The 51,843-nt window shown below is 31.4% G+C and overlaps 2 protein-coding genes and 3 long non-coding RNA genes across 5 annotated transcripts; 3 read left to right on the top strand and 2 right to left on the bottom strand.

Annotated features, from left to right (window-relative positions):
• Window positions 1-9,158: 9,158 nt before the first annotated feature.
• LOC141702663 (uncharacterized) lies at window positions 9,159-10,889 on the bottom strand. The gene is made up of 3 exons (XM_074506299.1): window positions 10,185-10,889; window positions 9,871-10,011; window positions 9,159-9,569 (listed from the first exon to the last, which is right to left on the bottom strand). Exons 1-3 carry the CDS (start codon window positions 10,887-10,889, stop codon window positions 9,159-9,161), a joined length of 1,257 nt encoding a protein of 418 aa, XP_074362400.1.
• A 5,075-nt stretch (window positions 10,890-15,964) lies between these two features.
• Window positions 15,965-16,795, top strand: LOC141702662 (uncharacterized). The gene is made up of 4 exons (XR_012567222.1): window positions 15,965-16,112; window positions 16,219-16,307; window positions 16,511-16,603; window positions 16,702-16,795. It is a non-coding gene; the product is annotated as an uncharacterized LOC141702662 (long non-coding RNA).
• Window positions 16,796-19,725: 2,930 nt separating this feature from the next.
• On the top strand, window positions 19,726-20,129 carry LOC141702665 (uncharacterized). Its single transcript, XR_012567223.1, has 3 exons — window positions 19,726-19,791; window positions 19,878-19,976; window positions 20,075-20,129. It is a non-coding gene; the product is annotated as an uncharacterized LOC141702665 (long non-coding RNA).
• An 18,540-nt stretch (window positions 20,130-38,669) lies between these two features.
• On the bottom strand, window positions 38,670-40,280 carry LOC141702664 (uncharacterized). The gene has a single exon (XM_074506300.1). It carries the CDS (start codon window positions 40,278-40,280, stop codon window positions 38,670-38,672), a length of 1,611 nt encoding a protein of 536 aa, XP_074362401.1.
• A 4,328-nt stretch (window positions 40,281-44,608) lies between these two features.
• LOC141702661 (uncharacterized) lies at window positions 44,609-45,444 on the top strand. The gene is made up of 4 exons (XR_012567221.1): window positions 44,609-44,756; window positions 44,863-44,951; window positions 45,155-45,247; window positions 45,346-45,444. It is a non-coding gene; the product is annotated as an uncharacterized LOC141702661 (long non-coding RNA).
• The last annotated feature ends 6,399 nt before the right edge of the window (window positions 45,445-51,843 follow it).

Raw genomic sequence — 51,843 nt, forward strand, 5'->3', positions numbered from 1 at the left:
CTCGTTCCCGATTTACAGGATTAATTTTATAAAAGGATTTTTTGACGATCCAACCGTACGGATGTTAGGATATATCGATTTTAGTCATAAGAAAAAATTATTAAAAATTTGAAATTCATTTGCATGCCAGGATTAGAAAAATCTAGTAAAAGTACCCCTCCCGACAACGAGACTCGTTCCCGATTTACAGGATTAATTTTTTAAAATGATTTTTCGACGATCCAACCGTACGGATGTTAAGATATATAGATTTTAGTCATAAGAACAAATTATTAAAAATTTTGAAATTCATTTTGCATGCCATGATTAGAAACATCTGGTAAAAGTACCCCTCCCGACAACGAGACTCGTTCCCGATTTACAGGATTAATTTTTTAAAATGATTTTCTCAGGCGTTGTCGTATAAACTATGTACAACAGGCTTTTAAAAATACCGTTTGTGTGATTCAACAACGGTTTTTTCTTGGAAACCGTTATTGACATTGTTTTTAAATAACCTTTTTTGGTTATAAACCGTTGTATGAATTTGGCACTATTTATTTGGTTGATATTACATCCCACAATTATTATATTAAAAACTGTTGTATGACTTTTGTTAAGACAACACATTTTAAATTTCAGATAATTATTTTAATGCCATATTTTATTGACTTTGTTAATATATATTCCTTAAACTGTTGATGTTAATATATATTGATTTTATTCACTTAAAAAATATTTTAAAATTTTCAAATATATCTTGCTTGAAATTATAACGAAAATGTAGTGAAAGTGGTAGTTCCTAAAATGGATTTCGTTCCTGCTTAACAAAATAATTTTTTGAAATGATTTTTTCTAATATCCAACCATATGGATATTAATATATATTTGTTTAAGTGAATTATAAATTAATGAAAATGTTAGATTGAATTTTATTACATTAATATGTAATCTAAAATTTTATGTAATAATTTATAAATTCAAAAAAATATCTTGCATAACTTACAAGAAGATTCTAGTTGAAGTACTACTTTCTCAAACTAGACACGTTCCTCATTAACAAAATGATTATTTAAATAAATTTTTCGACGATCCAACCATACGGATGTTAAGATATATTAATTTTGTTATCCTCTTATAAAATAAAGTAAAATTAAAAAAATTATAAAATAATACATATAAATAAAAAAATATCTATTTACCCCTATTTCACCTTAAACCCCTTTTTCATTTTCCCCTTGTTTAAATTTTCATTTCCTCCTTCACCCAAATTTCACTTTTTAGGCCATTTTTTCATTCCATCTCCTCTATTTTTAGTTTGCCCCCAAGTGAAAATTTTATTTCCCCTTATATCTCCCCCCATTTTGTTAACCCCGTTTATATCTCCTTCTCATCGGTCTCTGCTCTCACCCCTCTATTTACCTGTTCTCTCTCTCCCAACTCTCCCTTCTCATCACATTTTATAATAAATCTATAAAATAAAATGTTCAATTCCTACCAATTTTTGTAGGAAATGACCAAAACAAAGAAAAATGTGCATTTTCATATTTTTATTGATCGTTTGTCACATTTTGTTTAACAAACTATGAAGACATAAAGATTTATTCATTTAGTAGATAAATTCAAAAAAAAATTGTTGATTATATTTACATTCTCGTGTTTCTTTTTATGTTTAGATAAATTATAATTATTTTTAAAAAAAATAATAAATATCGAAATGTTTCGATAAAATATAACTTCAAAAATGGAAAGTCATTTTATAGCGAAAGGAAACTAGGAAAAAAATTTGAAAAAGAAAAGATTATAAACAATAAAATCGTATAAAAAGGAAGGAGCGAAAATGTCGAAGTTTGAGTTAGGTTTTATACTCAAAATTTATAGATTGTTTAGGTGTTATACATTTTTATTTTTTTCCAGTTATCGAGCTGTACGGATGATTAGACATATTAATTTTCAATATGTATGTAAAATATTGGATTTTTTAAAATTAACTCATATATTTTTATAATAAATCTATAAAATAAGATGTTCAATTCCTACCGGTATTGGTCGGCTATGACCAAAAACAAAGAAAAATGTGCATTTTCGTGTTTTTGTTAATCATTTGTCACATTTTTGTTGAACAAACTCTAAAGACATAAAGATGTTCTTTTGGTAGTGAAATTCAAAAAATAGTTATTATACATACATTCTCGTGTTTGTCTTATATTTAGATAAATTATAATTATTTAAAAAAAATATCGAAACGTTTCGATAAAATATAATTTCAAAAGTGGAAAGTCATTTTATAGAGAAAGGAAACTCGGAAAAAAATTTGGAAAAGAAATGTATTTATGAATGATCCAACCGTACAGATGTGAAGATCTATGTAAAATTTTAGTGATTTGATAAATTTATTAGAAAAAAAATGTATTCAATTTGTTATTTTAGTGTCAACCAGTAGTTTGACCAGTTTTCTTACTAGCGTTTTAGTACCATAATGATGTTTTGATTTTTTTAAAAATATTTAAAAGTGATCCAACCGTATAGATGTTAAGATCTATATGTTTCACTGACATGAAATTTTTTTAGAAAAAGGAATATTTATTTTGAATAGTACTTATAACTGGTGTTTAGTCCCATAAAAATACTTCGGTTTTTTTTTAAAATATTTATGAATGATCCAACCGTACAGATGTCAAGATCTATATATTTTATTGATATGATAAAATTATTAAAAAAATAAATGTATTCAGTTTTCTAATTTAATAGTCAACCAGTAGTTTGACTAGTTCTTCTTACTAGCGTTTAGTCCCGGATTAAAGTTTCCATTTTTTTTAAAATTTATGGATGATTCAACAATATAGATATCAAGATCTATATATTTTAGTGATATAATAAAAATATTAGAAAAAAATAAATGTATTTGAAAAATTAGAAAAAAATAAATATATTTTGCTTGTTATTTTAACAATCAATCAATGGATGGAATATTACTTCTAACTAGTGTTTAGTCCTATATTCATGTTTCGATTTTTATAAAAGTATTTATGAATGATCCACCCATAAGAATGTCAAGATTTATATTTTAGTAATATGATAAATTTATAAAAAAAAGAAATGTATTCGTTTTGTTATTTTAACAGTCAACCAGTAGCTTGACTAGTTCTTAAATAGCGTTTAGTACCATAGATATTTTAATGTTTCGACTTTCTAAAAAATATTTAAAAATGATACAGTCGTATGGATGTTAAGATTTATATGTTTTAGTGACATGAAAAAAAATTAGAAAAAATAAATTTTTTTTATATTAACAATCAACCAATGTTCGAATAGTACTTCTAACTAGTGCTTAATCATATATTTATGTTTTGATTTTTTAAAAATATTTATGAATGATCCAACCATATGGATGTCAAGATCTATATATTTCAATGATGTGATTTGAATTGCTATTAATGATCCAACCATATGAATGTCAAGATCTATATATTTCAATGATGTGATTTAAATTATTAGAAAAAAATAAATGTATTCAAGTTGCTATTATAACAGTCAACCAGTAGTTTAACCTGTTCTTTCGACTAGCGTTTAGTCCATATTGATGTTTCAATTATTCTAAAATATTTATAAATGATTCAACCGTACAGATGTCACGATCTATATGTTTTAGTGACATGACAAAAATTTTAGAAAAAAATAAAATTATTTTGTTTGTTATTTTAACAATCAACCACTTTTTTGAATATTACTTTAACAAGTGTTTAGTTTCATATTGATGTTTCGATTTTTTTAAAAATATTTATGAATGATCCACCCGTACGGATATCAATATTTATATATTTGGTGATATGATAAAAATTTTAGAAAAAATAAATTTATTTGTTTGTTATTTTAACAATTAACAAATGGTTGACCAGTTCTTCTTACTTACGATTAGTCCAATATTGATATTTCGATTTTTTTTAAAATATTTATGAATGATTCAACTGTACGGATGTCAAGATAATATATATAAGTAATATGATAAAACTTTTAGAAAAAAATATATTTAGTTTGGAAAAAAAAAATTCTACAGCTTGACTCGGCTCAACCTGGCTCGTATTTATCGAGAAAACTCGTATTCGGATCCACTTGACTTGGCTCGTTAGTTAACGAGTTTGAGTTGTAACACAATCTTTTATTCGATAAAAAAGTTCCACTCGACTCTACTCGTCAAAAATTTTTTAAAGCTGGATTCGATTCGATCAAAACTCGGATCGGTCGTGAGCATCTATGCCTATCGATATTGGAAGGAAATAAACCTTATTTCCACGAAATTTCAAACATGGAGCCAAAACCAAAATTTTAAACATGGAGCCAAAACCAAAAATTCAAAAAATTGGGAAACTCAAAACCTACCAAAATTGGTAGGAAATAAACCTTAGTTTCACGAAAATTTCAAACATCGAGCCAAATAAAAAAAATTTAAACATGGAGGCAAATCAGAAATTCAAAAATTTCTAACAATTCAAAGCCCTTTCCTTTTTTTGAGCAATTCAAAATATTTATTTTATAATCCACAGGCTCAAACTTCTATCTTTCAGAATCAGGCTTTCTGTATTCACTTGCAAAATGACCACTCAAGCCACATTTGAAATATTTAAATTTGGATTTATCCACCGTGATCTATTGGCTTGGCTGCTCCAATTTTTTTTAAAAATTTGAGCTTGGCAAACCTTCTTGATAGGAAAGGTAGATGTTCATCTATATGCTCCATTTTATCTTAACAAAGATGGTTTTCATGTTTAGCTACTAACCCCTTTCCTTTGCCTTTACAAACCCTAGAGTTTGGTGCAGATTCCACACCTTCAACCTTCATCTCTTTCACTCTCTTGTTCAGCTACAGTGCTATAGATCCTCCCTTCTTCCTTCTTTTCTCTATATTCTCATCTTGTTCTAACTCAAGTTTATAAGTTTTAGAATCTCATATAGTCTCTCCAAGGTAAACTCCTTGTAATCTTGTGAATATCTGGGAGAGACCGTCATAGGCTTCCATTCTTTTGGTAGAGATCTAAGGAAGTTCAGGTTTGAATCTTTTGTCTGAAAAACCCTTCCATCCAGCTTCAGTGCATTTAGTAGTTTTTGAAATCTAATAAAGATGTCAATTAAGGATTCACTATCTTCACGATGAAAATGTTCATACCACTGAATTAGAAGTGCATCTTGTTTTCCCTCACTTGCTCAGTTTCATCATATATAATTTGAATTGTATCCTAAATGTCGTTAGCAGTCTTGAAATTTATATATTGTCAAACATATTTCCATGAAGACCGTTGAACAAAATATTCATAGCCTTCTTGTCTTTGTGCACTTGTTCAATGTCTTCATCTGTCTATTTTGATTGTGGCGTTGGGACACTTGGCTCATTGCCTATAGCAGCTATTACAGGAATATGAGGTCATTTCGCAATTCAATCAACATACCTTCATCTTGAGAGAGGAGATGCAGGTGCATTTTTACCTTCCAATGGTGCTAATTGTCTTATCTAAGAAAAGGAACTTTACTCCAACATCATTCATGCTCATCTTATTGGTTTCTTTGATCTTTAATCTCTTAATATGTCAAGAGCCTGCTCTAGTACCAATTGTCATTCCCAGATAATTAACAGTTGAATACAGAAGGGGGTTTGAATGTAATTCTTGGTTTCTTCTTTCTTTTAAGAACTTCTCTAACAAATATACATAACAGTGTTTGAATATGCTAAAGTACGGTGTAAAAGTATTGATGTGTTCAAAAATAAAGTAATTTAAACACAAGTATTAAAAAACTTTCTGGTGGATTGAACTTATCCACCAGAGATATATATATTTCGAGAACTTTGTTATACAAAGATTGTACATAGCTGCTTACAAGTAGAATCACAGGGAACAGAGAAATTCTTCACAGATACAGCTTTTTCTATTTCTCTAGTTGATTGCTTAATTTTCTACTAGCTACTCTTGGTCTATATATTACCAAGATACACGTGATTAAGATAAAGTAATAAAATGTGTCTTTGTCTAATCACATGCTTCTTCATTTCTCCATCCAGTATCTTTGTTTTCTTCAAGTAAGTATAGAAATTGAAATGCTTCTTTGTCCTCTTAAACCTAATTATAGGCTGCCACATTCCTTTTTCTGGGTAATCAACCCATTGTTATTGTAATGTCACTATCACCTCTTGTTTGAAATTCGTCATCCGTCGAAATTTGACTTGGGTCATCCGTCGAAGCCTTGTGAAGAACATCCGTTCAACAGTGTTTCCATAGCAGTTGACTCAATTTTACTTATGTAAAATTACAAGGCATCTAATATATATAATTTTCCACCCTATTTTACATATCATTCTTGTAGTCAACATGACTTAGAATGTCCTTGAACTTCTAATTCTTTAAGGCATTACAATACAGAGGAATGTGCTACAAAATACTTCTAATACATAAGGTACTCTTTTCACGGATGACAGATAGGATCATCCGTCGAAAGCTACAAATACACTTAATCAAATCTACTAAGGTGTTTTTGTAGCATTTAGTCTATAACATATCACTACAAGAAAAATGCAATCAGACAACGGTTGAAAGACAAACGGTTTAAAAAAAATACGTTGTCCTAAAAATACAACAACGGTGAAATGATTTTTGAAAAAAAACAGTTGTGTGAGCTTAAGGACAGACAATAGTTATCTATTAGTTCAAAACTGTTGTCTTTGTTATGCCCTCCCATGGAATCAGACAACAGTGTGCAAACTAAAAGGTTGTCTTAGAATACTAAGACAACACGCTAGAACTGTTGTTAAATAACAACCATTTATCAGATTAAGACGATGGTTTTGCTGCTTATGTTGTGTAATTTGGACAAGTGCTTATTCTTACCCTTGTCTCATTAAAAATCAAACAACTGTGCGTTATTACCATTGTTTAAAAGGAAAGGCCACAGATAATGGTGTTTTAAAGCATTATATTTATAAGATTTACACGACGGATTTATAACGCGTTGTCTAAACACCACACTTTAAAAGATACTTTTAGAGGTTGTTTTGAATTATTTATTTTTCATTCTCCCTCCTATTTTAATTTAATCTCCCATAAAATTTTAACAACTCAGCAGTTTACTTTTTTCATCTATCAACTAATAGACAACGGTTTGAGATGTAAAAAACTTGTTAGAAACTTAAACACACAATGGTTTGGTTCTTCATGCATGTTGTCTAAACTCTAGGTAGAAGATGGTTTAATAGATTATCTATAACTGTTGTCTCTGAGTAATGTTAAAATGAAAAAAATGAGTTGTATATATATTAATCCCCAGAAAATTAATCCAAAAGTAGCCAACCAATGACTACCTAACAAAATATCATCCAACCAATATAGACTAGCAAAAAACCCTCAATCAAGTTGGCAAATCAGAATATTTCCTCAAGTCAACAACTAATTTCAATTGGATAATTCATAAACCAAATTACTTATTAAGATGTTATGTAAGCTTACTTATCACACCCAACAAATAATTACTTATTGCAGAATTTCACTCGTCAAAGCAAGTTCACTTATGGAATTGTGATGGAAGAGATAACAACACGAGATGAAAGTAGTAATATATGTCCAGCTGAGCAAAGGGTGTTGCCAAGTGGAGGCGTAAGTGCTGATGGACCTCCGACAACCCTCAGTGGCACTGGCATTGACCGAATGGCATTCTTACAGGCTAATATAACAAGAGACAACACAAAGTTTGTCAATGGAGCAATTGTGGGTGAAAGAAATGTATTCCAGGTAAGCAAATTGATAAAAGTTCATAATAAGTAAAATATCAAGAGTATTTCTTGAAGAAACTTGATGAGTTGATGTTAGATGATTACTGAGTATTTTCTTCCTCGCTGTGTCTTTCTAATACCCGTGTTCTAGACTTTTTCTGCAGCTAGAGCAGGGTCTTTTCATTGGAAGTAAGTTCCCGTTTTTTAATCGTCACCAGTTGACTTGGACCAAATTCCTCCAGCTGAAGACAGTGGAAGAAGGTGCTGGTACCCTCCACCCCCAGTAACAAGTTGTTGGCAGAGAAGAAGCAGGGTATCATATATGAACACCTTATTCGATCAGAATTCCAACCAAAACCTTGACAAGCGACCAACAGTTTTAATTAGGCATGTCCATAAAACCAATAATGCAATCAAACAGGCTTTTCCACGAAAATGGGCAAAAACGGGAAACAATGAAATCCGGATCAATAATCACATTGGTCATTGAAAGAAAAATAAAAAAACTGAACATGGTTACAAATTTAAGATTAACAGGGTTTATGGCCCATCAACACTACTGTCCAATAATTAGATGACACTGAATCCAACATATAAATGCCAGACAGTCCAAACAATCAAGAAAAAAGGGAGCGATAAATTAGAAAATGACAAATTCCAGTATGATAAATCATTTATAAAAATTAAAAAAACTGCTAACTTCATATATATTAAAACAGTAATCGTAATTGACACTGATTAATTAAAATTATCAAATTTTGGCAAATAATAATTCGAGAAATAAAAAAAGATTTACGAATAAATAAATTATATAAGGCAGAGAGGTAACTCATGCTGGGGTAATTTTCTAGACAATTTAACTTAAAAGAAGGTAATTTTTACCATCATGGGAGTTGAATCCATTCATCTTCGTCCCACATATAACTAGCTTTTTCCTCATCAAGTTCGTCAACATTGGGAAACATTGGCAAGTGCAGCTCATTCTCAAGTTCTATTTCTACTGATCCATCATTTTCATCGTCACATTGTTCATAACAGTTCTTTTCCGGTAATTTCAACACGACATACCAATGTTTTTCAAGAGGATCATCAATGTAACAAACGTGCTTAACATGTTTCCCTAGCACGAACGGATCATTTACAAAACCTAATTTATTCAAATTAACAATTATACATTTACCAGGAAAAAATATAAACTAGGCCTATTTATGATGTTTTTATTCAAATAACAATTATACCTTTTTCCTGAACCATTTATGAAATTCTGCATTTTGCTTGTTTTTAAGCCAGACTTCATCATTTTCATGTTGTTGGTATCTTGTCATCAAAGATGCCATATGCTCGCTGCGAAGAAAAATCACTTTCTTTAGTATATTAATCAAAGTGCATAAAATAATGAAATAACACACACTTAAATATCACTAACTTACTCAAAATATGGTCTAATGTTAGTTGTATTTTGGAGAAAACACAAATGTGCTAGATGCAAGTCCTCATCGCTCGGCTTTGTCAATGTCGCACCAGATAGAGGTCTTGCATTCTGCTCATACTTTGCATTTTGAGACACTCCTACGGTAGATTTTTCAAAATTCACCAAACACTCCACCGCCTCTTCGGCAACGTATGCCTCAGCAATACACCCTTCGGGATGAGCCGGGTTCCGTACATATCCTTTAAACGCTTTTAGATATCTCTCGAAGGGATACATCCAATGAAGGAATATTGGCCCACAAAGTTTAACCTCTCTCACGAGATGAACTGAGAGATGGATCATCACATCAAAGAACGAAGGGGGAAAGTGCTTTTCAAGCTGGCACAATGTTTCCACTAACTCACTCTGCATTTTTTCCAACTTGTCTACATTGATCACTTTACTGCAAATTGCCTTGAAGAAAAGGCAAAACCTAATAATTGTGCACCTGACTTGTTTTTGTAATACTGATCAAATTGAGATTGGAAGCAAATGATGCAATATCGTGTGACAATCATGAGATTTCATTCCAACAAGCCGAAGATTTTCCATGTTTACAAGATTCTTAATATTTGAACAAAATCCATCTGCCAACTTCATTTTAAGAAATGATGAGCAAACTGTTTTTTTTTTCTGCATGCATTAAGTTCCATGATGCCAACGGTACCTTTTCTTTCTTTCCAGGAGTCTTAGGTCTCAGCTCCGTTCTTATTCCCATTTCAGCCATATCAAGACGAACATATTCCCTATCTTTTGTCTTCCCCGGAATATTTAGTAAAGTTCCAACAAGGGCTTCGCATATATTTTTCTTCGATGTGCATCACATCGAGAACATGCCTAACTGGCAAAATTCCCAATACTCAAGTTGGAAGAATATTGAAACCTTTTTCCAAACAGGTCTAGGTTCACCTTTCTTCCATCGTGGTTGCCGTTGTTTCTTTCCAAATACATGGGCCCTTAAATGCTGTACTCTTTGAAAACCTCTTCTCCGGTTAATGGAACAGGGGCGACCCCCTTCTCCACAGTGTTATCAAAAGCTGATTTCTGCCTTCTATAAGGATGATTACGGGGCAACCATCTTCGATGCCTCATAATCACCATCTTACGGTAATTAACCAACCTAGTAGCTTTCGTTTCATCAATACAAATAGTACACGCATTATACCCTTTAATAACATTTCCTGACAAGTTCCCTAAGGCAGGATAATCACTTATTGTCCATAATAAAATGCCCCTAAGCATGAAAGACTCTTTCTTATAAGTGTCGTACATTTGTTTCCCATGCCACAACTCTTGCAGATCTTCTATTAGTGGTTGAAGGAACACGTCGATATCATTTCCAGGCTCAGTCGGTCCAGATATTAACAAGCAGAGCATAATATACCTTCTCTTCATACAAAGCCATGGAGGAAGGTTATAAATTGATAGCAAAACAGGCCATCTTGAGTAATCAGTACGGTTTCCATGAAAAGGATTGAAACCATCGGAAGATAAAGCTAATCGAAGGTTCCTAGTCTCTGATGCAAAATCAGGCCATTTTTGGTCGACATCCTTCCATGTTATTGAATCAGCCGGATGCCTCATTTTACCATCCTTTTGTCGCTCGGTGTCATGCACGTCATGTCCTTTGCAATGTGAGGTGTATTGAATAAATTTCGTAATCTTGGTATCAGCGGGAAATACCATAGAACTTTAGCAGGGACCCCTTCAAGTTCATCTCCTTTTTTGTTCAATTTCCATCTAGAGGACCTTACATACGCGACAAGTAGTTTGTTCTTCATCTAAATCGCCACGGTATAAGAGACAATTATTCAGACATGCGTGTATCTTTTCATACCCCATTCCTAATGCACATATGGTTTTTTTTGCTTCATTGAAGGAAGAAGGGATGTTGTTGCCTTCTGGAAGTAAAGAGCCAAGTAATAACAGAATATCACTGAAGCATGAATCAGACATACCATGCTTCACTTTCAAGTTGTATAACTGGACCAGAGCTTTCATCTTAGTGTACCTCCCACATCCAGGATAAAGAGGTTGATGTTCACCTTTAACATGGTTACTGAAATCAGAAGTGTCGGTTTCGTCAGAACTTTCATCAGAAGACATATCATCGTCGTCGTCCTCGTCATGTTCACCCATTCTTGAGGTGCCTTGATTGATAGATTCCGAAGTGTCGGTTTCATTAGAACTTTCTACAGAATTATTCTCCCCGTGCCATATCCAACGTGTATAAGTTTGATCAATACCATTTTGAAAAAGATGGTTTTTAACTATCTGCGCTCTCCATGATTTACTATGTGCGCAGTTTACACATGGACAACTGATTTTTTCTGCATTATAACCATTCTCAAATGCAAATATTAACAAATCTTCCACTCCTTTTTTGAACTCTTTCGTTCTTCTATCCGCTTTTAACCATGACCTATCCATCTTTTAAAAGTCTGAATAGAACCTCAAATTCAGACTAAATTATGAAATCTTTAAATTTCCCTAAAATCTTTATAACTGAACCCTAATTGAAGTAAAAAAGGCATCAAAATGAATTCAAAACAGAGGACTTATATAACCCAAATGCATAAATTAAAGTACTTACCTGTCCTTATAGCTTCTTAAAAATGAATTGTGAAGTCTTTATATTTCCCCCAAATCAATATGAACCCTAGTTCAGAATCACAAAAGAATGAATTCATCAAAATGAATTCAAAAGAGATTACATATAAACCCGACTTCATAAAAGACTGTACTTACCTGTTCAAGTGTGAAAATAAATTTAAAACCCGAGATCTTGATGTCTTGGAATCTTGATGTGACATGGATTTGATATCTAGATTTGAGGACTTGAGGGTATGAGCACGATTTTGAGCATAGATTTGAGAGTATTAGCACGAATTTGAGCATAGATTTGAGAGTATTATGGATTTGAGAGCACATGGACATGGATGAACGGCCTAACTACCAAGTAAATAAATGTGTTCTTGTTCCGACAGATACATATGTCTGAACAAATATATGTCTGAAATAAAAAGTAATTAATAATATGTTTAAGTCTCAACTAAATTATTATATAAAAAATACATGGCTCATAAATTAAAATATTTTGAATAATATTAATTCATTTATTCTCTAGGACCACAATAATTTGGATTTTATGTATTTGAATAAATTAATATAGAGGAATAAATTATATAATTTATTAAAAAATAAATAATCACAAATTATTTTAACGAAATAGTATGTCGGTAATAAGAATATCGAATTTATATTACACGAAAAATTGTGAAGATGTTCTTTAATAGATATTAGTGTAGTTTGAATCGTTTAGAATGTCTTTATTATCATTTTCAATTTCAATATTTTTTATATTATTAGTGTTAAACGATCGGTAAATAAATCATCTAATTATCTTTAGTTTGTTATTTGTTTTTACAACTTGATCGTATCGACAATTGGGAGTTCCGAACTATATATTGTTTTACATAATAGTGTTTTTGAAAAACTATTGCCCAACACTAGATTAAATAGTTGTTTGTAAACTGTTACATATAACTCACTAGCGATAAGTTCGACTTTTTGGAGTTGATATCCCATGTTTATCGATATTTTCTAAATTTGTAAATATTTTCGACGATCCAATTATACGGATGTTTAAATCACCCTTTCAATGATCCAAACAAATGGATGTGCTTCGAATATGAATATGATTATCATATACAATATTGATACCTTTTCTAGAAAAAGATGTTCCGATGTGTTTTTATATTAATTGAATCTTTCTTATTAAGCATATTCATCAATTATTCTAAATATTATACTTTAAACCCTATCTTAACCCCGAATAATTTTTTTTATTGTAGGTAACCCGCAGCCGCTACCCTTCAGGTGCGCACTGGGTAAACCCTACGGGTTCACGCAATAGCCTGCAAACCACGTGAACCAAGCTAAACCGCATTTAGGGACAGACTCTAACTCAGGAGGCATAATCATAAATTCTCCTCCCCTAGTGATCCTTATATCGTAACCGTAACCCCTTATAAGTCACCTTATCAGTCGATCCTACTTATAAGTTGAATTTACGACTTATAAGCTGATAAGTTGAATGTTAGTAATGACGTACTTTGTTCTGAATATATTTTGATTTTTTCTTCTTCATCAACTTTATTTTATAAAGTTATGTTTCAAGATGTCAATCTAATCAAAATTCATTAATTTTAATTAGATGTTGAATTGTTGAATTATAATTTTAGTGAAAATAAATGTAAAACTATTTTATTAAAAGTTGAAAAAGACTTTCATTCATAAGAAAAAAGAATTACTATCGTTGGGATCTGATTCTACTGCAGAATCAGATCCCAACGATAGTAATTCTTTTTTCTTATGAATGAAAGTCTTTTTCAGCTTTCAATAAAATAGCTTTACATTTATTTTCACTAAAATCATAATGCAACAATTCAACATCTAATTAAAATTAATGAATTTTGATTAGATTGACATCTTGAAACATAACTTACTTATCAACTTATAAGTCGTAAATTCAACTTATATTTATTAAATATTAAAATTAAGGACATACGGTTTTAGTTTCAGTTTTGGCCAAAAAATGTCCCAAACCAAACCGTGCTCCACCCTAGTTACAACTCCATCTTTAATTATTTTAAAATTTTACAAAGAGAAACTTAATATCCTTAATTATTAGTTGTTTAATAAATTTTTATTCACAAACGTCTCTGTCAGCGTAATCTACTGTTTGTTTATAGTAATATTCTTAATTATTATTATTATTTGTTTATAGTGATATAATCGAAGTCTTCGAATCAGATTATCGAACTTTTAAGGTACCAAAAATTTAACTTTTATGGATTACGTCAAATGTTTTATCAACATATGTGCACTCGCAAACATCGAACATTTAAAAATTAAAAGTTTTACAATAGATTATTCTTATTTTTGTTTTAGATTATAGACAACGGTTTAGGACAAAAAACTCTTGTTGGAAAATATATGAGACAACGGTGTGTGTAAGAAACCGTTACACAACTACTATTTAAATAATATAGCATACGATAACGGTATCCTGTAAGAACCGTTATATGATAGTTGATCTTACAACAGTTACTATATCTCCAAATATATGGATAATTTATATATATTTTAATTTTTGATTTTTAGGTTTTAAAAAAATTAAATAATAACAGATTTTGTTGATCGTTGGATTAAACCAGATCTGTATCTAGGCCGTTGGTTTGAAGTGAATTTTTTTCATTTTCCCTCTCTTTTAAATTTCATCTCTCCCCTTTATTTTTTAGTATCCCCCCGAAATATCCCCCCAAAAACTTTACTCCCCAACCTCCTTCTTCCCCATCAGTTACTCCTCGTCATAACTCCCCAACCCCCTTCTTCCCCATCATCAGTTACTCTTCTTCACGGCGATTTTCTTCACACAATCTTCTTCCTCTTCTTCACACAATCTTCTTCCTCTTCTTCACACAATCTTCTTCCTCTTCTTCCATTCGATTATACTGGTATGTTTCTAATTCAATTAGAGACCGTAAAGCCCTCATCTATATTTGGGGGTTTTTTATTTTTACATGTTTTTAATAAGTTTCTAAAATGCTATTCAATTTATTTGGGGTTTTTTGATTTATTTTAGAACTATAAAACCCTCTTCAATTTATGTTGGGGTTTTTTATTTTTAACTCTATATTTTATGAGATTTAAATGTTGCATGCTCTGTTTGATGGTATTGTGGAGTGTCTTTGCTTTGCGGAATGTTGCATGCAATGTTTGATGGTATTGTGGAGTGTCTTTGGTTTGTTTTATTATGTAAATTTTGCATGCAATTGTGGAGTGTTGAGTGTTGATGATGAAACCCCTGGTTTTAAACTGTAATTATCTCATGATGAAACCCCCGGTTCTTGCTATTCTCTTGTTTTTTGTTCCAAATGGATATTAACAGGGTGCTAATTTCTGTTTGAAATCTTGTAACTGTGCTAATTTCTTGTTTTTTGTTTCATGTTTCTATTGATTTTTGAGATGAAATTACTGGTTTGTTTGTTATAACTATGCAGTCGATTAGTTAGTTGAATGTGCCCTATGCTACTGTCCTATAATAAATGGATAATTTATCTTTATTCACATGCCGTAAGTTGTACGATTATAAGCTAGATTTTATTGGTGGTTGAATGTTTGTTTGTGTACATCTCTGGTTAGTTTAGGCACTCAAAGTGTGTCATTTTAAGTAAAATTTATAATACGCTTTTAAGTGGGAAAGTTAAGATATCTCAGATGGTTATTCTTTTATTGTTTTTAGGTTCTTTTACCTGTAATGTCTTTGAGTTTTATTGAGTTTACTGTCATGTTAATATTGTACTTATTCCTTATTTGTGTACTTCATAGGGTATGGCTACTCCTAAGAAGAAGACCAAGGCAGATAAGGGAAATTTGAAAAAGAAAGTGTCTCACAGGAATGGGTTCAAAAAGACACGATCTTCACCCCATCCAAGGACAATGAGTGTGCTAAGGGCTTTAAGAAAGACAAAGTCCACGAATAGCGAGACCTCCACTCCATTGAGTTCTCCCCCAAAAACTGTGAAGAAGGCCATTTCTGAAAACTTACAAAAGAAAATATCAAAGAAAAGAAAATGAGAAAAAGTTGTTACCAAACCGGACAATACTCAAGGACTAAAACTATTGAAGCGAGGCTGTGTAACGATGCACCGAATTGTGAAACGCAAGATCCGAGGGATCAAACTTACTGTGTCTTTTAATGCAAAAGGAGAGCCATATGGTGAAGAAGGTAAAGAGATGCAATCATATATTGGAGTTTTGGCAAGAACCAAAACCCCGATCTGGCATGATTCTTGGAAATGTGTTCCTAAAGAGACAAAGACAAAAATTTGGGACTGTGTGCAGGTAAAATGAATATAAATAACTTCCATCATTTTAACTTTTATTTTTATTATTTGTTCTTCATTAACTAGCACCTTTTAACTTTAAATTTGTTGGTATATGTACGTAGATGGCTTATGTTGTACCTGAGTCTGCAAAAAAGTTGGTATTCAGATCGGCCGGGGCAAAATGGAGGGAATTTAAATGTCGGCTGACCAAGTACTACATTCTTCCTTATCTGGATCAACCTCAATTTTTTGCACATCCTCCTGCAGATTTTACTTTTATAGAAAAATCACACTGGGACATATTTGTTGCTGACCGCACGTCGCCTGAGTTTCTGGTATATTTCTACTTAGCTTTATTCATTTTAATATTTACTTAGTTATGATCTTCTAACCTTATTGCTGCTTTTTATGAAGAAAATTCATAAAGAACAACAAGAAAGAAGGAAGCTGAGTAAATATCCACATCGAATGTCTCGAAAAGGTTATGCTAATCTCGAGAATGAATGGGTTAGTGAAATGAAATAACAAGCACATTTTTTGCTTCATATTAATTTTACAAGCATGTTTATGTCATTACTAAGGTGATCCTTTACATGTAAATGTAGACTGAATCTCATCCAGATGCAGAGGAAGTAGATCGGTCGGACACTTGGATCCTAGCAAGGATGGACGAAGATGGTAATTTTTTAAATGATGAAGTTGCCGAAAAAGCTAAGGAAATTGTAAGTTATTAATATAATTGTCCATTCTATTTGATGCACATATTTGTGTATTTTTTAATAAGGAACTGAAGTTTCAAAAGTTAAATTTTAATAAATTATATACACATGAAGCCTTTCTATAGTTTATCTTTTTCTATTACAATGTATAATTCGAATTAGTGGTCTCTAGTTTAACTTAGGATTTGTTTGTATGCCTTTAGTGCTAGTAGCATGTTGATTGTATCATATTTAATATTAGTAGTTAATTATATATTTTAATAATCCCCTGTTCACTAAGAGAGTCAAATACACATGTTTATATTGAAAATTGGTTCATAATATTAAATGTCTAGATTTTGTATTCTGTGTTGGTTAATATTTTATTTTAATATTTTTTTATCCTTGAATTAGTTTGTCAATGAATGTACTTACTAGGTCCCCTGTACCACCAAGTAAACTAAGTTGTCTCTTGTGCTTGCAATTGAATCTATTAAATTAAATATATTAAAGGATGAATGTGCTTATAACTAGTAAAAACAAATTGGTGTTAGTTGTGTAATATTTTAATTAAAGGATGAATGTGCTTAAAGGATGTATGTGCTTATGGTGAAAAATGTTACTGAATTTTTTGTAGAAAAAGATGAAGGAGGAGGTTAAGGAAGGAAAGCTTAAAGTTGAAGGTACTAATGATGTGTTAACAATGGCGCTCGGTAAGCCTGAGCACGGAGGCAGAGTACGTGGTCAGGGAATTCATGTGAAGCAGTCGGTTTATTTTGATGTTCCGAGGGAAAAAAAAGCGAGGACAGTGGAAGAAAGGATACGTGAGGCAATTCAAAAGTACATGGCAGAGGAGACTCCAAAAATTATTAAAGAGAGAGATGCATTTTGGGCTGCTGAATTTGAAAAATACAATGCACATTCATCGAAAAATGGTGTACAATATGATGGTAGTCCGAAACCAAATTCCTAGCAGGCAAGCTGTCACTCTAAGGGTGGGGTTGATGTGGATGTGGATGTGGCTGTAGGTGATCATAAAAATGTGACATTGATAGATAATTTGTTTGTGGATTTAGCGGTGGAGCTTGAGGATAATAAAAAGGTGGCAGGTGAGGATGATAATGGAAGGGCTGTTGAGGAAATGAAAGTGGATTCTTCAGGTGGTTCTGTATGCCGATTGGCTGTTGGATCGTTGAGCAACATTGTTGCTTGTGCAACAATTGATGAAGTACACGTTTCCGAAGGACATGAGAAGACTATCCATGGAGTAAGTCTTGGAGAAAAGAACACAAGGGTGTCTATCACTAAAGTCATTCAAGGAGATGCTAAGATTCCCTTCCCTATCGGGGATGAAATTTTGACTGTTCAAGAAGCCATGGGAACTTTTATTGCATGGCCGAGAAACATGATAATTGCAGGAAATAATAGCAGTACTTTTCATATTTTGGCCGCCAAGGTCAGAATGCTTTTTTAGTATGGTTAATATATGTACTATGTGTTTGTTTAGTCTGTTTTTTTAATTATTTTTATTTGCAATTGTTTTAGAAAACCAAGAAAGCCCGTGCTAAGAAAATGAAGAAGACGTATAAAGTAATTGAAGATGTTGAACCAGAGCTTGTTGTTCAAATTGGTCCGAATTATCCTTCTGCAATGAAACGTTTGTGGACATGGGCAAAGGAAGCCTTGAGTGGTGGCCGAACAATTTCTTTTGAGCTAAGCAAAGAAGCATTTGGCTTTACAAAGAAGCAAATCATGTTCTTATCTGATATACATGCAGTGTGCTCTGGCGGTGAAATGGCCGGCTCTGTCATTTGCCTTTTTATTCAATAAGCTTTTCATTCAAAGTTTTTTTTCGGAGTATATAGCCTTGGAATAAATATGACAATCTTTACTAAGGACTGCTTAATTTAATTTGTAGCTTCTTGAATGAATATGTGAAGAAGCATAAGATGGTCAACATGATTAGCTTTGTAGATCCAGGCACAATCGGTGCCATTGGATGTGGCAGTGCAGTGTAGAGGTCGCGTGAATTGTGTACAAGATTTAAAGATTCTAGGAAAGGGCAGCATTTTCTCCTGCCGTACAATGATGTGTAAGTATTTTTACTATCCCAAGCTATTAAGCTGTTACGCCTTGCCAGTTTTTTATTAATTTTTTCAAGAATTTAGCTTTAATTTTGTAAGGAATGGGTTCAATTGTATACTTAAACTCGATAATATTTGTTGAAATTTATATTAATTGCATTGGTTCAGTATAAACATAATCAAATGCCTTGACAGTTTTGAAGTTAATATAAAAGTAATCAAATGGCTTACAGTATTTAATTGATTTTGTTATTAGATGTTAGGTTTGTTTCTCAGACAGGGGAAATTGTATAGTTCAACCTCATAATATTTCAAGTTCAAATTTGATGATAATTGTATAGGTTCAGTTTTAAAGTTGATTTATTTACTGGAATTTAAATTTTATCAGTATGAGCCTTCAATTTTTGATGTTATACCTGATCATGTTTATTACAGTAAATTACACTCTACTAGTATCACATTTTAGATTATTTTTCACAAATAGTGAGTTTAAATAATTTTTAGGTTGATTTTAATTCAATAGAAATGTAATTTTTTTTTATGATATTTAAGTTGTTTGAGTGACAAAAAAGCATCAAATTTAGGCTTTACTATTTAACAAGCACCTCTGTTTATTTTTTGTAGCAACCACTGGACCCTGACAGTTGTCAATCCAGACGCAGAGGTAGTCTACTATATGGACCCTCTTAAACGCCGAATTGCAAATGGAGAATGGGTGGATGTTGTCGACAAGTAAGAGTTCACGTTATAAAATTTGATTATTAAGTCTTAACTTATAAATCTTGTCCGACCATATTTTGTAGTGGTTATTTTGTGTTTTGATATATCTCGTTTTGGTTGCAGTGCCATTAAAATGTACAAGGAGGATTTGAAAAAGGTTCCGAAGAAGAAAGTATTGTGGGAGAACATGGCGGTATTTATTTATTTTTGTGATCATATATTAATTATGTTATTAAAGGAGACTGGATATTTTAAATGATTTTTTGTTTGATATTTTAGGGAGTTCCAGTGCAAACCGGGAACAAGGATTGTGGCCTGTTTGTGATGCGATACATGATGGAAATCATTCATGATAAGGAGCTGGACTTTGCTAATAAGGTGACAATTGACTATCTATGGGCCTTTTCATCCACTTTGTATTTACTCTTATAAGGGCAGAACATGTTACTTATACAAAATTTTGGATCATATTTCAGTGGCTGCGTAGATCAAACCTGGTTTACACTGAGGATGACATCAACGAGATCAGGGTTGAGTTTGCAAAATATTTTATGAAACATTGTGCAAGCTAGGTCCTCGCCTTTCTTTTCTTTTGAACTTATCAGTAAACTGGATGTTTTATGTATGTAGTTGGTGACAAGTAGACTCGTTTGAACTTATCGTATGTTGACAAGTAGACTCGTTTGAACTTATCGTATGTTGACAAGTAGACTCGTTTGAACTTATCATAAAGTGGATGTTTTATGTATGTAGTTGGTGATAAGTAGACTTGCGATAATGTATTTTGTGTTCGGTGGATTGCTGGTAGTTTGGTAGGTAGATCTGGTTGTTTTGGATTGTTGAACGGATGGATTATGGTATGGTATGGATTATGGTATGGTAGTGAATTGGTTTTGTTTTGGCGGGGGCCTAGATTATGGTATGATTTTGTTTTGGATTATGGTATGGATTATGGTATTTTTATTTTGGCAGGGGACTAATTTTTGTGGTTTTTTATGCAGCTGGTTTTAATTAAATATGAAATTGATATGCAAAATGCATATACCTAATAAGATAATGGTTTTTTAAACTGTCTATTACTTAGTAAACTGTTGTGTTACAAATATTTCTTCAATGGTTCCCGAAAAGTAATTCGTTATCTCTTTTGCATTATAACACCACCCTAAAACTGTTGTCTAAAAGATACTTATATTACTACCTCTCAAAATAACTGTTGTTGTTCTATTATATAAATAATCGATGGATAAAATAACTGTTATTTGGAAAAGATATTTAAAATTGGAAAGAAAATTTAGAACTTTCTCTTGACGTAAATAAATCGTTGTTTATTACTAAGAAAACTGTCCTGTTAAAAATGTTCCAACAATTGTTTTTCTAAAACAATCGTTGTGTCATCGAGATTGTAACCAGTGTTGAACACTGTTGTTGAATCTCCCTTATTACAACTGTATTAATAACCGTTGTCCAACCTTCGATCACACGAGTGTTGGATAGACAACGGAAAAACTACCTTTCAGACAACGAAAAAAAACAGTTGTATGATTGCAAAAATGTTATAGTGTATTCCTAACAAAATTATACCTCATTTCGGCTATTATAGTATAGTATAGATTTATATTCGAGTCCATATATAGTTCGAGTAGTAGTTTTTCACTCGAATTGTATTGCTCAAAAATCTAATTGTTATTAGTGGTTAGTGATGAGTTCAAAAATTAGGGTTTGCATTGCAAGGGAATAGTGTAAAATCGACCACTATAAAAATTGGGCTTATAAAAGAGACTGACAAAAAAATGGTCAGTTTTAACCATTAAAAAATTGAAACGATGTCGTCGTTGATATGGAAACCATAAAATGACTATCAAGATATGGTCAATTATATTATTGGATCTTGTAATTTATAATGATCGATAATTTTAAAATTCAGCAAGTAGGGACGATATGAAACTGTAATTTATAATGATCGATAATTTTAGTATCCGGGTCGAACATAATTAAAATCTAGATTTTTACTAATTACTTTCTGAATTGTATATTTATTTTTTAGCACAATATGTTATTATTTAAGTATTACTTAATATTTGATAATGAATTATAGTTGGATGTAACTTTTCATAACACATCTTTGGCCATTCAGGTAAGTGTCCACTTTAAAAAAATCCTTAATTTTTTAAGGCATATAATTTATATAATTTTGTTGTGAACTTGTATCCAAAATATTATTTAGTGCTAGTAAGTTAAACTTCCTTGAAATCAAATTATAAATACAACTCACAGTAAAAAAAGAATTTGTATAATATGTCCAAATTAATAGGTTACTTTACAAATATATCCCATCTATTCTACCAATTATTAAAAATATTTCAAGGTAAAATTTTAACTCTTATATAACTCAAATAAATACAAGTAATTATATTTTTTTGTACTTAAATTGACTAAAAGGTCCCCATAATATAATATATGTGGTAATAGAATTTAATTATATCCACACTTTTGAATTAATTTTCTTGTGAGAGTTTGAGTGTAATACTTGGGTGACTTAAAATTGGACGTAGTAAGATCTGATCATAAAATATGTTGTTAGTCAGTTAGTTTTTGTTGATTTGAAACTAGAAATATGATGTTGTCATGTGACCTTAGACATAGCCTTATTATAATCTTACTATTGCTTAACCAAAAAAAAGTAATATAAAAATATTGATATTTAAGTAACTAATTATTTAAAATAGTAACATAATAAATATGATAATTAAGTAAAGGTTAAACATGTCATTTAAAAATGTAAAATAGTAAAATTAACTGTGATTAACTTAATATAGTAAAAAATAATTGAAAATGGAACATATTTACAAATAATATTATAAATGGAATATATTTATAAATGGGTTTTTAAAATCACACATATTCATAAAAAAATCCTAAAAAACCCATGTACATGAAATCACTACAAGAAAAAAGGCTAAATTCTACCAAAAAAATCGGTCGAATTTTACTTAATTCGACCGCGCGCGGTCGAATTTACTTAATTTCTACTATTTTTGAATCGGTTGTAAGAAAGAGTGTCAAATTTAGAAGTTAAATACGACCGATTAATTACATCCAGATTAATACAACCGCTTACATTTGACCGGCCAAATTCGACCAAGGGCGGTCGAATTTAAATTTTCAATTCAAATTTGAAAACCCGGCACAAAAATTTGAATTTTATGGAATATTTAAAAAATCCGCCCACAATTTAAATTCGGCCTTATATTTTCAAAAATACAATTTTCAATTCGACCGCCTTCGATTGAATTAATTAAAAATGATTTTTAAAAAATCATCAGAAACCGGAAAATTTCCAGAATCCGGTGAGTTTTCCAAGATTCCGGGCATATTCTGGCAACCAAATTCAAATGAAACTTATTTCAAGTAGGCCACGAATATGGACATACAATAACGCATATGGACATAAAACTTGCAACATATTATTCGGCGAAAAAGCAACAGAAATTGATGTTGTTCACTTCCATTTTACAACTTTTAACGTAAAGTAATAACAATAAAAATTATAACACTTTCCACATTTGCAAAAAAACAAAAATCACCATTAAAATGAAAAAATGAACAAACAAACAAACAAACCGGTAACAAGTCACATAAACAAACAAACAAACTGATAAAAGCTTCTTATTAAAATTCATACGCTTCTACTTCTGACCTCTAGAAACTATCATTTCACCAACCAAAAAATTGAATACAATATCATCCAAAATATTACCAACAAATATGTATAAAAAACAAATAAAACAATATCAACACAACCAAATCGAGTGGCTTAAACAATCGAACGATTACAACTCTAATTATCTCTTTTTCAGTTAGACATTTCATCAAACATATTGAGTGCGCTACTAGAGCTAATGAAAATTTGCATTATTTATGATGCTACATCCGCCCCGATATATACAACGATATACAGATTATTCAAAAAAAAGGGGTTACCTCAGGGACCACAGTTTATCTCGGGGAGAAGAGAGATAGATGGAGATATATATATATAGATATATATATATATAGAGAGAGAGAGAGAGAGAGAAAGAGAGAGATGGGGGGTACATAGAATCGATGATTATACAAACCTAATTGAAGAGACGTGGAGGACAGATAGAGCTATTGATTTGCAGGGCCAGCGATTTGGGCTTTTAACATTCGGCCTATTTAGGCACAAATTGACTTAGTTGTTTTGAAGTCGTTGGTTTTTTAAAACTAAAAAGTTATTGGCTTAAATTGTAAGGGATAAGATTATAAAAATCAGGTGAAATTAATTTTGGAAGTAATTACACTACAAGAAAAAAGGTCGTTTCCTACTAAGATTTTCCTACCAAGGAATTCTGGTAGGAATTGCTCCATTATTTCCTACCAAGTCGAAAGCTGATAGGAATTGCTCCTGGTGGGGTTCAGATCTTGAACACGCAAGCACCAAACCCTTCCAATATTAGTCGTTTCCTATATATATATATATATATGATAGTTCCTACCAATCTTGGTAGGTTTTGATCGAAAAATGATACCAAAACGACCCCACCATCCATGTCATCCGCTCTCACCTTTTTAAATCAATTAAACTTTCTTTTAAAATTAATCATTTTAGAGATATTGTCTACCAGATTTGGTAAGAACTTAAAACCTACCGACATTGGTAGGAAATGATGAATTTTTTGTATGGATAGGACCCCACCCTCCATATCAGCAGTCCAGTATTATCCAAAATAAATATTATTTTTTGACGTTGGAAGCTTTTTAATAATTCAGGGTTTTTTCCTACCGATATTGGTTGGAAAAGAGCTCAACCAGCTAAAAGGTGTTTCCTACCAAATTTGGTGGGAAAAAATGTCCAGATTTAAAAATGGACCCACCACCATTTTCTTTTGTATTGTGTGGTGTTAATGTATTGAAGATAAGATAAAAGAAAATAAAGAAGAAGAAAATAAAGATAAGGAAGTGCAAGAAGAAAAAGAAGAAGTTTTTTCATTGTTATTCACTACAAGAAAAATGTCATCAGACAACACCCATCAGACAACGCTTGACCAAAAAAGTGTTGCCCAGAAATTTTACACAACAGTTTTTTAAAAACCAGAAAACAGGTGTTATGTGAATCCCTTTACTACAATAGGTTTAAAACTGTTGTCTAGCATATCGTATCAGACAACCGTTTTATGAGATAAGGTGTTGTTTAAATAAAAAGATTTCATCATTCCTACAATGCTTTAAAAACTATTGTCTAGGTAATCGACACAGACAAGCCTTTCTAAAGATATGTTGTGCAAATGAGGTAGTTTGTACAACAGTTTAATTTTGCATTGTCTGAAAGTAATGGAGACAACGTTGTGAAACACCGTTGTTGGAATGAGACAAGTGTTTTCTCAATGGATTAGTTAAGCTGGAATCAAACAACGTACTTCCATTGTGTTGTCTAAATATCACTTGACATACAAGTGTTTTTATTCTGTTGCATATCACGACATCACACAAGCGTTTTGCTCATAAAACCATTGTCACTTGTATTGGTGAGCTGGTATAATGAGAGACGTTCATTAAGAGGAGATGAGGTGGCACCATGTGATTGATGAAAAAACATTCACTTGGATTGCTGAGTTGGTGTAATAAGAGCAGTTGATTGAAAGTATATTTAATATCAGCCATTAGATTAAAAAACGCTGTTACGCTTACACAACAGCTTTTGTTCAAATAAATGTTGTCAATGTTCATCTAAGACAACCTTTTTTCATAGAAACCCGTTGTCTGTAAGTCTGATTCTTGAAATTTCTGAAGCATTGCTTGTGATGAGGTGGCACCATGTGATTGGTGAAAAAACATTCACTTGGATTGTTGAGTTGGTGTAATTAGAGCCGTTGATTAAAAGTAGATTTAATATCAGCCGTAGGATTTAAAAAAGTTGATCATCTAAAACAACGGTTTTTTTTCAAAAAAACTGTTGTCACTATTAATTTCAGACAAGACTTTTTCATAGAAAACCGTTGGATGTTGCCTCGTACTAGATTTTTTTCCATACCCGATTAAAGAGATAAACTTTTAAAATGATTTTTTAGATGATCCAACCGTACGGATGTTAAGAAATACTTATTTTAGTCACATGAAAAAAGTATTAAAAATTTCAAATTCATCTCGAATGTCAAGATTAGAAAAATCTGGTAAAAGCACTACTTCCCAACACGGGATTCGTTCCCGATGAACAAGATAAATTTTTTAAATGATTTTTTTGACGATCCAACCGTACAGATGTGAAGATATACTTATTTTAGTCATTTGAAAAAAGTATTAAAAAATTTCAAATTCATCTTGAATGTCAGGTTTAGAAAAATCTGGTAAAAGCACTACTTCCCAACATGAAATTCGTTCCCGATGAACAAGATAATTTTTTTTAAATGATTTTTTCAACGATCCAACCGTATGGATGTTAAGATATACTTATTTTAGTCACATGAAAAAAGTATTAAAAAATTTCAAATTCATCTCGAATGTCAGGATTAGAAAAATCTGGTAAAAGCACTTCTTCCCAACACGGGATTCGTTCCCGATGAACAAGATAAATTTTTTAAAAGATTTTTTCACACTTGTTTGTGATGAGGTGGCACCATGTGATTGGTGAAAAAACATTCACTTGGATTGCTGAGTTGGTGTAATAAGAGCAGTTGATTGAATGTATATTTATTATCAGCCATTAGATTAAAAAACGCTGCTACGCTTACACAACAGCTTTTGTTCAAATAAATGTTGTCAATGTTCATCTAAGACAACCTTTTTTCATAAAAAACCGTTGTATGTAAGTCTGATTCTTGAAATTTCTGAAGTGTTGCTTGTGATGAGGTGGCACCATGTGATTGGGGAAAAAACATTCACTTGGATTGTTGAGTTGGTGTAATTAGAGCCGTTGATTAAAAGTAGATTTAATATCAGCCGTAAGATTTAAAAAAGTTGATCATCTAAGACAACGGTTTTTTTCAAAAAAACTGTTGTCACAATTTATTTCAGACAACAATTTTTCATAAAAAACCGTTGGGTGTTGCCTCGTACTAGATTTTTTCATACCTAATGAAAAAGATAAATTTTTTTAATGATTTTTTAGAGGATCCAACCGTACGGATGTTAAGAAATACTCATTTTAGTTTCATGAAAAAAGTATTAAAAAATTTGAAATTCATCTCGAATGTCAGGATTAGAAAAATCTGGTAAAAGTACCCCTCCCGACAACGAGACTCGTTCCCGATTTACAGGAATAATATTTTAAAATGATTTTTCAACGATCCAACCATACGAATGTTAAAATATATCGATTTTAGTCATAAGAATAAATTATTAAAAAATTTGAAATTCATTTTGCATGCCAGGATTAGAAAAATTTGGTAAAAGTACCCCTCCCAACAACGAGACTCGTTCCCGATTTACAGGATTAATTTTTTAAAATGATTTTTCGATGATCCAACCGTACGAATGTTAAGATATATCGATTTTAGTTATAAGAATAAATTATTAAAAAATTTGAAATTCATTTTGCATGCCAGGATTAGAAAAATTTGGTAAAAGTACCCCTCCCGACAACGAGACTCGTTCCCGATTTACAAGATTAATTTTTTAAAATGATTTTTCGACGATCGAACCGTACGGATGTTAGGATATATTGATTTTAGTCATAAGAAAAAATTATTAAAAAATTTGAAATTCATTTTGCATGCCATGATTAGAAAAATCTGGTAAAAGTACCCCTCCCGACAACGAGACTCGTTCCTGATTTACAGGATTAATTTTTTAAAATAATTTTTCGACGATCCAACCGTACGGATGTTAGGATATATCGATTTTAGTCATAAGAAAAAATTATTAAAAAATTTGAAATTCATTTTGAATGTCAGGATTAGAACAATCTGGTAAAAGTACCCCTCCCGACTACGAGACTCGTTCCCGATTTACAGGATTAATTTTTTAAAATGATTTTTCGACGATCCAACTGTACGGATGTTAGGATATATCGATTTTAGTCATAAGAAAAAATTATTAAAAAATTTGAAATTCATTTTGCCTGTCAGGATTAGAAAAATCTGGTAAAAGTACCCCTCCCGACAACGAGACTCGTTCCCGATTTACAGGATTAATTTTTTAAAATGATTTTTCGACGATCCAACCGTACGGATGTTTGGATATATCGATTTTAGTCATAAGAAAAAATTATTAAAAAATTTGAAATTCATTTTGCATGTCAGGATTAGAAAAATCTGGTAAAACTACCCCTCCCGACAACGAGACTTGTTCCCGATTTATAGGATTAATTTTTTAAAATGATTTTTCGACGATCCAACTGTACGGATGTTAAGATATATCGATTTTAGTCATAAGAACAAATTATTAAAAAATTTGAAATTCATTTTGCATGCCAGGATAAGAAAAATTTGGTAAAAGTACCCCTCCCGATAACGAGACTCGTTCCCGATTTACAGGATTAATTTTTTAAAATGATTTTTCGACGATCCAACCGTACGGATGTTAAGATATACTCATTTTATTCACATGAAAAAAGTATTAAAAAATTTGAAATTCATTTTGCATGCCAGGATTAGAAAAATCTGGTAAAAGTACCCCTCCCGACAACGAGACTCGTTCCCGATTTACAGGATTAATTTTTTAAAATGATTTTTCGACGATCCAACCATACGGATGTTAGGATATATCGATTTTAGTCATAAGAAAAAATTATTAAAAAATTTGAAATTCATTTTGCATGCCAGGATTAGAAAAATCTGGTAAAAGTACCCCTCCCGACAACGAGACTCGTTCCCGATTTACAGGATTAATTTTTTAAAATGATTTTTTGACGATCCAACCGTACGGATGTTAAGAAATACTCATTTTAGTCACATGAAAAAAGTATTAAAAAATTTGAAATTTATCTCGAATGTCAGGATTAGAAAAATCTGGTAAAAGTACCCCTCCCGACAACGAGACTCGTTCCCGATTTACAGGATTAATTTTATAAAAGGATTTTTTGACGATCCAACCGTACGGATGTTAGGATATATCGATTTTAGTCATAAGAAAAAATTATTAAAAAATTTGAAATTCATTTGCATGCCAGGATTAGAAAAATCTAGTAAAAGTACCCCTCCCGACAACGAGACTCGTTCCCGATTTACAGGATTAATTTTTTAAAATGATTTTTCGACGATCCAACCGTACGGATGTTAAGATATATAGATTTTAGTCATAAGAACAAATTATTAAAAATTTTGAAATTCATTTTGCATGCCATGATTAGAAACATCTGGTAAAAGTACCCCTCCCGACAACGAGACTCGTTCCCGATTTACAGGATTAATTTTTTAAAATGATTTTTCTCAGGCGTTGTCGTATAAACTATGTACAACAGGCTTTTTAAAAATACCGTTGTGTGATTCAACAACGGTTTTTTTCTTGGAAACCGTTATTGACATTGTTTTTAAATAACCTTTTTTGGTTATAAACCGTTGTATGAATTTGGCACTATTTATTTGGTTGATATTACATCCCACAATTATTTTATATTAAAAACTGTTGTATGACTTTTGTTAAGACAACACATTTTAAATTTCAGATAATTATTTTTAATGCCATATATTTTATTGACTTTGTTAATATATATTCCTTAAACTGTTGATGTTAATATATATTGATTTTATTCACTTAAAAAATATTTTAAAATTTTCAAATATATCTTGCTTGAAATTATAACGAAAATGTAGTGAAAGTGGTAGTTCCTAAAATGGATTTCGTTCCTGCTTAACAAAATAATTTTTTGAAATGATTTTTTTCTAATATCCAACCATATGGATATTAATATATATTTGTTTAAGTGAATTATAAATTAATGAAAATGTTAGATTGAATTTTATTACATTAATATGTAATCTAAAATTTTATGTAATAATTTATAAATTCAAAAAAATATCTTGCATAACTTTACAAGAAGATTCTAGTTGAAGTACTACTTTCTCAAACTAGACACGTTCCTCATTAACAAAATGATTATTTAAATAAATTTTTCGACGATCCAACCATACGGATGTTAAGATATATTAATTTTGTTTATCCTCTTATAAAATAAAGTAAAATTAAAAAAATTATAAAATAATACATATAAATAAAAAAATATCTATTTACCCCTATTTCACCTTAAACCCCACTTTTTCATTTTCCCCTTGTTTAAATTTTCATTTCCTCCTTCACCCAAATTTCACTTTTTAGGCCATTTTTTCATTCCATCTCCTCTATTTTTAGTTTGCCCCCAAGTGAAAATTTTATTTCCCCTTATATCTCCCCCCATTTTGTTAACCCCGTTTATATCTCCTTCTCATCGGTCTCTGCTCTCACCCCTCTATTTTACCTGTTCTCTCTCTCCCAACTCTCCCTTCTCATCACATTTTATAATAAATCTATAAAATAAAATGTTCAATTCCTACCAATTTTTGTAGGAAATGACCAAAACAAAGAAAAATGTGCATTTTCATATTTTTTATTGATCGTTTGTCACATTTTTGTTTAACAAACTATGAAGACATAAAGATTTATTCATTTTAGTAGATAAATTCAAAAAAAAATTGTTGATTATATTTACATTCTCGTGTTTCTTTTATGTTTAGATAAATTATAATTATTTTTAAAAAAAATAATAAATATCGAAATGTTTCGATAAAATATAACTTCAAAAATGGAAAGTCATTTTATAGCGAAAGGAAACTAGGAAAAAAATTTGAAAAAGAAAAGATTTATAAACAATAAAATCGTATAAAAAAGGAAGGAGCGAAAATGTCGAAGTTTGAGTTAGGTTTTATACTCAAAATTTATAGATTGTTTAGGTGTTATACATTTTTATTTTTTTCCAGTTATCGAGCTGTACGGATGATTAGACATATTAATTTTCAATATGTATGTAAAATATTGGATTTTTTAAAATTAACTCATATATTTTTATAATAAATCTATAAAATAAGATGTTCAATTCCTACCGGTATTGGTCGGCTATGACCAAAAACAAAGAAAAATGTGCATTTTCGTGTTTTTTGTTAATCATTTGTCACATTTTTGTTGAACAAACTCTAAAGACATAAAGATGTATTCATTTTGGTAGTGAAATTCAAAAAAATAGTTATTATACATACATTCTCGTGTTTGTCTTATATTTAGATAAATTATAATTATTTAAAAAAAATATCGAAACGTTTCGATAAAATATAATTTCAAAAGTGGAAAGTCATTTTATAGAGAAAGGAAACTCGGAAAAAAATTTGGAAAAGAAATGTATTTATGAATGATCCAACCGTACAGATGTGAAGATCTATGTAAAATTTTAGTGATTTGATAAATTTATTAGAAAAAAAATGTATTCAATTTGTTATTTTAGTTGTCAACCAGTAGTTTGACCAGTTTTCTTACTAGCGTTTTAGTACCATAATGATGTTTTGATTTTTTTAAAAATATTTAAAAGTGATCCAACCGTATAGATGTTAAGATCTATATGTTTCACTGACATGAAATTTTTTTTAGAAAAAGGAATATTTATTTTGAATAGTACTTATAACTGGTGTTTAGTCCCATAAAAATACTTCGGTTTTTTTTTAAAATATTTATGAATGATCCAACCGTACAGATGTCAAGATCTATATATTTTATTGATATGATAAAATTATTAGAAAAAAATAAATGTATTCAGTTTTCTAATTTAATAGTCAACCAGTAGTTTGACTAGTTCTTCTTACTAGCGTTTAGTCCCGGATTAAAGTTTCCATTTTTTTTTAAAATATTTATGGATGATTCAACAATATAGATATCAAGATCTATATATTTTAGTGATATAATAAAAATATTAGAAAAAAATAAATGTATTTGAAAAATTAGAAAAAAATAAATATATTTTGCTTGTTATTTTAACAATCAATCAATGGATGGAATATTACTTCTAACTAGTGTTTAGTCCTATATTCATGTTTCGATTTTTATAAAAGTATTTATGAATGATCCACCCATAAGAATGTCAAGATATTTATATTTTAGTAATATGATAAATTTATAAAAAAAAAGAAATGTATTCGTTTTGTTATTTTAACAGTCAACCAGTAGCTTGACTAGTTCTTATAAATAGCGTTTAGTACCATAGATATTTTAATGTTTCGACTTTCTAAAAAATATTTAAAAATGATACAGTCGTATGGATGTTAAGATTTATATGTTTTAGTGACATGAAAAAAAATTAGAAAAAATAAATTTTTTTTATATTAACAATCAACCAATTGTTCGAATAGTACTTCTAACTAGTGCTTAATCATATATTTATGTTTTGATTTTTTTAAAAATTATTTATGAATGATCCAACCATATGGATGTCAAGATCTATATATTTCAATGATGTGATTTGAATTGCTATTAATGATCCAACCATATGAATGTCAAGATCTATATATTTCAATGATGTGATTTAAATTATTAGAAAAAAATAAATGTATTCAAGTTGCTATTATAACAGTCAACCAGTAGTTTAACCTGTTCTTTCGACTAGCGTTTAGTCCCATATTGATGTTTCAATTATTCTAAAAATATTTATAAATGATTCAACCGTACAGATGTCACGATCTATATGTTTTAGTGACATGACAAAAATTTTAGAAAAAAATAAAATTATTTTGTTTGTTATTTTAACAATCAACCACTTTTTTGAATATTACTTTTAACAAGTGTTTAGTTTCATATTGATGTTTCGATTTTTTTAAAAATATTTATGAATGATCCACCCGTACGGATATCAATATTTATATATTTTGGTGATATGATAAAAATTTTAGAAAAAATAAATTTATTTTGTTTGTTATTTTAACAATTAACAAATGGTTTGACCAGTTCTTCTTACTTACGATTAGTCCAATATTGATATTTCGATTTTTTTTAAAATATTTATGAATGATTCAACTGTACGGATGTCAAGATATATATATATAAGTAATATGATAAAACTTTTAGAAAAAAATATATTTAGTTTGGAAAAAAAAAATTCTACAGCTTGACTCGGCTCAACCTGGCTCGTATTTATCGAGAAAACTCGTATTCGGATCCACTTGACTTGGCTCGTTAGTTAACGAGTTTGAGTTGTAACACAATCTTTTATTCGATAAAAAAGTTCCACTCGACTCTACTCGTCAAAAATTTTTTAAAGCTGGATTCGATTCGATCAAAACTCGGATCGGTCGTGAGCATCTATGCCTATCGATATTGGAAGGAAATAAACCTTATTTCCACGAAATTTCAAACATGGAGCCAAAACCAAAATTTTAAACATGGAGCCAAAACCAAAAATTCAAAAAAATTGGGAAACTCAAAACCTACCAAAATTGGTAGGAAATAAACCTTAGTTTCACGAAAATTTCAAACATCGAGCCAAATAAAAAAAATTTAAACATGGAGGCAAAATCAGAAATTCAAAAATTTCTAACAATTCAAAGCCCTTTCCTTTTTTTGAGCAATTCAAAATATTTATTTTTATAATCCACAGGCTCAAACTTCTATCTTTCAGAATCAGGCTTTCTGTATTCACTTGCAAAATGACCACTCAAGCCACATTTGAAATATTTAAATTTGGATTTATCCACCGTGATCTATTTGGCTTGGCTGCTCCAATTTTTTTTAAAAATTTGAGCTTGGCAAACCTTCTTGATAGGAAAGGTAGATGTTCATCTATATGCTCCATTTTATCTTAACAAAGATGGTTTTCATGTTTAGCTACTAACCCCTTTCCTTTGCCTTTACAAACCCTAGAGTTTGGTGCAGATTCCACACCTTCAACCTTCATCTCTTTCACTCTCTCTTGTTCAGCTACAGTGCTATAGATCCTCCCTTCTTCCTTCTTTTCTCTATATTCTCATCTTGTTCTAACTCAAGTTTATAAGTTTTTAGAATCTCATATAGTCTCTCCAAGGTAAACTCCTTGTAATCTTGTGAATATCTGGGAGAGACCGTCATAGGCTTCCATTCTTTTGGTAGAGATCTAAGGAAGTTCAGGTTTGAATCTTTTGTCTGAAAAACCCTTCCATCCAGCTTCAGTGCATTTAGTAGTTTTTGAAATCTAATAAAGATGTCAATTAAGGATTCACTATCTTCACGATGAAAATGTTCATACCACTGAATTAGAAGTGCATCTTGTTTTCCCTCACTTGCTCAGTTTCATCATATATAATTTGAATTGTATCCTAAATGTCGTTAGCAGTCTTGAAATTTATATATTGTCAAACATATTTCCATGAAGACCGTTGAACAAAATATTCATAGCCTTCTTGTCTTTGTGCACTTGTTCAATGTCTTCATCTGTCTATTTTGATTGTGGCGTTGGGACACTTGGCTCATTGCCTATAGCAGCTATTACAGGAATATGAGGTCATTTCTCAATTCAATCAACATACCTTTCATCTTGAGAGAGGAGATGCAGGTGCATTTTTACCTTCCAATGGTGATAATTGTCTTTATCTAAGAAAAGGAACTTTACTCCAACATCATTCATGCTCATCTTATTGGTTTCTTTGATCTTTATACTCTTAATATGTCAAGAGCCTGCTCTAGTACCAATTGTCATTCCCAGATAATCTAACAGTTGAATTACAGAAGGGGGTTTGAATGTAATTCTTGGTTTCTTCTTTCTTTTAAGAACTTCTCTAACAAATATACATAACAGTGTTTGAATATGCTAAAGTACGGTGTAAAAGTATTGATGTGTTCAAAAATAAAGTAATTTAAACACAAGTATTAAAAAACTTTCTGGTGGATTGAACTTATCCACCAGAGATATATATATTTTGAGAACTTTGTTATACAAAGATTGTACATAGCTGCTTACAAGTACAATCACAGGGAACAGAGAAATTCTTCACAGATACAGCTTTTTCTATTTCTCTAGTTGATTGCTTAATTTTCTAGCTACTCTTGGTCTATATATTACCAAGATACACGTGATTAAGATAAAGTAATAAAATGTGTCTTTGTCTAATCACATGCTTCTTCATTTCTCCATCCAGTATCTTTGTTTTCTTCAAGTAAGTATAGAAATTGAAATGCTTCTTTGTCCTCTTAAACCTAATTATAGGCTGCCACATTCCTTTTCTGGGTAATCAACCCATGTTATTGTAATGTCACTATCAACTCTTGTTTGAAATTCGTCATCCGTCGAAATTTGACTTGGGTCATCCGTCAAAGCCTTGTGAAGAACATCCGTTCAAAGTGTTTCCATAGCAGTTGACTCAATTTTACTTATGTAAAATTACAAGGCATCTAATATATACAATTTTCCACCCTATTTTACATATCATTCTTGTAGTCAACATGACTTAGAATGTCCTTGAACTTCTAATTCTTTAAGGCATTACAATACAGAGGAATGTGCTACAAAATACTTATTAATACATAAGGTACTCTTTCAACGGATGACAGATAGGATCATCCGTTGAAAGCTACAAATACACTTAATCAAATCTACTAAGGTGTTTTTGTAGCATTTAGTCTATAACATATCACTACAAGAAAAATGCAATCAGACAACGGTTGAAAGACAACGGTTAAAAAAAATACCGTTGTCCTAAAAAATACAACAACGGTGAAATGATTTTGAAAAAAAAACAGTTGTGTGAGCTTAAGGACAGACAATAGTTATCTATTAGTTCAAAAACTGTTGTCTTTGTTATGCCCTCCCATGGAATCAGACAACAGTGTGCAAACTAAAAGGTTGTCTTAGAATACTAAGACAACACGCTAGAACTGTTGTTAAATAACAACCATTTATCAGATTAAGACGATGGTTTTGCTGCTTATGTTGTGTAATTTGGACAAGTGCTTATTCTTACCCTTGTCTCATTAAAAATCAAACAACTGTGTGTTCTTACCATTGTTTAAAGGAAAGGCCAGAGATAATGGTGTTTTAAAGCATTATATTTATAAGATTTACACGACGGATTTATAACGCGTTGTCTAAACACCACACTTTAAAAGATACTTTTAGAGGTTGTTTTGAATTATTTATTTTTCATTCTCCCTCCTATTTTAATTTAATCTCCCACAAAATTTTAACAACTCAACAGTTTACTTTTTTCATCTATCAACTAATAGACAACGGTTTGAGATGTAAAAAACTTGTTAGAAACTTAAACACACAATGGTTTGGTTCTTCATGCATGTTGTCTAAACTCTAGGTAGAAGATGGTTTAATAGATTATCTATAAACTGTTGTCTCTGAGTAATGTTAAAATGAAAAAAATGAGTTGTATATATATTGAATCCTCAGAAAATTAATCCAAAAGTAGCCAACCAATGACTACCTAACAAAATATCATCCAACCAATATAGACTAGCAAAAAACCCTCAATCAAGTTGGCAAATCAGAATATTTCCTCAAGTCAACAACTAATTTCAATTGGATAATTCACAAACCAAATTACTTATTAAGATGTTATGTAAGCTTACTTATCACACCCAACAAATAATTACTTATTGCAGAATTTCACTCGTCAAAGCAAGTTCACTTATGGAATTGTGATGGAAGAGATAACAACACGAGATGAAAGTAGTAATATATGTCCAGCTGAGCAAAGGGTGTTGCCAAGTGGAGGCGTAAGTGCTGATGGACCTCCGACAACCCTCAGTGGCACTGGCATTGACCGAATGGCATTCTTACAGGCTAATATAACAAGAGACAACACAAAGTTTGTCAATGGAGCAATTGTGGGTGAAAGAAATGTATTCCAGGTAAGCAAATTGATAAAAGTTCATAAATAAGTAAAATATCAAGAGTATTTCTTGAAGAAACTTGATGAGTTGATGTTAGATGATTACTGAGTATTTTCTTCCTTGCTGTGTCTTTCTAATACCCGTGTTCTTGACTTTTTCTGCAGCTAGAGCAGGGTCTTTTCATTGGCAGTAAGTTCCCGTTTTTTAATCGTCACCAGTTGACTTGGACCAAATTCCTCCAGCTGAAGACAGTGGAAGAAGGTGCTGGTAACCCTCCACCCCCAGTAACAAGTTGTTGGCAGAGAAGAAGCAGGGTATCATATATGAACACCTTATTCGATCAGAATTCCAACCAAAACCTTGACAAGCGACCAACAGTTTTAATTAGGCATGTCCATAAAACCAATAATGCAATCAAACAGGCTTTTCCACGAAAATGGGCAAAAACGGGAAACAATGAAATCCGGATCAATAATCACATTGGTCATTGAAAGAAAAATAAAAAAACTGAACATGGTTACAAATTTAAGATTAACAGGGTTTATGGCCCATCAACACTACTGTCCAATAATTAGATGACACTGAATCCAACATATAAATGCCAGACAGTCCAAACAATCAAGAAAAAAGGGAGCGATAAATTAGAAAATGACAAATTCCAGTATGATAAATCATTTATAAAAATTAAAAAAACTGCTAACTTCATATATATTAAAACAGTAATCGTAATTGACACTGATTAATTAAAATTATCAAATTTTGGCAAATAATAATTCGAGAAATAAAAAAAGATTTACGAATAAATAAATTATATAAGGCAGAGAGGTAACTCATGCTGGGGTAATTTTCTAGACAATTTAACTTAAAAGAAGGTAATTTTTACCATCATGGGAGTTGAATCCATTCATCTTCGTCCCGCATATAACTAGCTTTTTCCTCATCAAGTTCGTCAACATTGGGAAACATTGGCAAGTGCAGCTCATTCTCAAGTTCTATTTCTACTGATCCATCATTTTCATCGTCACATTGTTCATAACAGTTCTTTTCCGGTAATTTCAACACGACATACCAATGTTTTTCAAGAGGATCATCAATGTAACAAACGTGCTTAACATGTTTCCCTAGCACGAACGGATCATTTACAAAACCTAATTTATTCAAATTAACAATTATACATTTACCAGGAAAAAATATAAACTAGGCCTATTTATGATGTTTTTATTCAAATAACAATTATACCTTTTTCCTGAACCATTTATGAAATTCTGCATTTTGCTTGTTTTTAAGCCAGACTTCATCATTTTCATGTTGTTGGTATCTTGTCATCAAAGATGCCATATGCTCGCTGCGAGAAAAATCACTTTCTTTAGTATATTAATCAAAGTGCATAAAATAATGAAATAACACACACTTAAATATCACTAACTTACTCAAAATATGGTCTAATGTTAGTTGTATTTTGGAGAAAACACAAATGTGCTAGATGCAAGTCCTCATCGCTCGGCTTTGTCAATGTCGCACCAGATAGAGGTCTTGCATTCTGCTCATACTTTGCATTTTGAGACACTCCTACGGTAGATTTTTCAAAATTCACCAAACACTCCACCGCCTCTTCGGCAACGTATGCCTCAGCAATACACCCTTCGGGATGAGCCGGGTTCCGTACATATCATTTAAACGCTTTTAGATATCTCTCGAAGGGATACATCCAACGAAGGAATATTGGCCCACAAAGTTTAACCTCTCTCACGAGATGAACTGAGAGATGGATCATCACATCAAAGAACGAAGGGGGAAAGTGCTTTTCAAGCTGGCACAATGTTTCCACTAACTCACTCTGCATTTTTTCCAACTTGTCTACATTGATCACTTTACTGCAAATTGCCTTGAAGAAAAGGCAAAACCTAATAATTGTGCACCTGACTTGTTTTTGTAATACTGATCAAATTGAGATTGGAAGCAAATGATGCAATATCGTGTGACAATCATGAGATTTCATTCCAACAAGCCGAAGATTTTCCATGTTTATAAGATTCTTAATATTTGAACAAAATCCATCTGCCAACTTCATTTTAAGAAATGATGAGCAAACTGTTTTTTTTTCTGCATGCATTAAGTTCCATGATGCCAACGGTACCTTTTCTTTCTTTCCAGGAGTCTTAGGTCTCAGCTCCGTTCTTATTCCCATTTCAGCCATATCAAGACGAACATATTCCCTATCTTTTGTCTTCCCCGGAATATTTAGTAAAGTTCCAACAAGGGCTTCGCATATATTTTTCTCGATGTGCATCACATCGAGAACATGCCTAACTGGCAAAATTCCCAATACTCAAGTTGGAAGAATATTGAAACCTTTTTCCAAACAGGTCTAGGTTCACCTTTCTTCCATCGTGGTTGCCGTTGTTTCTTTCCAAATACATGGGCCCTTAAATGCTGTACTCTTTGAAAAACCTCTTCTCCGGTTAATGGAACAGGGGCGACCCCCTTCTCCACAGTGTTATCAAAAGCTGATTTCTGCCTTCTATAAGGATGATTACGGGGCAACCATCTTCGATGCCTCATAATCACCGTCTTACGGTAATTAACCAACCTAGTAGCTTTCGTTTCATCAATACAAATAGTACACGCATTATACCCTTTAATAACATTTCCTGACAAGTTCCCTAAGGCAGGATAATCACTTATTGTCCATAATAAAATGCCCCTAAGCATGAAAGACTCTTTCTTATAAGTGTCGTACATTTGTTTCCCATGCCACAACTCTTGCAGATCTTCTATTAGTGGTTGAAGGAACACGTCGATATCATTTCCAGGCTCAGTCGGTCCAGATATTAACAAGCAGAGCATAATATACCTTCTCTTCATACAAAGCCATGGAGGAAGGTTATAAATTGATAGCAAAACAGGCCATCTTGAGTAATCAGTACGGTTTCCATGAAAAGGATTGAAACCATCGGAAGATAAAGCTAATCGAAGGTTCCTAGTCTCTGATGCAAAATTAGGCCATTTTTGGTCGACATCCTTCCATGTTATTGAATCAGCCGGATGCCTCATTTTACCATCCTTTTGTCGCTCGGTGTCATGCCACGTCATGTCCTTTGCAATGTGAGGTGTATTGAATAAATTTCGTAATCTTGGTATCAGCGGGAAATACCATAGAACTTTAGCAGGGACCCCTTCAAGTTCATCTCCTTTTTTGTTCAATTTCCATCTAGAGGCCTTACATACGCGACAAGTAGTTTGTTCTTCATCTAAATCGCCACGGTATAAGAGACAATTATTCAGACATGCGTGTATCTTTTCATACCCCATTCCTAATGCACATAAGGTTTTTTTTGCTTCATTGAAGGAAGAAGGGATGTTGTTGCCTTCTGGAAGTAAAGAGCCAAGTAATAACAGAATATCACTGAAGCATGAATCAGACATACCATGCTTCACTTTCAAGTTGTATAACTGGACCAGAGCTTTCATCTTAGTGTACCTCCCACATCCAGGATAAAGAGGTTGATGTTCACCTTTAACATGGTTACTGAAATCAGAAGTGTCGGTTTCGTCAGAACTTTCATCAGAAGACATATCATCGTCGTCGTCCTCGTCATGTTCACCCATTCTTGAGGTGCCTTGATTGATAGATTCCGAAGTGTCGGTTTCATTAGAACTTTCTACAGAATTATTCTCCCCGTGCCATATCCAACGTGTATAAGTTTGATCAATACCATTTTGAAAAAGATGGTTTTTAACTATCTGCGCTCTCCATGATTTACTATGTGCGCAGTTTACACATGGACAACTGATTTTTTCTGCATTATAACCATTCTCAAATGCAAATATTAACAAATCTTCCACTCCTTTTTTGAACTCTTTCGTTCTTCTATCCGCTTTTAACCATGACCTATCCATCTTTTAAAAGTCTGAATAGAACCTCAAATTCAGACTAAATTATGAAATCTTTAAATTTCCCTAAAATCTTTATAACTGAACCCTAATTGAAGTAAAAAAGGCATCAAAATGAATTCAAAACAGAGGACTTATATAACCCAAATGCATAAATTAAAGTACTTACCTGTCCTTATAGCTTCTTAAAAATGAATTGTGAAGTCTTTATATTTCCCCCAAATCAATATGAACCCTAGTTCAGAATCACAAAAGAATGAATTCATCAAAATGAATTCAAAAGAGATTACATATAAACCCGACTTCATAAAAGACTGTACTTACCTGTTCAAGTGTGAAAATAAATTTAAAACCCGAGATCTTGATGTCTTGGAATCTTGATGTGACATGGATTTGATATCTAGATTTGAGGACTTGAGGGTATGAGCACGATTTTGAGCATAGATTTGAGAGTATTAGCACGAATTTGAGCATAGATTTGAGAGTATTATGGATTTGAGAGCACATGGACATGGATGAACGGCCTAACTACCAAGTAAATAAATGTGTTCTTGTTCCGACAGATACATATGTCTGAACAAATATATGTCTGAAATAAAAAGTAATTAATAATATGTTTAAGTCTCAACTAAATTATTATATAAAAAATACATGGCTCATAAATTAAAATATTTTGAATAATATTAATTCATTTATTCTCTAGGACCACAATAATTTGGATTTTATGTATTTGAATAAATTAATATAGAGGAATAAATTATATAATTTATTAAAAAATAAATAATCACAAATTATTTTAACGAAATAGTATGTCGGTAATAAGAATATCGAATTTATATTACACGAAAAATTGTGAAGATGTTCTTTAATAGATATTAGTGTAGTTTGAATCGTTTAGAATGTCTTTATTATCATTTTCAATTTCAATATTTTTTATATTATTAGTGTTAAACGATCGGTAAATAAATCATCTAATTATCTTTAGTTTGTTATTTGTTTTTACAACTTGATCGTATCGACAATTGGGAGTTCCGAACTATATATTGTTTTACATAATAGTGTTTTTGAAAAACTATTGCCCAACACTAGATTAAATAGTTGTTTGTAAACTGTTACATATAACTCACTAGCGATAAGTTCGACTTTTTGGAGTTGATATCCCATGTTTATCGATATTTTCTAAATTTGTAAATATTTTCGACGATCCAATTATACGGATGTTTAAATCACCCTTTCAATGATCCAAACAAATGGATGTGCTTCGAATATGAATATGATTATCATATACAATATTGATACCTTTTCTAGAAAAAGATGTTCCGATGTGTTTTTATATTAATTGAATCTTTCTTATTAAGCATATTCATCAATTATTCTAAATATTATACTTTAAACCCTATCTTAACCCCGAATAATTTTTTTTATTGTAGGTAACCCGCAGCCGCTACCCTTCAGGTGCGCACTGGGTAAACCCTACGGGTTCACGCAATAGCCTGCAAACCACGTGAACCAAGCTAAACCGCATTTAGGGACAGACTCTAACTCAGGAGGCATAATCATAAATTCTCCTCCCCTAGTGATCCTTATATCGTAACCGTAACCCCTTATAAGTCACCTTATCAGTCGATCCTACTTATAAGTTGAATTTACGACTTATAAGCTGATAAGTTGAATGTTAGTAATGACGTACTTTGTTCTGAATATATTTTGATTTTTTCTTCTTCATCAACTTTATTTTATAAAGTTATGTTTCAAGATGTCAATCTAATCAAAATTCATTAATTTTAATTAGATGTTGAATTGTTGAATTATAATTTTAGTGAAAATAAATGTAAAACTATTTTATTAAAAGTTGAAAAAGACTTTCATTCATAAGAAAAAGAATTACTATCGTTGGGATCTGATTCTACTGCAGAATCAGATCCCAACGATAGTAATTCTTTTTTCTTATGAATGAAAGTCTTTTTCAGCTTTCAATAAAATAGCTTTACATTTATTTTCACTAAAATCATAATGCAACAATTCAACATCTAATTAAAATTAATGAATTTTGATTAGATTGACATCTTGAAACATAACTTACTTATCAACTTATAAGTCGTAAATTCAACTTATATTTATTAAATATTAAAATTAAGGACATACGGTTTTAGTTTCAGTTTTGGCCAAAAAATGTCCCAAACCAAACCGTGCTCCACCCTAGTTACAACTCCATCTTTAATTATTTTAAAATTTTACAAAGAGAAACTTAATATCCTTAATTATTAGTTGTTTAATAAATTTTTATTCACAAACGTCTCTGTCAGCGTAATCTACGTTTGTTTATAGTAATATTCTTAATTATTATTATTATTTGTTTATAGTGATATAATCGAAGTCTTCGAATCAGATTATCAAACTTTTAAGGTACCAAAAATTTAACTTTTATGGATTACGTCAAATGTTTTATCAACATATGTGCACTCGCAAACATCGAACATTTAAAAATTAAAAGTTTTACAATAGATTATTCTTATTTTTGTTTTAGATTATAGACAACGGTTTAGGACAAAAAACTCTTGTTGGAAAATATATGAGACAACGGTGTGTGTAAGAAACCGTTACACAACTACTATTTAAATAATATAGCATACGATAACGGTATCCTGTAAGAACCGTTATATGATAGTTGATCTTACAACAGTTACTATATCTCCAAATATATGGATAATTTATATATATTTTAATTTTTGATTTTTAGGTTTTAAAAAAATTAAATAATAACAGATTTTGTTGATCGTTGGATTAAACCAGATCTGTATCTAGGCCGTTGGTTTGAAGTGAATTTTTTTCATTTTCCCTCTCTTTTAAATTTCATCTCTCCCCTTTATTTTTTAGTATCCCCCCGAAATATCCCCCCAAAAACTTTACTCCCCAACCTCCTTCTTCCCCATCAGTTACTCCTCGTCATAACTCCCCAACCCCCTTCTTCCCCATCATCAGTTACTCTTCTTCACGGCGATTTTCTTCACACAATCTTCTTCCTCTTCTTCACACAATCTTCTTCCTCTTCTTCACACAATCTTCTTCCTCTTCTTCCATTCGATTATACTGGTATGTTTCTAATTCAATTAGAGACCGTAAAGCCCTCATCTATATTTGGGGGTTTTTTATTTTTACATGTTTTTAATAAGTTTCTAAAATGCTATTCAATTTATTTGGGGTTTTTTGATTTATTTTAGAACTATAAAACCCTCTTCAATTTATGTTGGGGTTTTTTATTTTTAACTCTATATTTTATGAGATTTAAATGTTGCATGCTCTGTTTGATGGTATTGTGGAGTGTCTTTGCTTTGCGGAATGTTGCATGCAATGTTTGATGGTATTGTGGAGTGTCTTTGGTTTGTTTTATTATGTAAATTTTGCATGCAATTGTGGAGTGTTGAGTGTTGATGATGAAACCCCTGGTTTTAAACTGTAATTATCTCATGATGAAACCCCCGGTTCTTGCTATTCTCTTGTTTTTGTTCCAAATGGATATTAACAGGGTGCTAATTTCTGTTTGAAATCTTGTAACTGTGCTAATTTCTTGTTTTTTGTTTCATGTTTCTATTGATTTTTGAGATGAAATTACTGGTTTGTTTGTTATAACTATGCAGTCGATTAGTTAGTTGAATGTGCCCTATGCTACTGTCCTATAATAAATGGATAATTTATCTTTATTCACATGCCGTAAGTTGTACGATTATAAGCTAGATTTTATTGGTGGTTGAATGTTTGTTTGTGTACATCTCTGGTTAGTTTAGGCACTCAAAGTGTGTCATTTTAAGTAAAATTTATAATACGCTTTTAAGTGGGAAAGTTAAGATATCTCAGATGGTTATTCTTTTATTGTTTTTAGGTTCTTTTACCTGTAATGTCTTTGAGTTTTATTGAGTTTACTGTCATGTTAATATTGTACTTATTCCTTATTTGTGTACTTCATAGGGTATGGCTACTCCTAAGAAGAAGACCAAGGCAGATAAGGGAAATTTGAAAAAGAAAGTGTCTCACAGGAATGGGTTCAAAAAGACACGATCTTCACCCCATCCAAGGACAATGAGTGTGCTAAGGGCTTTAAGAAAGACAAAGTCCACGAATAGCGAGACCTCCACTCCATTGAGTTCTCCCCCAAAAACTGTGAAGAAGGCCATTTCTGAAAACTTACAAAAGAAAATATCAAAGAAAAGAAAATGAGAAAAAGTTGTTACCAAACCGGACAATACTCAAGGACTAAAACTATTGAAGCGAGGCTGTGTAACGATGCACCGAATTGTGAAACGCAAGATCCGAGGGATCAAACTTACTGTGTCTTTTAATGCAAAAGGAGAGCCATATGGTGAAGAAGGTAAAGAGATGCAATCATATATTGGAGTTTTGGCAAGAACCAAAACCCCGATCTGGCATGATTCTTGGAAATGTGTTCCTAAAGAGACAAAGACAAAAATTTGGGACTGTGTGCAGGTAAAATGAATATAAATAACTTCCATCATTTTAACTTTTATTTTTATTATTTGTTCTTCATTAACTAGCACCTTTTAACTTTAAATTTGTTGGTATATGTACGTAGATGGCTTATGTTGTACCTGAGTCTGCAAAAAAGTTGGTATTCAGATCGGCCGGGGCAAAATGGAGGGAATTTAAATGTCGGCTGACCAAGTACTACATTCTTCCTTATCTGGATCAACCTCAATTTTTTGCACATCCTCCTGCAGATTTTACTTTTATAGAAAAATCACACTGGGACATATTTGTTGCTGACCGCACGTCGCCTGAGTTTCTGGTATATTTCTACTTAGCTTTATTCATTTTAATATTTACTTAGTTATGATCTTCTAACCTTATTGCTGCTTTTTATGAAGAAAATTCATAAAGAACAACAAGAAAGAAGGAAGCTGAGTAAATATCCACATCGAATGTCTCGAAAAGGTTATGCTAATCTCGAGAATGAATGGGTTAGTGAAATGAAATAACAAGCACATTTTTTGCTTCATATTAATTTTACAAGCATGTTTATGTTATTACTAAGGTGATCCTTTACATGTAAATGTAGACTGAATCTCATCCAGATGCAGAGGAAGTAGATCGGTCGGACACTTGGATCCTAGCAAGGATGGACGAAGATGGTAATTTTTTAAATGATGAAGTTGCAGAAAAAGCTAAGGAAATTGTAAGTTATTAATATAATTGTCCATTCTATTTGATGCACATATTTGTGTATTTTTTAATAAGGAACTGAAGTTTCAAAAGTTAAATTTTAATAAATTATATACACATGAAGCCTTTCTATAGTTTATCTTTTTCTATTACAATGTATAATTCGAATTAGTGGTCTCTAGTTTAACTTAGGATTTGTTTGTATGCCTTTAGTGCTAGTAGCATGTTGATTGTATCATATTTAATATTAGTAGTTAATTATATATTTTAATAATCCCCTGTTCACTAAGAGAGTCAAATACACATGTTTATATTGAAAATTGGTTCATAATATTAAATGTCTAGATTTTGTATTCTGTGTTGGTTAATATTTTATTTTAATATTTTTTTATCCTTGGATTAGTTTGTCAATGAATGTACTTACTAGGTCCCCTGTACCACCAAGTAAACTAAGTTGTCTCTTGTGCTTGCAATTGAATCTATTAAATTAAATATATTAAAGGATGAATGTGCTTATAACTAGTAAAAACAAATTGGTGTTAGTTGTGTAATATTTTAATTAAAGGATGAATGTGCTTAAAGGATGTATGTGCTTATGGTGAAAAATGTTACTGAATTTTTTGTAGAAAAGATGAAGGAGGAGGTTAAGGAAGGAAAGCTTAAAGTTGAAGGTACTAATGATGTGTTAACAATGGCGCTCGGTAAGCCTGAGCACGGAGGCAGAGTACGTGGTCAGGGAATTCATGTGAAGCAGTCGGTTTATTTTGATCTTCCGAGGGAAAAAAAAAGCGAGGACAGTGGAAGAAAGGGTACGTGAGGCAATTCAAAAGTACATGGCAGAGGAGACTCCAAAATTATTAAAGAGAGAGATGCATTTTGGGCTGCTGAATTTGAAAAATACAATGCACATTCATCGAAAAATGGTGTACAATATGATGGTAGTCCGAAACCAAATTCCTAGCAGGCAAGCTGTCACTCTAAGGGTGGGGTTGATGTGGATGTGGATGTGGCTGTAGGTGATCATAAAAATGTGACATTGATAGATAATTTGTTTGTGGATTTAGCGGTGGAGCTTGAGGATAATAAAAAGGTGGCAGGTGAGGATGATAATGGAAGGGCTGTTGAGGAAATGAAAGTGGATTCTTCAGGTGGTTCTGTATGCCGATGGCTGTTGGATCGTTGAGCAACATTGTTGCTTGTGCAACAATTGATGAAGTACACGTTTCCGAAGGACATGAGAAGACTATCCATGGAGTAAGTCTTGGAGAAAAGAACACAAGGGTGTCTATCACTAAAGTCATTCAAGGAGATGCTAAGATTCCCTTCCCTATCGGGGATGAAATTTTGACTGTTCAAGAAGCCATGGGAACTTTTATTGCATGGCCGAGAAACATGATAATTGCAGGAAATAATAGCAGTACTTTTCATATTTTGGCCGCCAAGGTCAGAATGCTTTTTTAGTATGGTTAATATATGTACTATGTGTTTGTTTAGTCTGTTTTTTTAATTATTTTTATTTGCAATTGTTTTAGAAAACCAAGAAAGCCCGTGCTAAGAAAATGAAGAAGACGTATAAAGTAATTGAAGATGTTGAACCAGAGCTTGTTGTTCAAATTGGTCCGAATTATCCTTCTGCAATGAAACGTTTGTGGACATGGGCAAAGGAAGCCTTGAGTGGTGGCCGAACAATTTCTTTTGAGCTAAGCAAAGAAGCATTTGGCTTTACAAAGAAGCAAATCATGTTCTTATCTGATATACATGCAGTGTGCTCTGGCGGTGAAATGGCCGGCTCTGTCATTTGCCTTTTTATTCAATAAGCTTTTCATTCAAAGTTTTTTTTCGGAGTATATAGCCTTGGAATAAATATGACAATCTTTACTAAGGACTGCTTAATTTAATTTGTAGCTTCTTGAATGAATATGTGAAGAAGCATAAGATGGTCAACATGATTAGCTTTGTAGATCCAGGCACAATCGGTGCCATTGGATGTGGCAGTGCAGTGTAGAGGTCGCGTGAATTGTGTACAAGATTTAAAGATTCTAGGAAAGGGCAGCATTTTCTCCTGCCGTACAATGATGTGTAAGTATTTTTACTATCCCAAGCTATTAAGCTGTTACGCCTTGCCAGTTTTTTATTAATTTTTTCAAGAATTTAGCTTTAATTTTGTAAGGAATGGGTTCAATTGTATACTTAAACTCGATAATATTTGTTGAAATTTATATTAATTGCATTGGTTCAGTATAAACATAATCAAATGCCTTGACAGTTTTGAAGTTAATATAAAAGTAATCAAATGGCTTACAGTATTTAATTGATTTTGTTATTAGATGTTAGGTTTGTTTCTCAGACAGGGGAAATTGTATAGTTCAACCTCATAATATTTCAAGTTCAAATTTGATGATAATTGTATAGGTTCAGTTTTAAAGTTGATTTATTTACTGGAATTTAAATTTTATCAGTATGAGCCTTCAATTTTTGATGTTATACCTGATCATGTTTATTACAGTAAATTACACTCTACTAGTATCACATTTTAGATTATTTTTCACAAATAGTGAGTTTAAATAATTTTTAGGTTGATTTTAATTCAATAGAAATGTAATTTTTTTTTATGATATTTAAGTTGTTTGAGTGACAAAAAAGCATCAAATTTAGGCTTTACTATTTAACAAGCACCTCTGTTTATTTTTTGTAGCAACCACTGGACCCTGACAGTTGTCAATCCAGACGCAGAGGTAGTCTACTATATGGACCCTCTTAAACGCCGAATTGCAAATGGAGAATGGGTGGATGTTGTCGACAAGTAAGAGTTCACGTTATAAAATTTGATTATTAAGTCTTAACTTATAAATCTTGTCCGACCATATTTTGTAGTGGTTATTTTGTGTTTTGATATATCTCGTTTTGGTTGCAGTGCCATTAAAATGTACAAGGAGGATTTGAAAAAGGTTCCGAAGAAGAAAGTATTGTGGGAGAACATGGCGGTATTTATTTATTTTTGTGATCATATATTAATTATGTTATTAAAGGAGACTGGATATTTTAAATGATTTTTTGTTTGATATTTTAGGGAGTTCCAGTGCAAACCGGGAACAAGGATTGTGGCCTGTTTGTGATGCGATACATGATGGAAATCATTCATGATAAGGAGCTGGACTTTGCTAATAAGGTGACAATTGACTATCTATGGGCCTTTTCATCCACTTTGTATTTACTCTTATAAGGGCAGAACATGTTACTTATACAAAATTTTGGATCATATTTCAGTGGCTGCGTAGATCAACCTGGTTTACACTGAGGATGACATCAACGAGATCAGGGTTGAGTTTGCAAAATATTTTATGAACATTGTGCAAGCTAGGTCCTCGCCTTTCTTTTCTTTTGAACTTATCGTAAACTGGATGTTTTATGTATGTAGTTGGTGACAAGTAGACTCGTTTGAACTTATCGTATGTTGACAAGTAGACTCGTTTGAACTTATCGTATGTTGACAAGTAGACTCGTTTGAACTTATCATAAAGTGGATGTTTTATGTATGTAGTTGGTGATAAGTAGACTTGCGATAATGTATTTTGTGTTCGGTGGATTGCTGGTAGTTTGGTAGGTAGATCTGGTTGTTTTGGATTGTTGAACGGATGGATTATGGTATGGTATGGATTATGGTATGGTAGTGAATTGGTTTTGTTTTGGCGGGGGCCTAAATTATGGTATGATTTTGTTTTGGATTATGGTATGGATTATGGTATTTTATTTTGGCAGGGGACTAATTTTGTGGTTTTTTATGCAGCTGGTTTTAATTAAATATGAAATTGATATGCAAAATGCATATACCTAATAAGATAATGGTTTTTCAAACTGTCTATTACTTAGTAAACTGTTGTGTTACAAATATTTCTTCAATGGTTCCCGAAAAGTAATTCGTTATCTCTTTTGCATTATAACACCACCCTAAAACTGTTGTCTAAAAGATACTTATATTACTACCTCTAAAAATAACTGTTGTTGTTCTATTATATAAATAATCGATGGATAAAATAACTGTTGTTTGGAAAAGATATTTAAAATTGGAAAGAAAATTTAGAACTTTCTCTTGACGTAAATAAATCGTTGTTTATTACTAAGAAAACTGTCCTGTTAAAAATGTTCCAACAATTGTTTTTCTAAAACAACCGTTGTGTCATCGAGATTGTAACCAGTGTTGAACACTGTTGTTGAATCTCCTTATTACAACAGTATTAATAACCGTTGTCCAACCTTCGATCACACGAGTGTTGGATAGACAACGGAAAAACTACCTTTCAGACAACGAAAAACAAACAGTTGTATGATTGCAAAATGTTATAGTGTATTCCTAACAAAATTATACCTCATTTCGGCTATTATAGTATAGTATAGATTATATTCGAGTCCATATATAGTTCGAGTAGTAGTTTTTCACTCGAATTGTATTGCTCAAAAATCTAATTGTTATTAGTGGTTAGTGATGAGTTCAAAAATTAGGGTTTGCATTGCAAGGGAATAGTGTAAAATCGACCACTATAAAAATTGGGCTTATAAAAGAGACTCACAAAAAAATGGTCAGTTTTAACCATTAAAAATTGAAACGATGTCGTCGTTGATATGGAAACCATAAAATGACTATCAAGATATGGTCAATTATATTATTGGATCTGTAATTTATAATGATCGATAATTTTAAAATTCAGCAAGTAGGGACGATATGAAACTGTAATTTATAATGATCGATAATTTTAGTATCCGGGTCGAACATAATTAAAATCTAGATTTTTACTAATTACTTTCTGAATTGTATATTTATTTTTTAGCACAATATGTTATTATTTAAGTATTACTTAATATTTGATAATGAATTATAGTTGGATGTAACTTTTCATAACACATCTTTGGCCATTCAGGTAAGTGTCCACTTTAAAAAAATCCTTAATTTTTAAGGCATATAATTTATATAATTTTGTTGTGAACTTGTATCCAAAATATTATTTAGTGCTAGTAAGTTAAACTTCCTTGAAATCAAATTATAAATACAACTCACAGTAAAAAAAGAATTTGTATAATATGTCCAAATTAATAGGTTACTTTACAAATATATCCCATCTATTCTACCAATTATTAAAAATATTCAAGGTAAAATTTTAACTCTTATATAACTCAAATAAATACAAGTAATTATATTTTTTGTACTTAAATTGACTAAAAGGTCCCCATAATATAATATATGTGGTAATAGAATTTAATTATATCCACACTTTTGAATTAATTTTCTTGTGAGAGTTTGAGTGTAATACTTGGGTGACTTAAAATTGGACGTAGTAAGATCTGATCATAAAATATGTTGTTAGTCAGTTAGTTTTTGTTGATTTGAAACTAGAAATATGATGTTGTCATGTGACCTTAGACATAGCCTTATTATAATCTTACTATTGCTTAACCAAAAAAAAGTAATATAAAAATATTGATATTTAAGTAACTAATTATTTAAAATAGTAACATAATAAATATGATAATTAAGTAAAGGTTAAACATGTCATTTAAAAATGTAAAATAGTAAAATTAACTGTGATTAACTTAATATAGTAAAAAATAATTGAAAATGGAACATATTTACAAATAATATTATAAATGGAATATATTATAAATGGGTTTTTAAAATCACACATATTCATAAAAAAATCCTAAAAAACCCATGTACATGAAATCACTACAAGAAAAAAGGCTAAATTCTACCAAAAAATCGGTCGAATTTGCTTAATTCGACGCCGCGCGGTCGAATTTACTTAATTTCTACTATTTTTGAATCGGTTGTAAGAAAGAGTGTCAAATTTAGAAGTTAAATACGACCGATTAATTACGTCCAGATTAATACAACCGCTTACATTTGACCGGCCAAATTCGACCAAGGGCGGTCGAATTTAAATTTTCAATTCAAATTTGAAAACCCGGCACAAAAATTTGAATTTTATGGAATATTTAAAAAATCCGCCCACAATTTAAATTCGGCCTTATATTTTCAAAAATACAATTTTAAATTCGACCGCCTTCGATTGAATTAATTAAAAATGATTTTTAAAAAATCATCAGAAACCGGAAAATTTCCAGAATCCGGTGAGTTTTCCAAGATTCCGGGCATATTCTGGCAACCAAATTCAAATGAAACTTATTTCAAGTAGGCCACGAATTTGGACATACAATAACGCATATGGACATAAAACTTGCAACATATTATTCGGCGAAAAAGCAACAGAAATTGATGTTGTTCACTTCCATTTTACAACTTTTAACGTAAAGTAATAACAATAAAAATTATAACACTTTCCATTTTGCAAAAAAACAAAAATCACCATTAAAATGAAAAAAATGACAAACAAACAAACAA

The sequence above is a fragment of the Apium graveolens genome, unplaced genomic scaffold (assembly GCF_009905375.1).
Source record: "Apium graveolens cultivar Ventura unplaced genomic scaffold, ASM990537v1 ctg5464, whole genome shotgun sequence".
Classification (NCBI taxonomy): Eukaryota; Viridiplantae; Streptophyta; class Magnoliopsida; order Apiales; family Apiaceae; genus Apium; species Apium graveolens.

What these genes read in the sequence shown, in the direction of transcription:
- LOC141702663 (XM_074506299.1), bottom strand. Translation starts at nt 10,889, where the DNA reads ATGGTATTTCCCGCTGATACCAAGATTACGAAATTTATTCAATACACC. An exon ending in TTCCATTAACCGGAGAAGAG is followed by an intron (nt 10,012 to 10,184) that starts GTTTTCAAAGAG and finishes TGCACATCGAAG; the next exon opens with AAAAATATATGCGAAGCCCT. An exon ending in CTCCTGGAAAGAAAGAAAAG is followed by an intron (nt 9,570 to 9,870) that starts GTACCGTTGGCA and finishes GAAAAAATGCAG; the next exon opens with AGTGAGTTAGTGGAAACATT.
- LOC141702664 (XM_074506300.1), bottom strand. Translation starts at nt 40,280, where the DNA reads ATGGATAGGTCATGGTTAAAAGCGGATAGAAGAACGAAAGAGTTCAAA.